We start from the raw sequence: 72089 nt of genomic DNA, 5'->3' as shown, positions 1-72089 counted from the left end.
CCATCTTTTATTCTGAGATTATGTTCTCCTTCCTTGTCTGATGTTTCGGTGTTTCTTTTTTTATGAAATGGTGGTGAGAGCAGATGATTCCCCTTACATACTTAAAAAATATATATCAATGGGTTGTGAAATCCTTTCATAGTCAATTTCAGGCACCAATTTGAGAGACATGCCTGGTCCATTGGAAAGGGTCTGGTGATGGAAACTGATTAAGACTCAGAAAAATGTCTTGGTAGGGGAGAGATTGATATATTTGATGGAAGAGTTCATAGGTTGTTTTAGAGATTAAATTAATAGTTGCAAACTACTATACATAAAATAGATAAGCAACAGGGATTTACTGTACAGCACAGAGAGCTGTATTCAGTATCTTGTAATAACCTATAATGGAAATAATCTGAAAAAAAAATACATATATCACTAAATCACTTTGCTGTATACCTGAAACTAACCCAATACTGTAAATCAACTATACTTCAATTTTAAAAAGTTAAAGAAAAAATTTTAAAGATTAAATTAGATTATACTAATTTATATATGTATATACATCCTACTGTAGCATCTGGCATATTATTGGTATTTAAGCAAATACTTAAGAAGTCTTCTTTTTCTCCCTTAACCTTCTCTACTTTGGGATAGATCTGTGCGTCATAGGACTTTAACCTCCTTGGCCCCGGCCTACTAAATGGCAGTTCAAATGCCCGGTTTTAGTTTCGATGGCAAAAAGACCCCCACACTTTGATAAACCTTCCCAGTGGGTGGTATCATCATCAGAATGAGAATTACTGAAGGCCCAGCTGGGATTCCCTAGAGCATCTTGTAATGACTTATCACTATTCCCCACTCCCACCACAGACGCACAAATACATGCAGAGGCAAATGAGATCACCCAGTCTGGGTCACTGAACGTTCACTACAGTACTATACCTTAACCAGGTAATACCCATGACACCTTTAAAACGAGACTGAACATGTGATTTGGGCAGTATCATTTTTCTCATAAAACATTTAGAAATGAATCCAAGCTTTGTCACCTTTTAATTTTATAATAGCTCAGGGTCTTTCTTTTAGGAATTGCTTCTGCTTTGAGTCCTACCTGGATAGAATCAACCATTTCCTCTCTTCTGCCCTACAGAGCCATGTATATACTGGAATGTGCTATAGTATGTGAAACATCTTACAGGGTCTGGCACATGTTATTGGAAAACTGGATGCATGGTCACTGCTCAATATCAAATGGATTCTACTGGGGAATGTCCAAAGGATGCCCACGTGGATGCAAGCAAAGAGTTCAGACTCATTTATGTACCACTCATCCATAAACTCCCACACCCATATTCAATACCAAGATGGTAGATTTTCCACTTTGCCACACAGTTCTCAGGTTGAATGTTGTATCTTTGTTTGCTTGATCTTATTTTACATTTATACACTAAAACTGACTCTATTTTGAGCCAGTGTTGCCTGTGTCTGTGTTTTTGTTGGAAGAAGAAAGAATGTATTAATTTCCTTTTCCTTGAACCCTATAAGGGCTGATCCTTTCCATGCCCGAGCCTAGATCCTTTACACCTGTTTTCTGGGGTGAGGGCAGGGGTGAACACGGAGGAGGAGTCATTTCTGAGGACCTGCAACTTTCTCCTCCCTATGCCCCAAAGTCCACACACACATTCACAAGATTGGTTCAAAGATCTTAGACCATGTAGGAGCACGCAGAATGGGCATGGAAGAACACAAAATTTGGGTACTGTCAAGAGTCCAGCTGCATGGTGGCTCAGCGATCTAGGTCAGTAGGAAGGGAATATTTATTGTGCTAAGCCTTGTGCTAGGTACTTTTAAGCACATTATCTCATTCTCTCTCCAAAGAATTCCGGGTTGTTATTATGAGAAACTAGAGGAGGGGCAAGCCGAAGACCAGCCTTTGCTGACCACAACACAACTAGCCCTTGTCGTCAGTTCTCTTATATAAATTCACTACTCTCTGAGACAATTTTATGATTGTCTTTTTACAGATGTGGAAATGGAAACTCATGTAAGATCCCCCAGTGAGAAACGGACAGGGATAGATTTTGAACCCCATTTGCTGGCCTGTGCACTTTTACTGGGTGTTTTGCATGTTTATGTCTTGCTTAATTTTTTTTGTATCTACCAGTATATTCTTCTTTTTTAATGTATATATTTGAAAGTTGCTAACAGGATAGATATTTTAAAAACTTTTATTTTATATTGGAGCATAGTCGATTAGCAATGTTGTGTTAGTTTCAGGTGTACAGCAAAGTGATTCAGTTATATATACATGTGTATATATTCTTTTCTAAATTCTTTTCCCATTTAGGTTATTATAGAATATTGAGCAGCATTCCCTGTGCTATACAGTAGGTTCTTGTTGGTTACCTATTTCAAATATAGCAGTGTGTACACGTCAATCCCAAACTCCCAGGCTATCCCTCCCCCCAAGCCCTCCCGCCTGGTAACGATAAGTTCATTCTCTGTGAGTCTGTTTCTGTTTTGTAAATAAGTTTATTTGTATCATTTTTTTTAGATTCTGCATATAAGTGATGTCATATGATATTTGTCTTTCTCTGTCTGACTTACTTCACTTAGTATGATAATCTCTAGGTCCATCCATGTTGTTGCAAATGGCATTATTTCATTCTTTTTAATGGCTGAGTAATATTCCATTGTATATATGTACCACATCTTCTTTATTCATTCCTCTGTCGATGGGCATTTAGGTTGCATCCGTGTCTTGGCTATTGTAAACAGTGCTGCAATGAACATTGGGGTGCATGTATCCTTTCAAACCCTGTTTTTCTCCAAATATATGCCCAGGAGTGGGATTGCTGGATCATATGGTAGCTCTATTTTTAGTTTCATAAGGAACCTCCACGCTGTCTTGCTCATTTTTAAGGAAATATGTTTTCACATGCTGCTGTTTGCTTTTCATTAAATGGGTGTCCTTATATTTGTCAGTGTGCATTTGCTATTCCTTTAGGCTATATTTACTGGCCCGCTTGGCCAGTAAGGGTTTTTGTGCTTTGCCATGTATTTGAAACCAATTTACTGAAGTCTCCACTTCTTGGTATAAACCTAAAAATGATTTATTTTTTTTTCTAGTTCTGCAACTGTGTTATGTTGAAAATCACACATTAAGGGTGGCAGCTCCCTTAATGACATCTTGGACAGATCCTATCAATTTCAGCCACTTTTGTCATTAGAGAAATCTCATTCCAACACTTATTCGCTTTTAAACTTTAGTCTCAGACTTGCTTTGAATCCTTTCCTCTCCTCTCCCCCCAGGATAGATGGGCCCATTTATGGTCGAGTAGATGCAGTTGTAGTGAGGATGGGAAGAGATGGAAGGACGCCAGCGTTGCTCTTTATACACCCACTGCCCCCCACCAAGGTGATCATACATCTCAGATGTCCAGGGCTAGCTCCGGTTTGTACCTGTTGTTCTATTGTAGTTATTAATAGCAACTCCCTTCCATCTCAGATTTGCCCTGGCTTGCATGACAAATGATAAGACCACCCAAGCTCTTCCTCTTCTCTGTTGTCAGACGGTGGAGGTGGGATGAGGAGGCAGACATCTCCTTGGCAAGGTCGGTTGGTCAAGGCTTCCATCAATGGCCTCTTTGTGCTGCAGATATCCAAGTGCTCCAGCACTGGTGGGTTGAGTATGTGGCTCTTCAGAGGACCTACAGAAGCTTCCCACTGCAGGTTTCCTGATTTGGGAGCTCGGACTCCAGCCTATCTTCCTCCACATCATATTGGATTTTGTCCCTGGCAATGCACTGCATGGCAGCTTCTGGCAAAGTGTCTCTCTCCCATGAGGAAGAAGCTCTGTACAACATTTTTGTAATGAAGCAGTGAGGAATTAACCTGTGTTCACCAATGCTGCCCTCCCACAGAAGTTCAACTCCTCTCAGCCCTCAGTCTTCCTTTCCTAGGGAATGGAGTGGAAGGAGAGAGAGGTGTCGCCCATGGGGCTGGCTCTGCTCTGGTGCCTCTCAGTACGTCCTTGGGAAGTGGCTGGTCCTGAATTCCTTGAAACTAGAATGTGGGGGATTTTTACTCTCAGGTGCTCAGACTGCATCTTAGTTGAAACCCTAGGGTGACAGGTAAAGTCCTACTTGATCTTGTGATACATGTTAATAACCAATACCAGCTTCCAGGCATACGGCAGCATCAGCCATATTGATGGCACCAGCCATACTGTCACGGTGAAGTTCAATGGGGGCTGGTACACTGCTAGTTCCAGTTTTGTTTTTGACTCACCTTTTAAAATTTCATTGTCCTCCATTTAAAGATTTTAGTTATAATTTACAAATGGTGTGGGATCCTTCCTTCCTAATTGTCTTTTCAACAAAAAGATATTTTTTTTAATTTGAAAGTTAAAATGTTATTTATTTACTTAATTAAAAAAAATTGAAGTATACTTGGTTTACAATGTTGTGTTAGTTTCTGGTGTATAGTTCTCTGTGCTATACAGTAGGACCTTTTTTTTTTTTTTTTTTGCTGTACACGGGCCTCTCACTGCTGCGGCCTCTCCCGTTGTGGAGCACAGGCTCCGGACGCACAGGCCTAGCGGCTATGGCTCACGGGCCCAGCTGCTCCGCGGCATGTGGGATCCTCCCAGACCGGGGCACGAACCCGCGTCCCCTGCATCGGCAGGCGGACTCTCAACCACTGCGCCACCAGGGAAGCCCAGGACCTTATTTTTTATCTATTTTATATGTAGTAGCGTGTGTCTGTTAATCCTAAACGCCTAATTTATCCACCCCCGCTCTTTGGTAACCATAAGTTTGTTTTCTATGTTTGTGAGTCTGTTTGTTCTGTAAATAAGTTCATTTGTATCCTGTTTTAGATTCCACATATGCATGATATATATTTGTCTTTCTCTGTCTGACTTACTTTACTTAGTATGATAATCTCTAGGTCCATCCATGTTGCTGCAAATGGCATTATTTCATTCTTTTTTATCTCTGAGTAATATTCCATTGTATATATGTACCACATCTTCTTTATTCATTCATCTGCCAGTGGACACTTTGGTTGCTTCCATGTCTTGGCTGTTGTAAATAGTGCTACTGTGAACATTGGGGTGCACATATCTTTTTAAATTAAAGTTTTTATCTTTTCTGGATATATGCCCAGAAGTGGGATTGCTGGGTCATATGGTAGTTCTATTTTTAGTTTTTTAAGGAAGCTCCATAGTGACTGCACCCATTTACATTCTTACCAACAGTGTAGAAGGGTCCCTTTTCTCCTCACCCTCTCCAGCATTTATTATTTGTAGGCTTTTTGATGATGGCTATTCTAACCAGTGTGAGATGATACCTCATTGTAGTTTTGATTTTCATTTCTCTAGTAATAAGAGATGTTGAGTATCTCTTCATGTGTCTGTTGGCAATCTGTATGTAAAAAGACATTTTCTTTTCTCGACAAGCCACTTCCACAACAACAACAAAAAGAAAAGAAAAGAAAAGAGTAGATCTAAGGACTTACCCTTAAATACTGTCAGTCAACATGGCCAGCTTTCTTTTCCATATGATTTCTCTAAAACTAGATTAAAAATTCCTCAAGGGGCGGGAGCCGTGTCTCATCTATCTTGGCATTTCTGGTTGCTAACCAAATGTCTGACACCTTATAGACGTTCAAAAATGCTTTCCCTGGTTACATTTTTATTTGGACCATCCACCAGGGCCTAGCATGATATTGTGTATATATTAAGTGCTGAGCATTTTTGTTATTGTTGCAATACTGTATAGTCCCTTTGCCTCATCTTTCAGAGTGCTTTAAAAAGGAAAGAGTTCATTTAGAGAATGAAACACATTTCTCACAAGTTCGCTTTCTTTGCACTGATGCCAGGATATTATCACGGGAAGAGTCTTGAATAGGGCTCAGAGAATGATCTCCACACCTCAGTCCCTTTTAGAGACCCCCTTTGATGCCAGTGTTCCCGTCTAAGCAGCCACTGGAACATTCCTTTTCATTAACTCTTCTGTGCGAGCTCCTACCTTTCCTTAGCGCTGTTCTACCCCGCCCACCCCACGCCTGCAGCGCTCCCAGGTTGGGGCGGGCTGGTCCGGAGTCAGGCTCAGGGCTTCAGCTCAACTCATAAATGTGGAAATAACAAAATGTGTTCCCTGAAGCTTTGCAGCGTTGTCAGGAAATGGGGCTGCTTGCATGCTGCACTTCCACGGATCTGGAAATTCTGCCGAGCTTGGGTTGACTCCAGAGAAAAAGTTTAAAAGTGTTCAGGGAAGCGAGGAATTAAAGTAGAGCAATGCTGGAGTGTGTGTGCTGTGGACTGTCGCAGCGACATTTGCTTTTCTAGGGATCGGGGCTTTGCTGAAACTTTCCTTCTCACAGTTTTCATGTCTCAGACATCGGAGTGGCACCTTCGGGAAGGAGTTGGGGGTAGTTATTGTTTCTGGTTGGAAGACAACAAGGCACAGAGAAGAATAAACTCAGAACGCCTTAAGGATGAGTGTTAGATCTTAACTGTCTTAGCATCAACCTGGCCTAGGCCTTCAATAAATCTGTGTGGAATAAGTGTCTGAGTAAAAGTGATTTTTCTGATGGTTTCTGTGTCAAAGGCAGGGCCTGAGGCAGTGTTAAGTCTCTTTGGTTACCCTGAGCTACGCAGATGATCTCAGGGGGCATGAATGATGGAAGGTAGCACTGGTTTTCCTTGGTTGTGTTGCTGACACAACACCTTCCTCAGTATTCTAAAGTCACGAAGGAGTTTTCTGGTGTTTGGTAAGGTCAAAATTGAGTTTTCAGGTCAGACAATGGAGCTGGAGATGGAGCTTTGGTTGGAGGAACATAAATTCAAAATCGTTTTTCCTTCTTGGTAGCTGTCTCTGTGCTCCTGGCCACCAGAGCTGTGAGATCCAGAAGGGAGGGTGTGAGGGCAATGGCCTGGAGGCAAGGTGGCCTTGAGGCCTGGTGGCCTCTAGTCTTTGCCCTAATTTAGGGCCTAAGATAATGAGGTAAAAAGGCTAACTAGTTACCTGGCAGTAGCACAGGTGATTCTGGGTAGTTGGTGTTGTTTGTGTCAGTTGCTTCTCAGGAACCTCCCTGGGAGGCTAGATGGGAATTTGACCACCAATCAAATGAAAAAAGGAAGCAAGTAGGGCTCTGGGCTTAGGTTACATGTATTTCATTATTTTTCCCATGATACAGATTGGGAAGGATTTTTTTGGGGTTGTTTCTCCACTGTCCCAAGGAACTTCCACTGTGAGAGTCTCTTGACCCACAATGCTTGTGTTCAAATCCTGGCTCTGCCCCTTACAAGCTTTGTGACCCTTGGGCAAGTTGCTTATCTTTGGGAGTCTCAGCTTCCTCAAATGGAAAGTGGGGAGGATGATAAAACTTAAGTCACAGGTCTGTTATGTGGCTTTAATGAATTAAGACACGTAAAGTTCTTAAAATAGCACACATGTGCTACCTAACTTTGTTGTCATTTTGCTGAAGCCCCATCAATCAGAGAATTTGACATGGAGGCCAAAATAGGTATTTTTCAGAACTGATACTTTTGGATAGAGTCCTGTCTGGAGGCTGGAAAATGAACTAGTTAAACTCGCCAGGTTTTCTTACCAATAATAGGCTCTTGTGAAAATTCTGATTTCAATCTCTGTTACCTTCACAACTAGTTATTGAATCATTCTTGGCTCTCATTCCCCAAGTTCTTTGTAGAGCAGACTGTACTAGTTCTCCATATAATTTTAGAACAATGTGAGTGCATTGGTTAATGTTTTTGAAATCTTCAAATGAAAAGCTGTAAGTGTCTTTTCAACTGCACACCTCTGTTCATCTCTTCTGCTTTGAGCGCCAGTTATGAAATTGGAGCTGGGATTAAACTGTAAAAAGTCAGCGAATGGTTTGGAGTCTTCTGGAGTAAATTCTTGCACTGTAAGCACTTTGTTACTTGTCTCTAAATTATTAAGAAAAAAAAAAAAGGTGGGAGGGATCTGGCTTGGATCACCTAGGCAAAGCAATTTTCCGTGAACACTGCTATCCCAATGCACAACAGGAAACTTATTGAAAAGCTAGCGTGTTGGAGAAAAACAGTTGCTAGTTCAACAAAGAGTGTCAAGAGAAGATAGGGAAAGAATGAAGAGGGCACAAAATTACCCAGAGAGGACTGAACATCGCTCTCTGTAAGGAGAACTTTCTGTGAAGTCGTGGCTGGGAGTGTCTATAGCTCTCTAGGGGGGAGTTCACATACATGCACACACACCCACAGGCAGGCACACACAAGTGCACACACACATCTGGCGCTTGAATTGCAGATAACCTAACCCGACACTCACCTTGGCATGGCTACAGAAGTAATATTTTTACCAGGATGAACTGTTGTAAAAATGTTCCTCCAATGCATTAGTCATGCTTTACTTTAACTTGAGACAGGCAGGTTTTCTTTCTTTTAAACTCATTTGAATGCACATGGCTTTCTGATTTGATCTAGGAATGGAGAATATTATCATTTCTGAATGCCAGAGTTATTCATGCACTCATATAATATAAAATCAACCAAATATCATTCTATATCAAGAACTATATTCAGTAAAATAGGTGGGCCTCTCTTTTATGAGTTCCGTTGAATCACCAGAATTGGGGAAATCACAGAATTACCTATAGAAACAGAATCAGAAAACAATGGTGAAGTCAACATATTGCTTTGGACAGATAATAAGTTATTATTCTGCCAAATCTGTGATTTACTGAAGAAAATAGGAATTAAAGTACATCTGATATCGCTATTTTATCCTTACTTTTATTAGAATTTCTTTTGAAGACCTGTGACTAATTTTGTATTTGTCCATTGGATTTCAGTAAACAGTGAAATAATGGTGACTTTTTGAGGGCCTACGGTTCCAAGCATTATATTTAGTGTGATTTAGCTACAGTGTTAAAGCAGTGGTTCTCAAAGTGGGTGCCCTGGATGCATTAGAATCATTTGGGAACAGGTTAGAAATTCAAACAAATTAAAAAATTATTAAAAAAATTTTTTTTTATTGAAGTATAGTTAATTTACAATGTTGTGTTAATTGTTAATTTCTGCTGTATGGCAAAGTGATTCAGTTATACATTATATATATATATATTCTTTTTCATATTCTTTTCCATTACGGTTTATTACCAGATATTGAATATAATTCCCTATGCTATACAGTAGGACTTCATTGTTTATACATTTTATATATAATAGTTTGCTAATCCCAAACTCCCAGTTCATCCCTCCCCATGCCCCCCGCCCCTTGGCAACCACAAGTATGTTCTCTATATCTGTGAGTCTGCTTCTGTTTCGTAGATAAGTTCATTTGTGTCATATTTTAGATTCCACTTATAAGTGATATCATATGGTATTTGTCTTTCTCCTTCTGATGTGTTTCACGTAGTGTGCTAATCTCTAGGTCCATCCATGTTGTCGCAAATGGCATTATTTCATTCTTTTTTATGGCTGAGTAGTATTCCATTGTATATATATACCACATCTTCTTTATCCGTTCATCTGTTGATGGGCATTTAGGTTGCATCCATGTCTTGGCTATTGTAAATAGTGCTGCTATGAACATTGGGGTGCATGTATCTTTTCGAATTAGAGTTTTGTCTGGATATATGCCCAGGAGTGGGATTGCAGGATCATATGGCAACTCAATTTTTAGTTTCTTAAGGAAGCTCCATACTGTTTTCCATAGTGACTGCACCAATTTACATTCCTACCAACAGTGTAGGAGGGTTCCCTTTTCTCCACACCCTCTCCAGCATTTGCTATTTATAGACTTTTTAATTTGGGCCATTCTGACCAGTGTGAGGTGATACCTCATTGTAGTTTTGATTTGTATTTCTCTCATAATTAACGATGATGAGCATCTTTTCATGTGCCTAATGGCCATCTGTATGTCTTCTTTGGAGAATTGTCTATTTAGGTCTTCTGTCCAGTTTTTGATGGGGTTGTTTGGTTTTTTGTTATTGAGTTGTATGAATTGTTTGTATATTTTGGAGTTTAAGCCCTTGTTGGGCACATTGTTTGCAAATATTTTCTCCCAGTCTGTAGGTTATCTTTTCATTTTGTCTATGGTTTCCTTTGCTGTGAAAAAGCTTATAAGTTTGATTACTTCCCATTTGTTTATTTTTGCTTTGATAGAAATTCAAATTCTCAGGCCTTATTTCAGATCTACTGAATCAGAAACTCTGGGGATGGGACCTAGTAATGTGCATTTTAATAAGCCTTCCAGGTGATTCTGATGCTTGCTTATATATGAGGATTAGTGAGGTAGTTAGATAACTAACTACTGAATAGTAGGTAGCTAACTACTCTAACTACTGATCTTGAGTAAAATTAGTCTGCTATAACAAAGAGATTTAACAGGTATATCATCTTATTTAAGTTTTGCCAAAACTAATGAGGAAGAATTGTCACACCCGTTTCACAGCTGAGAGTACTGAGACTAAGAGATAAAATTCACATGGCTAGATTCCATTCCAAGCCAATATGTCTTCAATTTTTTTCTTCACTAGTCTATGGGACCAACAACTGTAGCCCTCTACAAAGACAAATTTATTTTAAAATTGTTTACAGAGTTTTAGATCTATAGGTAATCAAGACAGAGAACTAGATATACTATTTGCCTTTATTCCACAGAATCTGTTGCTTTCTTTAATTTGCCATATGAACTGAGCAGATAACTTAGAATCTTACTCCCGTCATTTGATATAGAATAATAATGGTGCATTTCATCATACGTCCGGTGAGAACCAAGGGGATGGTTTCCCGGGGAATTGGAGCACCTTAGATAATACTGTGTCATTTCGCTGTATTTTACTAAGTATATAGCAACCTGAAAACTTATATTGATATAAAAATAAAATTTCCTCAGTAAGCCATACTTTGAAAATACCAGAGAAATCTCAGTATAAAATATTACAATCCCTAATTGGAGCAAAAATAACATTTTTGTGATGCAAACCATATCCTCCAATACAGTATGTTTTGCCAAAGGGCAATAGGAGAACTCTCTGGAAAGCATGCATCATAGAACAATTGCTTCAATGGGAAAAGAAATGTTTGGGGGTTATACATTTCAGAGGCACAGTAACAAAGTTACTATTATTATTTTGAATGCAGGAATTTCAATAGTAAAGGTGTTTTATGGCAGTAAGTGTATACCTATAACACTTTAGCATCCCCTGTCTGTATCCAATATTTGATTACACTGAGTTTTTCCTAAAAATAATGGCCTTCATTTCCCAAGCATAAACAGCACTTTTGTTAATGCAGGCTTTCTCTTACGTATTTCAATCAACTTTTTTACCTTTTATTATATACAGAAAAGCACAGTGCTTTTCAAACTACACACTAAGCTATAAGTACAATGCTTAATTTTTCTACTTCCATGTTAGTTCCCAAAAGAGAATCATTTTAAACAAATATGTTACTTTCTTAATAACTGGATTAAAATCATTTAGGTAGGGCTTCCCTGGTGGCGCAGTGGTTGAGAGTCCGCCTGCCGATGCAGGGGACACAGGTTCGTGCCCCAGTCCGGGAGGATCCCACATGCCGCGGAGCGGCTGGGCCCGTGAGCCATGGCCGCTGGGCCTGCGCGTCCGGAGCCTGTGCTCTGCAACAGAAGACACCACAACAGTGAGAGGCCCGCGTACCGCAAAAAAAAAAAAAAAAAAAAAATCATTTAGGTAGAAGAAAACTTCTATTGCTGGATAAAAAATGCCTAAATAAGTTTATGGCTAGAATTTGTGTCATTAAGAGCTATACACCTGTGTTTTAAGACTTAAAGTTACACATGGGGATATCTGTTTGAATTTTTAGAAGTGTAGAAAGTAAAAACAGGGACTCAGATTTCCTGAGGTTCACTGATTGAAGGAGCATAGCTTTTAGTGTGTTCAAAGAGAAGTTTCTTTCAAGGTACAGTACAGAGGAGGGAAACTTTTGGGGACAGAAGTGACAAACCCCAATGCTTATAGAGGCTAGGAATCCAGATGTGCCATGTGAGCTGAATGAGGTATAATGGGGTATTGTAGGGACGTTGGCAAAGCCAAGGGGGCTCACAGGGGAACTTTGTATCTAAGCTCCAGCTGATTGTTCCATGTGGAATATATATCTTAAGAGAGCTAGAAATGTGAATTTCTATGTGACATCTCATTTTCAAATATTAACTCCCAGGCTTTTATAATAATGTGATTACTATTGTACAAACCAAGCGAAGCTCATCTGTGGGCTGGGTTTGGCTCATGGGCTGCCCATTTGTACCCTCTGAGAAACAGAGGTGGTGTGCGTGTATGTTTGTGTGTGTGTGTATGTGTGTGTGTAGGCAAGATAGGGTAGTACTAATGATGGGGTATATGTAATGAATGTGTTAAATATGTTTGTGCATAGCTTTAGGTAACTGGAAGCAAATGTGACATGGCCTTGAGGTTCACCTTTATTTTAGGAAGAGTGGGCACATCTAAATTTCAACTCAACACTCTCATGATATATTCCCATGGAGTCATGAAAGAGGTGAACTGGGCCATTCTTCGTTATTTTGACTGATTAATTAGGGTCATGTCAGTTGCCAGCATATAACTACAAACCCCCCACAAAGCTTACCAGAAGTTTGATACATTTAAATTGGTTTCAAGTTAGGTTGGTAACAACTGTAGGTGCAACCACAACTTTCTATTTGTAATTGAGTTGTCCAGTAGACATCCTTAGGGCATGACTTCACTATAAGAAGTGAAAATAGGGACAAAATACCCTTTTAATTTTCATTCCACTGGGGAGACCTGCATAATTCAGTTGTGGCAGTGTTCTGTTACTTGTGGTTGGTGCGGTTCCTTTTGCTCATAAAAATAAAAACCGTTTCACATCATCCTGATTGTCTCGTAAATGTAAATCAAAGAGGGGGGAAAAGCTATAAAACAAAACAAATACAAATACCCACTAGATAGGCTAAGAAATAATGGACTGGGCTTATTCCTTAATGTACTTAAGTACAGTGCTTTGCATAACACATATACCTCTCCTTAGTCAATAGCTGGATTCCTGAAAAGTTACTTGTAATTCAATTGTGCATAAAGAAATCATATTTTAAGTGCATTAGATAAGTTTTTTATTTAAAGGAAAGCTAGCATGAATCTTTTTGGAAAGCAAAAAAAAAATCTGTTTTTAAAATGAAATCTTAATTCTAATACATCTTGGTTCCAAATTCAGGGAGCCATTGAGCGTATTATTTCAACTGCTGTCCTCATCTTGCTTTCTTCTCTAGCACATTATCCCTGAAGACCTCAAAAGGCTTTGCAAGTTTTGAGTGTTGCTTTTTTTTTTAGCATCTTTATTAGAGTATAATTGCTTTACAATGTTGTGTTAGTTTCTGCTGCATAACAAAGTGAATCAGCTATATGTATACATATATCCCCATAGCTCCTCCCTCTTGCGTCTCCTTCCCTCCCACCCTCCCTATCCCATCCCTCTAGGTGGTCACAAAGCATGGAGCTGATCTCCCTCTGCTATGCGGCTGCTTCCCACTAGCTATCTATTTTACATTTGGTAGTGTATAGATGTCGATGATTCAAGTTAGATTTACATATCCATAAAGATTTAAATCAAATATAGAAATGCTTAATAAGTTTGCAGTCAAATGAATTTACATGCAGAGGAGAGGCTATATCTGAGTCAAGGTCCTTGGGTTTGCATACATGAGGCAGGGTTCGGTGGGTTCTAATAAAATGGTCTTTAATCCCTATTTTACACTATGTAGAAATTAAAACATTAGACCAAGTGGTCATGCTTACCTCTACATTTGGGCTCCTGCTATCTCATAGTTAATTCCATAACATAATAAACAGATGTGAACTCAGCCCATTGCTCCCTCTCTACAAAAATTCACATGCAAACAAAGCGTAGGTGTGGAAGATAGGAGGGTGGGATGTGGATAAAGGGAGGCCTTGCACTGCAGCAGTAGAGAATTTCAATTTGAACATTAGACCTGACCGTGCTGAAAATGGGCTAACGCCTCCACCACCAGGGAATTTCAACACACTCTGTGAAATCTTTCAGCCTTGAGCCATCTTAATAGCTGTTTTTATTCTTTCCTCTGCTTGTTCCTTCTCTTTATCTCCTCTCCTTCAGAAGAAAAGGAAAATCCTGCTCGTGCAGAGGAGTTAAGCGTTCTCCTCTGTTGCCTTAAACACCTGCCATGTCCTCGGATCTCACCTTCTAATCCAAGCAGGTCATCAAGGTATTTTTTCAAAAGAAAGACAATTTCCTCTTTGGAAATTTTCAAATAATAAAACTTTCGCCTCCACATCAAAAGAAGCAAACAGAATCCCACCTCAAATTAGCTTAAGTAGAATGAAGAAAACCTTAGAAATGATGATTAGATCAGAGGGGAATCTCCTAGAACATAAATGTAGGACAAGTGGCCCTGGAAAGATTGGAGGAAGAACTGGAAGGTGGTCAGGTCAGCTGTCTTCTGGTCTTTCCTTGCTCTCTCTGAGGCCACATGCCTCTTTTTGCTTATTATGTATTCACATTTTCCCATTTCTCTTTCAACAGGCTATTTCTGCTTCTTTATGTGAATTACTACTCCACAGCTCCCAAATTCACATAAGCTAGTTCCAGATACTGTCTCAGATTTTCCACCGTCCTTTGTGTCCTTCCATATTCCCTGGTGAGAGAATCTGATCGACAGCCTTGGCTCCCATGCCCACCAGCCATGGGGGGGATAGAGGAGGAGAGAGGGAGGGGTCATGTAGTAAAAATAAGACTGTGTGAGATTATCACTGAGGGTGGAGAAGAGACAATTTTTTTTTTTTTTTTTTTTTTTTTTGCGGTACGCAGGCCTCTCACTGTTGTGGCCTCTCCCGTTGCGGAGCACAGGCTCCGGACACGCAGGCTCAGCGGCCATGGCTCATGGGCCTAGCCGCTCCGTGGCATGTGGGATCTTCCTGGACTGGGGCATGAACCCATGTCCCCTGCATCGGCAGGCGGACTCTCAACCACTGCGCCACCAGGGAAGCCCGAGAAGAGACAATTTTTAGAGAAGAGGGTGAGCTGGGTTCATTCTCAATATAGGAATTAATTGCAGGTTAAAATCCTAAAAGCTTACGGTGTATTGGATCTGTAGATATCATTAAATACAGTAAGTCCCCTACATACAAATGAGTTCTGTTCCAAGAGCATGTTCGTAAGTCCAATTTGTTCATAAGTCCAACAAAATTAGCCTAGATATCCAACTAACACAATCAGCTCTGTAGTACTGTATTGTAATAGGTTTATAATGCTTTCCACACAAATAATACATAAAAAACAAACAAGCACAAAAAATAAAACATTTTTAATCTTACAGTACAGTACCTTGAAAAGTACAGCCGTACAGTACAACAGCTGGCGTACAAGGGCTGGCATCGAGTGAACAGGCAAGAAGAGCTACTGACTGGAGGAGGGAGAGGAGGTGGGAGATGGTGGAGCTGAAGCATCGTCAGCAATAGGGGACGGAGGGCAGGCTGCAGTTTCACCCACGCCTGACATTCATGGCACAGGTTCTGGTCCCTTGCTGCATTCAATTCAATCCACCCTCTTAAAAAAATGATCCAGTGTGGCGCAGTGGTTGAGAGTCCGCCTGCCGATGCAGGGGACACGGGTTCGTGTCCCGGTCCGGGAAGATCCCACATGCCGCAGGGCGGCTGGGCCCGTGAGCCATGGCCGCTGAGCCTGCGCGTCCGGAGCCTGTGCTCCGCAACGGGAGAGGCCACAACAGTGAGAGGCCTGCGTACCGCAAAAAAAAAAAAAAAAAAAAAAAAAATGATCCAGTGATGTCTGGGTAGTAGCTCTTTTTTTCTTGTCATAGATGACACAGTAGCACTGGATTGCATTCTGAATGTCTGGTGCAACCTTCATGTACCATTCTATATTCAGGTCCTGTGCCTCAAAAACTAACAGTGCCTCCTCAAACAAAGAAACCCCCCTTGCCGTTTCCTGCATCGTGAATCTCTTTGGTTCTTCAGTTACTTCTTCTTCCTCTTGCCTCTCTTTGTCCTTTCTCTGGGCCTCCAGTTCCATCAGGTCTTCATTAGTAATCTCCTCGTGTTGCACAGCAAGGAGTTCAATGAAGTCGTCCTCTTGCAGATCTAGCTTGAAATAAAGATACTGTACTACTGAACTCTATACAGTACTATAAAGTACACAGAAGCACAACCACTTGTAGAGGATGCATGCATATGACAATGTACACCAGACACGTGAACTCACTTGCATGATTCGACACGTGAACACACGTTCGCATCTTTGAAAGTTTACAGCTTGAAAGTTCGTGTGTAGGGGACTTACCGTATGGCATTACTACAAGGTATCCAGTGAAGTCCAGAGCATGAACACATGATGAGGGATACTGAAAGTAAAAGAAGAAAAATGAGAGAAAAATAACCTTGATTCCAACCAGTAGGCCATGAAAAGGTAGAGTATCATGGAAGGAAACAAATTGAAGATAAGTTCAAAAAGCAATATGGTTTAAGGCAAGGGGGAGGTGAAGTACAGACATGAATTAAGCGAAATTTAGCTGTGAGAAACTGAGGGAATAATTTCTTCTTGGTGCACTTAGTGTCCTAGGAGATAATGGCTCAAGACGGACTAACACAGAGCATTGACAGAAGCCTGAAATGTCATGGAGGAGGGGCGGGATGGAGGCAGAAGGCCTAAGAAAGCCTCCTGGTGACTTTTACCTTTGATTGCTACCTCTGTGTACAGCTAGAAGAGGAAATAAGCACTGGTTAGAAATAAACATTTTTGATAGTATTTAACAGTTTAACAAAATAACCATAAGTTAACCATAAGAGATAACCATCTTATCTCTTTAAAAATGGGAGAGATTCTCCTTTATCTGGGTAAATGGAAGCCAGGAGAAACGAAGACAGCTTCATGAACTCTTCATGAACCAGCTCCCCCTTTCAGCCCTTCTTTATTAGGTGGCATTAAGTCCCTCTTTTCACAAATAGAATCACACATCTTGAATTCCAAATTTTGGAGACAAAAAAATCACAAATCTCTGCTTGAGCTCTCCTTTTGTTGAATAGGTTTTTTAGTAATGTTCAGAAGTTGCTAACAAACCCCATTCTGTCTTTATAGCAAATCAGCTGGTGACCACTAAGAAAATAAGGCAGTCCTCGTCTTACTCCACCAGGGATTCCGCCTGGTCTATTTGCACTTGAATGTTCTCCAGGCTCAGGTCACATGAAGACATTATCATCACCTCATTGTTCAGAACACCTGGCTAGAGAACCTGGAATATGAACAATTGTTGAATGACAAATGCCATAAGCACCAGCCTGCCTTGCCTAATTATACAGCTGTCATGGTGCACTGGGCAATTTTTCTTTCCAACATCTCCTCCCCTCTGCCCAGCTTCAAACCACATAGTAAAGAGAAGAATCCACAGTCTGCATTAGGGCTTTTAGAGCAACCACAATGCAATCAAAGTATCAGGCTGCAGGAATCGCAGAAACCATTTCTAGAGTGTGGTTGACTCTTAGGTTGCACTTGGGTTGTCCTGTGGGTCAGACAAAGGTGCTGCTCGTAGGGGCCATGTGTGAAAAGGATGATGACTCAGGCTCCCTTGCTCATTTGTCCTGGTGTCTCAGTTCCTAACTGTGTCCTCTACCTCTTTCAACTGGCAGAAAGGAGACTGTGACTCTATAAGGTTCATCACAGAGCTGAGGTCGTGGGGGTCAAAGATGAAGTTCAAGTCCTGAGCTCTCTGGGATGTTGTCGGGATTAGTGTAGAACTAGACACTGTGGCAAGAGTACAAGGAAGTATAAACCAAGGGCAGGAGAAGACTTTCTTTAGAAATAACTTTATGTTGTGAAGCTTTATCGTTTGCTTTCACTGGGAACAACTGTAAACATCTTGTGATGCTGAGAGCCTAATCATAATAAGAAAAGTTCCTACCACTGTGGGCAGCATGAAAAGGCCATTGCAGATAGGTTACACTATGAGGCTCAAGTTGATCAGAATCTATGGACTCTGACCAAAAGTGGTCAGAGATTAGTAAATAGACTTTACATTTTCTGTACCTTCTTTATTTCCATTGAACTGTATAATATGTTGGTTTATGCCTGCCTGTTGGCACTCATCTCAGAGATTTGGTGGTAGGAGATAGGACTGGTGACATTATTTGCCTCCTGACATTGCTTTTAAAGTACTCCACAGGTTTTAAGATTCAGAATAGCATTAACCGTGTATTCTATTTTCTTATATTTTGTTACTATCCATCAACTATACTCTGCATACAACAGAAGCTTCATAAACACTTGATAACTAGCACATGGCAAAAATGTTTTATTAAAGTCATTATGTCAACAGAGTTTTATATATATACTTTTGTGTGTATGTATACACATATATACATGTAAAATTTCCATTTACTCAATTCTTTAGTTATTATTTATTTACTAGTCTTTTACTGGTGCTAGGATTTTTGCTCCAACCTGGGAGGTGTTAAGTTGTAAGAAATTATTACAGTGTTGAGAATTGGGTTTGACGGAAATTAAGTAATATACTAATCTAAATATATATTGAGCGAACTATGATTGCTTATTCTGACATTATACTTATTTAGGAGTTGCCATTTTGTTCTTGTATGAATATACCCAAATTCAGTTATGGAGAGACCCAGAGAATGAAAGCTTAGTTTTCTTGTGGAAACAACACATTTTCCTCCCCTTCTTTCTGCTTCTCTTTATATTATCTGATTTTATTCTGTGGTTTAGTCTCCTAATAGGTCAAAGCCTGTGAATACCAGAAGGTCATGTAGTTTATTAAAAAAAATTTTTTTATGCAATACACTTAACTTCCTCAGAACCACTATTTTCAATTTCATCTGTAAGGAATTTTCATGACTCTAATATTTTCAACTTCTCTGGAAGCTCAGTGAAGCCACTTGGGTAAACCCAGGCCAATAAGATGTAAGCAGAATTGGATGCTGCTTAGAAGGTGTACTTTAAAGGGAGTTTTCACAAAGTTCCTTGCTTCTTTCTCCATTTTCCTGCCTGGAACACAGATTTGATGTGTGGAGTCCTAGCACCCATTTTGGATCATGAGTAGAAGCACAACTTCCTAGGGATGATGGCAGAGCCATGAGATGAAAAGAGCCATTGTATCATCTCAGATGCCTACCTCCTGACTTCATGTGAGGGAGGAATCTTGTTTTGTGTTGTTTAAGTAACCTTGTTTTGGGTTTTCTGTAACTCAATGGAATCTAATTCTAACAGATGCTTACTATCTCCTAATTTATGCTGACATTAATATTTTAAAATTTTAATATTTTAAATTTAAAAAATCATGAAAAAATGTTCCTCAGCACTGACAGCTAGAAATAGAGCTATTCAAATGCCAGAAACCATGAGAAATTCCTACTGGATTTAATGGAGGTCAAAAAAAATTTAAAAAAAAGGATCTCCCTGCAAGGTGGAATACTATGTGCAAGAGAGTTTTGTGGCTTTGTGAGAAGCAAGAAGAAGAAATCTTGAACCTTAGGGACAATGGTAGAACTTGGAGAAACCTGACTGGAGACAGAGAATGGTGTAAGATGATGAAGAAAGCAGCAATTGGAGCCTCTTTCCCACCCACTGTCAGCAGAATTGAGGTGAGAATTTTGGATGGCTGGATGAACTGAGCAGAAGCTTCTAGAAGCACTGCTGGAGCGGCTCTGGAAAAGTCATTTCCTGAGGCTGAAATGATCTTAACTGATGCAGCAGGGAGCTTCATGGAGAAATCTGACCTGCAGATTCATGTATCAAAATGCCAGCTTTGGCAGGGGTAGTAGTCTAGAGAAGCAGCTTCTGGAGGGAGCACATTCCTTCCTTCATGTGGTGTGAGCTGCTTGTGAGAACGGGGCCTGGGATCTTCAGGGCACTGGAAGCAGAGGGCTGACAAAAATGGTAAAGAAACTCCCCTTGAACAGTCAAGGAGATCATTCATGTTCCTGGAAGGATGCAGCCCCACAGGTGGTCTAACCTTGGAACAGCAGCTATACTAGGAATGTCGAAGACATCGTCTGTGTTGAAACCCTTCCCCCATCCTACGAGCCTTTCCGGACCTCATCTCTGTTCCTATGACCTTCAAGCCCATCACCTTGAAGTCTGAAAGGTCTCCTCGAACTGAAAGCCAAGAAGAATTTCCCACCCTATTTCTGAGTGAAATACCAGCCCTGAATAGGCTTCTTACTGTTTCAAATATGAGAAACTAGGAAAAAAATGGATCCCGTAAATAATTCTGAATCATAAAGAAATGAGCATAGAGTTTAATCTGAATCTTAAATCTGAATAATCTGAATCTTAAATATTTTGACTGTGTTCCTTTTAGCTTTTCTTTATTGTAAATTTAAATTTTTATCGAAGTAATGTATTTAGTAATAGTTTAAAGATTTATAAATCCCCTCTCCAGTTCCTCATTGCCAATTCTCATTCCTCTAAGGCAATCGCTTGTAACTCTTAGTAGCTGTCTCCAAATGTAACCACCACATTATGCTGTTTATTTTTAAGGTTTAGATATTATTCCCTATTATAGAAAATAAGTTATTTCCCCTACATCTCTCATTATAATCATATCAACCCTTTCTTAACCAGCATGCACACTGTTATGAGTATGTAAATAATGTTCACAGCTGAGCCACTTTTGTATCATTTCCTTTCTTGCACGACTTTTTGTTTTGACTGGAGGTAATAAATGCCTCCTTTCTGTTTGTTTGCTTAGTATCTATGTATGTATAACTAATTCATCACTAAATTCTCCAAATTAAAAGTAAATCTCCTTATTACAGTCAAATAGTTCTGGCACAGAGCTCCCGGCCACTCCACTCCGCCCCCATCTAGGTTTCCTGCACAGTTCTAATCCTGGGCTCTACCGTTTTTCTGGATTTCCCATAGTTTCTAACCGTATGGGACCTCCAGTTTCCTGATTTCCATGTTTTCCTTTTTCGTGGTTTACGTCTGTGTGTTGATGGTGCACATCCACGAATGGCTTCTCTCAAAAGCATGGGAGAGTGTATTTTGAGACCCAGACCGCCTGAACCTATCTTTATTTGGCTTTGACATTTGGTTTATAATTTGGCTGGAATTAGGGTTCTGACTTGGAAATAATTGCTGACAGAATTTGGAAGACCTTGCTCCTTTATCATTTAGCTCTGGGTGTTGCTAAGCCAAATGTCATTCTTACTTACCATCCTTCTGAAGTGACCTGCTATTTTTGGGTGGGACCTTTGGGCTGTTCTCTTTCTTCATGGTATCCTGAATTTCGCAAAGATATTCTATGTAGCGGGTCTATTCTTTATGGGACACTTGGACTTTCATAATCTAGAAACCTATTTTCTTCAGAGACGGCACGTTTTATTGTATTGTTTCTGTGCTAATTTCTTGTTCTTTATCATTTAAAAATTTTCCACCTTCTGAAATTACTATTATCTTGATGTTGGACCTCTGGGACCCCTTCTCTCATTTTACTAATTTTTTTTCCTCCTTATTTCCTATATTTCCTTGAGTGTTTGATTTACTTTCTGGACATTTTCTCGGTTATCTTCCCTTTTTTATTTTTTACATTTTTAGTTAATTATTCTCTGAAAGTTCCCTTCTAAAATACCTGCATGTTTTTGTTTCATGATGCAAAAATCTTCCCTGATTACTTTGAGGCTAATAATACTGTTTTCTTTTTTTAAAATAAATTTATTTATTTATTTTTGGCTGTGTTGGGTCTTCGTTTCTGTGTGAGGGCTTTCTCTAGTTGCAGCGAGCGGGGGCCACTCTTCATCGCTGTGCGCGGGCCTCTCACTGTCGCGGCCTCTCTTGTTGCGGAGCACGGGCTCCAGATGCCCAGGCTCAGTAGTTGTGGCACGCGCAGGCTCAGTAGTTGTGGCTCACGGGCCCAGTTGCTCTGAGGCACATGGGATCTTCCCAGACCAGGGCTCAAACCTGTGTCCCCTGCATTGGCAGGCAGACTCTCAACCACTGCACCACCAGGGAAGCCCTGTTCTCTTTTTTTAATTTTAAAACTTTTTCTGCTTGCTGCATTGTCTTTGTTTCCTCCCGGTATATTTTATTTGTTTATTTTGGCCAATCTTTCCTGTTCGAGGCTTTTCTCAAATGTGTGGTGTACTTTGGCTGTATGTTCATATTTAAAATGAAGATTGGAATTCTTGTGTACAGGGGCAGGGCCTGTGGGCTGGTCACCTCTAAGTGTCACTATCTGAATCTCTTTTTTAGGGAACCATTTCTAGGAGGAAGCCTCAGTTTCTTGCCTGGGTATTGGTGGTCTTATAGCTTAACATGTATTGTTTGTTCGGATCCTCAATCCCATTTTCAGAATGAGATCTCATCTTCACCCTCAGCTATGCCTGAGTTCCCTGACTCTGGATTCTCAGTGTTTTTTGTCTCTCCGGGGACATAATCTCCCCAGGGAGGGTCCTTTAGGGTAGGATAAGGTTCTCGGCTGAATACATGGCATGTCAGAAGACACCTGTGGCAGAGATTTTCAACCCTTTCTTCTGTTTTTAACTTTCCCTTATAATTCTGTTTTTTGAAGTACCTGGAATAATCAATTTATGAGACTTTCTAGGGTTGTAGGGTACAAAATTATCTTGCTGGTTCATTTTGTTCTTTTCCTCAGGTCTTAGGTTTCAGTTTTTTGAATACATATCATACACACACACACACACACACACACACACACACACACACACACAACACACACACACACACACACACAGCTAGTATCATACTATTCATACAGAAAAGCATATTTTAAAAATTATTAAAGGAAAGAGATATATGTTTTAATAACTATTTTTTATCTTGCAAATAATAAAAAAACATGGGTTCCATAAAATAAAATCTGTAAGATGAGATGTTAATACAATAAACAGATTTGAAATTGGAGCTGATCTGAGAGACAAGCAGAAATTTAAAATGAGTTACAAGGCAAAAATAACTATTTTAAAGTAGACATTTAAGAACAGCATTTAAAAAGGCAATAAGGGTACAAATAAAACCATCATAAATTTAATCAACGGTATTGAATATTTGCTTGATAAAAATCTCCCAGAATTCAGAGATACATGACAGAGAAATAAGGAGAATCAGAGATGAGGTAAATAATTTGGAGGGTATGTTACTGAGATCCCACTTATAGAGAGTAAGTGTTCCTAAAGGGGATGTCAGAATAAGTAGAAGGGAAGAAATATTTAAAAAACAAAATAACAGTTGGCTGGGCTAGTGAATACAGTTCTGGTTTTGCAAATGGAATGAGCTCAACAAATTCCAGGAAATATTAATGAAAATAGTTCAACAACAAATAGATGTGTTCTGATGAAAGTCTTAAACTTCAAGCTGAAAAGAAAAAAGTCTGACATGCATCTAGACAGAAAAGACTGGCAATCTGCGGAAGAAAAAAGAAGTCAAGACATCCAGCCTCAGATTTTTCCTCTGTGGTAAGAACCACCATAAGACTATGAAGTGATTTCCTAAGAGTTTTAAAAGGGAAAAACAAATGTAACAGAAGATTTCTATACCATAGCTAGGTTTTATTCACATACAAAAGTAACAGAAACACTTCATTGGATATACAGTGACTTACAAGGCATGAATTACGTGTACACAAAGTTTTCCTAACAACTAAGAGATGAATAACAGACGCATACTCAAGAATAGAGAAGTAATGAAATGCAGAAAGATGAGGGCTATTATCATAAAAATATTGATCTTAACAATGGTAAATTAAGGAAACAATAAAATGTTAACAATTCTTAAAATACAAACATTTTAAAGTAAGAATGACTATTTGAAAGCAAGAAACTAGATCTCAAATCCTGGATTATACCACAAAAAATGGTAGGAAGAAGTGAAAGTTGTCATCTTCTCATCTAAGGAATCTATTTCTATCTAAAGCTAATAATTAGAGGAAAATAAATTTATATATACAGTTGAAAAATGTACAAGTGGGAGGTTAATTTCTTATAAATATCTAGAGTGGAGAGAGGGAGAAACATAACCTGAATAAACAAGAAAGCAAATAAAACATCAAGGGAGGATGGGAAAAACAGAAAGCATCAAAAGTGGCAGAAGCAGAAAACCTGTAGGGAATCATGTGCTTTAATGGAAAACTGTGCCTTGTCTCCAGACAGCACACCCTTCCAGTTTGTCTAATTCTAGCCTAGAATTTCCTTTGAGTTATTTTACAACTGTAAGCTGTAGGTAACTGATAGCAATGCAAATTAATTCTTGTCTATAAGCATGCAAATTCTGTCCTGATCTGGTCAGTCTAACTGCCTTACTAGTTCCCCCCCAAAACCACTTTGCCTCCATTTATACATTTATGTCAATATTCCTGATCCATAAGTAGATCTGTTTTTCAGATCCTCTTTGAACTGGTTATGACATTGTCTGGGTCCCTCATGAGTTAAATAACATCTTTAACTCGCAGTCCTTTCTCTATTCCCATGGAAGTCAGGATTGAACTTGTCTGGAAATTCTTCTTTTAGCAAAACTGATCATTTCTGATTAGTATAAATGGAACAGTATCTTGGGCAAGTCAGACAGAAAAAACAGCGTTAGCAATATTGGTATATGACTGAGGAGAACTGATGGCAACTAATAATACATAGGAAAAGGAAAGTCAGTGTAAGTATTTGAATTTTCAATCTGCAATGAATTTATAATGGATTCTATTTCTATCTAATGGAAATAGATAATGCAGAAAATGTCAAAAAACAAGGAGAAATGATGAGGTCCAGTAGTAGTAAGAATCTCTATTAGGCCTCTCCTTTCTACTGAGACATGGAACAGGCAGAATAAATGAATGAATGAATGAATAAATATCCAAGTAATAAAATTGACAATACTGATTTATTGGTCATATATTGACCTTTGCACTCTATAAGTGGGTAGATGACATAGCCTTGAAATTTTCCCTCTGGTAGAGTAACTGCAGTTTCAGAAATTCTGATGGAACCAGAAGAACAGACCATTAATTCATATAAAAAAAAGAATAAAATACTCAACAGACAGCCTCCTCATATCCTGAATCTTACTATGTTCTTGACTTTTACCTTTAACTCATTCAGCTTGACCCTCATTGAAGCCAGCCTAATGACTGATAGACTGATAGATAAATCCAAGAGGTGTTTCTTTGAAAAAAGAAAGAAAATAGACTCGTAGATCAGCGGTCCCCAATCTTTTTGGCACCAGGGACCAGTTTTGTGGAAGAAAATTTTTCCATGGACGGGGGGTGGGGGAGGGATGGTTCAGGCAGTAATGTGAGCGACGGGGCACAATCGGGAGCGGCAGACAAAGCTTCGCTTACTGGCTCGCCGCTCACCTCCTGCTGTGTGACCCAGCTCCTAAGAGGCTGCGGACTGGGGACCCCTGCAATCCAATATAAAGAAAAACAGAACATTAAATGACCATTTAATTAAAAATAAAGAATACACATGGTAGCTAGACTTATCCTGGTCATCATATTGTAATGTATAGAATTATCAAACCATTATGTTGTATAACAGGAAATAATACAGTGTTGTAGGTCAATTACACTTACAAAAACAAAGAAAAGAGAATCAATCTCACAGAAAAAGAGACCAGATTTGTGGTTACTAGAGGTGTTGGGTTGGATGAGGGAGAACTGGATGAGATAAAAAAGAGAAAAGAAAAAATTAAAGAAAATGATATGTACAATGGTTTATGCTGAAGAAGCTATATTAGAGCAGGAGTTACAAGTTATAAAATGGAAATAATCAAAATGTTCAACAGGCTATTGTATTATACTATATTTTATATTTATTTAATCAAATCCTATCCTGCCACTAATAAAAATATTGTGGAGAAACACTTAGCAACATGGAAAATGTCCACAGCATGTTATTAAGTGGAAAACATGACTACAAAGTGCAGAGCATAATTTTTATGTTTGTAAAAAGTATTAATAGGGCTTCCCTGGTGGCACAGTGGTTGAGAGTCCACCTGCCGATGCAGGGGACACGGGTTCGTGCCCTGGTCTGGGAAGATCCCACATGCCGCGGTGAGGCTGGGCCCGTGAGCCATGGCCGCTGAGCCTGCGTGTCTGGAGCCTGTGCTCCGCAACTGGAGAGGCCACAGCGGTGAGAGGCCCGCGTACCGCAAAAAAAAAAAAAAAAAAAAAAACTATTAATATACGTATTAAAAAGTATGAGAAAATATATACCAAAATATTACAAATCTATTTTTTCCTGAGTAAGGATTAGAGATTAAAATTTTTTTTCTTTATGCTCAACTATATATTCTAAGTTTAGACTAAAAAGACATGATGGATATGTTTAAATTTTTGATAACTGCATTAGGAATGCCCTCTGTTTTCTCCCTGCTTCACTTTCCTTTCCCTAGGACCTCGTCCAGGTTGCTCATGAATGCGTGAGTGGGCACCTTTGTATCTGAAGTCAGGCAACAGCTGATGGGGCCAAAGGTACACACCTGCCCCAAGCTAGGCTATTTAGACCCTCTCTCCTGAGAATTTCAAATTGGGATTTGGAAGCACCAGTGAGTTAACTGTGAGAATAAGGATCAGACAGACAGACAAACCTGGGGAGCTGGGGGCTGTCATTGGAGTGTGGCCATTCAGCAGTCATTTGCACTGAGGAAGCAGGAGAGTTGGTTTGCAAAGGGAATAATTGATAATAACAACAATGTATGCCATTTATTGTGTGCTTATTATGTGACAGGCGTTCTTCTAAGCTCCCTATATGAATGAACTCATTCATAGACATGTTGAACCTTTAAGGTAGATGCTACCATTTTCCTCATTTTATATGTGAAGAAACCAAGCCACAGAGAGATAAGACGAAGACAGATGCAGAGGTCAGAGAGATGAATGACCCCATGTGGTCTCAGGAGGACAGGGAGGAGAAGAGTGCCTCCCTTGGGCCTCTGGGCTCTGCAGGTCCTCGTTCGAATCCCTTGTGGGGCCCAGTTATATTTCCTGCCATCTGTTTCCCAGAGATGACTCTGACTCCTTAAGCTAAACTCCTTGTCCTTCACAAGTCTGAGTGGATAACAACTTCTTGCTGTCTACCAAACCATGGCCAAGAGGGAATGAATGCTGTGGGTGACTACATATACAGTGTCTTTGGATTCTTTTCATGTTATCTTTCAATACAGTCCAACTGCGGGAATAAAATCTGTACAATCAGTGGCATCTATTCTCCCAACTCACAAATAATTTTAGAAAATACTGAAACTATGACCATTAAGGCGAAGGTGCTCATGGAAAAACAGTCCTTGAGGGGTTGAAGAAATCTCTAGGCCCTCTTCTTCCTCCACACAAGATGCATATTTATGTAAATGTTTATAAACAATTTCAGAGAGAGTTCACATAACCAGCTTTTGGGTTAGAGCCTGGTTTTTTTGTTTCTTTGATTTCATTTTCTTTAGTTTACATATTGGTGCAATGTTGAGTTAACTTCATCTAACCAGAGTGTTAAATACTTTATATGCCCACCTCCTAGACTAGCTTTGTCAGTCTCTGGATACAAGGCAATTGGTGGGGGCCCAATGAGCATTCTTGGGAAAGGAATACAGAGATGGGAGCCTCAAAAATTACTTTTAATGGCAACAAAAAACTTTTGTGAGGTGGGAAAACTGGATAAGAAACTTCCTTCTTTGAGACCAACACTTGAACTCTTTTCTTCCTAGATTTTAGGATATACTGGACTGTGAAGAATTTTATTTTTAATGCAAGATTTTCATTCTGGAGGTAATTTGTGTTTAGGAGTAGTGAAACTCTTGAAAAGTTATTAAAAATTATTGAAAAGCGATTAAGATTTGTCTTGGAGCGACAGGATAATGTTTTCCCCCTTATTTTGGTGTAGTAATGGCCTGTGAAGCGGCTAGATGGTTATCCCTACCTAGAGGAGTCAAAGAACATTTAGTGGCCAAACACTGAGAAGAAAAGAGAGACACTCAGTTAATCATCTGGGTGTTTTGTCTACATGAGGGAAAATCTGTGGAAGTTTCCAAAAATTAGGAAAAAAAATATTTGGGAACATCCAGATGTTTGGCCTAATGCAGCTCAAACATCCAGATGTTGGACCAAATTCCCCCCTTTTCCAACTGGATGTTTCGGCATCAAGTACTGTCATGGTTATAGGAATTCCAAATTGTTACCTAGTGTCACAGAAAATTATTTTGGGAAAAAACATGGCACACCAAAGTGTGAAGGTTATAGCTGGTCATAAAAATTAAGAGTGGGAAGAAAGGAGGAGGAGATTACACCATTGACAATCAAGTTGCATCATTACTAAGATAAATTTCCAGCAGTAATGTTCTCCTGTGGAGGGTCTAATAATTAAGAATAATGAACAAAAGCTGGTGGCCCTTACTGATTAAAAGGAAGCCAGTAGCACTTGCAGTGTTTACAAAACTTGAAAGACGTGGAAAGGGACATCCTCTGCTTTAAAAGGAGTTGAAAATTCTAAACTTCATGGAAAGGAGTTAGGAGTTTAGTTTCCACCTCTTATTTTATTGGGCTCAGTCTAATGTGACCCTGAACTGTCTCCGATTACAATGTTCTTAAACTTGTGGGAATCAGCCTAATAAAAATACTGTGAAGAAATACAGCTCATCCCGCAGCTGTGGGCCGGCTGTGTATATTACCATGGTGCAGGAGTTGGGGTCAGCCTCCAAAAAGCAGATTCCATTTTCTGCATGGCAGTAACATGAACTTGAATGAAGGCGTTAAATAAGAAGACAACGTTTGGATTCTGATTAAGATTTTAAAATCTGAGTTTTAGCCAGCTTGTTGGCTAAGAGCAGCAATGCCATAAATAAAATAGCCACAGATGGGTCTGGATATCTGTTATGAGCAACCATCAAGAAAATGCTTTTATTTTAATTGATTGATACTGAACAAAAGTAGTATTCAGCCAAAACCTTATTGCTAGTCCTGTTGTAATTATTTTTTTAACCAGTTCACCACTGCATTCCAGGGGAATGTCAAGACCTCCTACAGAGGTGCCTGGTACGATGTCCGCACCTGACGTGTGTTTGGGTTTGCATACCACGCCTGAAATTGTTCAAGAAATTAATCTCTTTTTTACTTGCAAAAGCATAGCTTGTTGGAAAATAACTTAGATGTGGTCTGGGTTTCTTTTTTCAAGCTAACAGTCTTCAGAGAACCTGGGGTTGGGTTTAAGTCAGGAATAATATGGGCTGTCATTGTTTGTAGGATAGGAATGACTGTTTGAAAGCCAATGCTGACTTTCCAAGGAATTTATCCAGAGAATGGAAGAAGAAAAAGCAGACTTTAAAATCGATAAAAGCATTTCATATTTTTAATTGCTGTCTGAAGAATTAAACTCTGGTTTAATTTGAGAAAGCATCTCAAACATCCTCATACTACAGCAAAAGTTACCCAAGTATGATCCAATTAAAAGATGCGTGCATATACATATGTATACACACATGGGCTATAAATTTGTAATGCTCTCTGTTGTATATATACCAGTGATACCACCCAGCATTGTTCGGTTTTGATAGAAACAGAAAACATAACTTTGGTTCTGATAACGCTTTCATGGGAGGTAGAGGAAGGAATACAGTGACTAAACAAATTGTATGGAACCAAATGAGAAGGTAGCCATGATTTTTTTCCTCTGATGAGGATGATACTTTATACCTTTCCATGCCAACTAACTGGAAAAGTATCCCTACAGTGCGGTGTTTAGATGTGTCATAGGAGAGTTGGAAATGATGAGGGTCAATTAGAGACCATGGGCATCAGTGGGAATGCATATTATAGTGGATAAGGGCAAACTAGAGACAGATGGCTTGGATGAGAATCCGGGTTTTGGTTCTCCTGGCTGTCGGACCTCATGCAAGATACATAAGCTCTCTATGCCTCAGTTTTCTCATCTGCAAAATGGGGATGATAATAGTAGTCCTAGTGTCTAGGTTTGTAGCAAGGATTAAATAGGGGAGTCCAAGTAAAGCTCTTAGATCAATGCTACCCATGCAAGTAACCTTTGAAGCCAAAGTACATGAACCCAAGAGCTTTGAATCAAAAGGTGTGTGAAGCCCTGAGATGGGAATAATGGGGACTGAAGAAGCCACACGACAAGATGCTGCGATCAGAAGTAAAATGAGACATGTTTTGACACTTAATGACATTCTAAAAAATTGGGTGACAGCGAGATGCACACATGTGTCTGCAGAAAATGTGGTGAGGAGGTGCAGGGGGGTTGGGCAAGGGAGATCAATCTCACAGCTTTCAGTTAGGAGCCCGTGGGTGGGAGAGAAGACTGGGGTTCGCAGGGAAGGAACAGGCTGATATTATTATTATTTTTTTGATGCAGCATTCCAGAAAACATGATCAATGGCACCCGTCCAGTTCCCATTTAGTAACCAAAGAAGTAGCTGCCGCTATTTTTTATGCCTGGTGGTGCCAGTTTGATAGTGTATAATCATATTTGCATAAAGATAAAAAGGAAGGTGTTATAGAACCCAGTTAAGCCTATGGTTTCACCATGAATTAAAGGTAATTTCAGACTAATTAGGTATAATTTGTTAAGGAATTCTTCCCAGCAATGATGACTCTGATTTTGTAATTACAGGACAATGCTTACTGTGGCTTTCAAGGCAGGGGAAAGCACACCCGAGGGGGTCGTGTCCCACACTAGGAGCATCTAATGATGCCACAAAAGACAGGTGTTTTGTCAGATTTCAGCCACACACTTTCACACCTGCAACGCATTAACTACAGCAGCAACGCTAATGAAGGCCAGGTGCCTGTCCTCTAGCTTAAATGAGGAACTGGCAGGAGGTTTGCTGTTTGCTACCTGACATCTCTACCTCCGCCTCTGAACGCCGGTCTTCTGGGTGACGGAGAAGCTGAGCACGGTGCGTAGGCTTTGGGGCGGCTTGGCCCTGGTCCTTTTTTGTTGTTGTTGTTTTTGAGTGGGAGGATGGAGGTATTGCGACTTCGACCTTTGCGTGATGGTAGTTCCCTCTTTACTCACCCACCGCGTCCCCCACCGGTTTTCGCCCTGAAATAGGGACCGGACTCTTATAGCAGGAGGTATCCTGTGGCTTTCTGTGCTGGTACCCCTTTTGTGCAGAGTTCAGCCTCTAAGAGTCCTGAAAAGATCTGAGCTGTACAGTCTCCAAAATGGATTTCTGGGAAGTGCTGTGCTATCAGCTGCTACCAGGGAAAGTTTGATTGTAGCTACTTGAATCTTTTCAGACTTGAAGTTTTGCCATTCTATCCAGAAATGAGTAACGGAGGCCTTGAGTGAGCGTTTTCATTTTAATGAAATGCGAGGTTTTCATTGTGTGTGGCTACCGCGTGGTAATGCTCTCTGTTATGAAATACAAAATCTTTGTCTCCCTCCCTTAAAAAAAAAACCCTCAGCAGCAGAGCATTTCCCTGCTTTCTTTTCTCCTTTCCTTTGTTTCACGACTTTTAGCTGCAGCTGTTTGCTGCTTGTAATGTCCAGCAGTTAGGTGAAAAGTTAATACTGTCTCAAAAAACACACACACAAAAAACGCACACCGGAATTGAAAGTGGGGAAAAGAATGGGCAGGTCTGGGTTCTCAGCAGCAGGAATATAATTATCAGACTCATTACCAGTGATTTCTGGCTGGTGAGAGTCCCCTAACAAAACAGCTTCTTTATCTTGGGAGATGGAAGGATGGACAAATATCAAAATGTTTAATGCTGTATTTAAACGCCCAGACCTAATTAAGCTAGAGAAGAATGGAATCATAGACTGTCAGAGCAGGAGTGGGAAGGACCTCTCAATTCTGGAGTTGTTTAACTCTTTAATCCCTGAAGTGAATGCATTGGCATCCAGGCCAAACCTTCAGAAGCTGTCTGTTGAAGTGACCTGCTAGGAACATAGATCCAAATCATTCTTTCCAACTGATTTTGGGATGTTTTTCAAGGTGCATTCATAGCGAACTGGAGAGTTTTTTAAGAGGCACGTCAGAGGTACCAGTATGGCTGGGTGGGGAGGTGTTTCCAGAAAGGGAGGACTCTGGCTTCCCCTCTCCACATTCTCCCAGCCTACAACAACAGCAGTTGTATTTTCCAATTTATTTATTTGTAAAAATTTAGTTTTTAGCACAGTTTTAGGTTCACAGCAAAATCGAAGGGAAGGTACAGAGATTTCCCATGTACCCTCTGCCCCCGCCCGCATGCATAGCCTCTCCCATTATCAACATCGCCCACCTGTGTGGTCCATTTGTTCCAATCCATGGACCTATGCTGACACATTGTAATCACCTGAAGTCCATAGTTTAGGTGATTGTTCACTCTTGTGTGCATTCTATGGGTTTGAACAGACATATAATGACATGTATCCACCATTATAGCATCATACAGAGAAGTCTTTCCATCCTAAAAATCCTCTGTGCGCTGCCTATTCATCCTGCACCCCTCAACCCCCGGAAACCATTGCTCTTTTTACTGCCTCTGTAGGTTTGCTTTTTCTAGAATGTTATATAGTTGGAATCATACCATGTGTCATCTTTTGAGATTGGTTGCTTTCACTTTTAATATGAATTGAAAGCTCCTTCATGTCTTTTTATGAGTTGATAGCTCATTTCTTTTTGGCACTGAATACTTTTCCATTGTGTTATGTGGATGTACCACAGCTTACCGAATCACCTACGAAGGACAACTTGGTTTCCTCCAAAGTTTGGCAATTATGAACAACCCTACAATAAACATCCACGTCCAAGGTTTTCTGTGGACGTAAGTTTCAACTCCTTTGGGAAAATACTAAGGAGCACGATTGCTGGATCATACCGTAGAGTATGCTTAGTTTTGTAATAAACTTCCCAGCTGTCTTGCAAAGTTTTTTCCTCTCCTTTTTTTCCTCCTTTCCTTTATTTCACCACTTTAAGCTGCTGGTGCCTGCTCCCTACAATTTCTAGCAGTACGTGAAAAGTTAATAATGTCTAAAAAAACCCCACCAAATTCATAAATAGAACAGATTGGTGGTTGCAATAAATGGGAGAGGAATGGGAGGTAATGAAATGGGTGAAGGTGATTTAAGAAATAAAGGTGTACCATGTTGCATCCTCACCAGCATTGAGAGTTCCATATTTCACCAGCATTTGGTATCTTCAGTTTATTTCCTTATTGCATTAGCTAAGACTTTGAGTACAGTGTTTCATAGGAGTGGTGAGACAGGACGTCCTTGCCTTATTCATTTCAATTTATTTTATTGATTTGGGGTCCATCAAAGATTTCGTATGAAGAATGGTGGTGATAGTTGCCACAAATAGTTTGAAAACCGTATCTTATGACAGAAAACCCTTGTTTTCTGTACTCAAGTATTCTGGCAAATCCAAAGGCTTCTTGAGGACAATGTTGGCCGTGTATGCAGATTGTCCTGAAGGCCACTTCTGTGCAGAAGTAAGAAATCTTCATAAAGCAAGAAATCAAGTCATGTTTTTGGGGCTTCTAGCAAGCCTAGTCTAAAGCAAATGAATCTCTTTTCAATTAATGCTCCTGGCAGCTTAGACTATAGCTACTCAGCATAGAGCTCAATTTCACACTAACTACCCTCCAATCTTAACAAAAGTCTCAAATAGATGTTTAAGAGATTGTCTCGGGCCTTGCTAATCAACGTGTGGTCTGTGGAGCAGTAGCAGTGATCTAACTTGGAAGCTTGTTAGAAATGCAGAATCTCAGATACCAACTCTGACTTCCTGAATCAAAATCTTCATTTTTAACAAGTTCATCTGTTGAGTCAACTCATTAATTCATTTGCTTATTAAATTTTGACCAGCGCTGGTCTAGGAGACACTGTAACCGTGTATGCCTCTAGATCCGAAATTTTTAATTTGGGACTCTCTCGATCCACAAATGTCCCTCAAGTTTATAAACTCCCTCCAATTGAAGGCAAAACAGAATCTGCGTGAGGGCACATGTGTTTGTGTTTACAACTATAATCCACTTTTTGGTGAAGAGGTTTCATAATTTTTCAGCTTTTAAAAATATTGCAAACTATTTGCAGAGAAAAAATTACTACTTCAGATTGGCAAGTACTCATCCTATGCTGGGTCAGGACTCCAGCCTTAGAAATGCTGTCATAAAATTATAGTTGAACTGAATTTTCTCAGCTTCTGCTGAATGGAGGTAAAATGACATTGTTTTTTTTTTTATCTTCAGCAAGTGCTTGTTCAAATTTGCCCAAGTGTGGTCCAATGTCACTTCGAGTTTTAGGGCACTAGAAAGAGTTCCTGAGTAAATATACTTTTTCTCGGAAAATGAATACAAATCACCATTCCACTCCTGTTCCTCCTTTTTATTTATTATTAATGTTGCAAGTTGGGATGAAGCTCAGAAATAAATATGGTACTCATTTAACAAAACTCTCCAAAGGCATAAATCCTGGGACAGATCTGTGACATAGTTAATGAATACCACACAGAGGTGGTAACTGTTGAACTGTGCTTGAAGGATAAGAAGGACCATCAGGGATGAAAAAGTAGAAGGAAGGTGTGAATCCAGAGACCTAAGAACGAAATTGCAAACCTAATGTGGGTTCTTTGTGTCTTTCTTGCTACTCTCTGCTCCATATCACATACAGTGCCTGGCTATAGGAGCTTGGCTTGCCAAATGGACAGACCAATTTAACAAACTTTAACAAATACTGAATGCCAACTATGTGGTAATGTGGAATTATAATTAAGAAAATAGAAGTCTTAAGTCAGTCTGTCTGGATTCCAGTTTCACCTCCACCACACAAAGCTGCACGACCTTTGGCAAATTTCTTAGTCTCCCTATGCCTTGCTGTTTCTCAGGTATAACATAGTGATAATAATGACACCTAACTCATAAGGCTGTGGCTAGGGTTACTTGAGTTAGTGCATGTAAGCTCTTAAAACAGTGCCTAGCACATAGTAAGTGCTCAATAAATAGTGACTTTATCTGCCAGACACTCTTCCAGGCTCTGGGAAAATGGTGATAAGACAAACACCATCCCAGCACTAATTGGTATTTTATCAGGAGAAGATAAGCATTCAATAATTAATTTTGTAATTAGTTACTTTGACTTGGGGTACATGCTATGAAGGGAGAAGTACAAGGTGGCTTTAGGAGGACCTGACCAGGAGTGGGGGTTCTAGAAGGCTTACCTACTGCAGTGAGGTCAGGCGCAGGGGCACAGTGAACTGGAGAGAGATGCAGGTCCTGTGGGACGGGCCTGCCTGCTCCCAGTGTCCTAATCTGGCCCAGTGAGTGTTGGGCGAAGGGGGTGAGATGCAACTGATGAGATGGACAGGGCCTGGATCATGAAGCGCCTGGTGAAGGGTTTTGGCCTTGAAGAGCTATGAAGTGTACGGAAGTGTTCATCAAGGCTGTGAGGTGATTGTGTTTTCATTTTGGATGAATCACTCCAACAGGCATATAGGAAATGGGTCAAAAGTGAAATGAGTGAATATTAGATACTATTCATATTGTATATACTTTCCCCTTGTAAGACTGTTCCTATTTATTTCAGAAGGAAATTCATTTATGCTTATAAAACAAAGGTTCTATTCTCTGTTGATAGTTTTAAAAAACCTTTGAAGTCCTTTGAGGTGTCTGGGGTGGGGCTGGATAAATTCTTACCTTTGCTTTCCTTGGAAGGAATACAACATACAGTATAACCTGATGGCTGTGATATAGAAACTTCGTCACCTCCCCCACCCACCTTAAACTCTAAGTAGGTGGTGATGGAGAATAACTAACACCATGTGTGAAATCTTTGCTCTTGTTTTCCCTCGGGAGTGCAAGCAGTACAGAGCCCAGGTATCCAGAATCCCTAGTTTCTTGCTTTCTACAGAGACTTTTGGCATATTTAATCTTAAGTCAGGCCTTCATCTTCTTTATCTCATTCTGGAGGGGATGGTGTGATGACAGTTGTTATTTCACCCCCAAAGAAAGACTATAGTTAGAGTTAAAAGAGGGACTCAAACTTGTCGAGTAGGTTGTAATATTTAGAGTACTGAAATGGTAATCATAAGTGATTGTCAGAGGGGCCACCATTTATTGACCACCTACTAGGTGCTGCAACCGCTTTCTGAGTATTATTCCCTAAGTTCCCTAAGAAATCAAGGTGATATATGGTTTATGTTGGCTCTGATCCTAAAGCAGCACCCATCCCTTGCCTTCTCCTGGCTTGGTTCCACCCTATCCCCCAGAATCCCATGCCTCTTGTGTTTCTACCTAGAACTGTCTGTCCTTACATACTGTCTCTCTCCATTCTTTCTCCTCCAGACCATTTTCTTCTGTCCTTTACCCTGTACCCTTGGGCCCTTTTCCTTAAGATGATAGCCAAGAAATCAGAGAAAGTAACGCAGGAATGGATATGACTGGTTCTCTTTTCTTTTGCCTAGGGATTGTCTGGGGATACAGTGAAGGAACCCCAGGGTGTGCCTCTCACAGGCAGGCAGCCCAGCACCTTTGGAAATATGGGAGGGCAACGAGGTTTTTCAGACCCTATTAGATGAGGCCCAGTGAGTGGCATCAATGGATCAATACGCACGGTTGTCCATAGCTCAACCATCTTTTTCTTTCCATAAGTAAATAAGACATGGGCCTTAGGTTCCTGGCCCTCTCCCAGACTGAGTTTGTATACCCCTGAAGTCTGAGCTGAACTCTGCCACCTCTCCAGCGACACTTAATTGTTTTCAATTATCACTCCACTGAAGCTGAACCATCCTTCACCCAGGTCACAGCTCAGAACATGGCTCATAAGTTTTATGAGCCACCTTGTGTATCCCATCCATGTGTGTAGCCACCTTTCCTGACCGTGAGCCATCCATCAGGCAGATCCCCCTGTGCTGATAGGGTCTGAATGCTCAGAGCTGGGATGGGCTGTTCTCGGTATCTGTGTTGACCACCATTGTACTGAGAAGCTGGGTGCTGGGCTGGGGACTTGAATTTCATATCTAAAGATGGCCATGTGAATTGTGAATTGAACTTTGAAATGGTCTTTTTTTCACCTATGAAGGTCATCAGATTTGACAGACCAAAGGGGTTTGGGATTTCCTAAGTCCAGTTCTTTCTCTGCTAATCTATGAGTTCTCATTCTGAGTTTCTAGTGAGATCCTGGACAGCAGGCTCAAATCCTCACTTGAACACCATAAATACATATGGAATAAATGAAAATCCCTATATTTATGGGCAGGTTGTATAGAGAGGGTCCTTACTAACAAGTGGATTTGCACTTAGATGTGGAATCTAAAATATGACACAAATGAACATCTCTATGAAACAGAAACAGACTCACAGACGTAGAGAACAGACTTGTGGTTGCCAAGGGGCAGGGGATGGATTGGGAGTTTAGGGTCAGCAGATGTAAACTATTATATACAGAATGGATAAACAACATGATCCTACTCTATAGCACAGAGAACTATATTCAATATCCTATAATAAACCATAATGGAAAAGAAAAAAAACAAGTGGGTTTGGCAGAAAATATAAGATCCAAAAGGTACTTCCCATTGACCTGGCTCAGCATTTGAGATCCATCCCTCCCTCCTTCTTTCCATCCCTCCCTACTTCCCTTCCTCCTTTCTTTTCTAAGTCTTTAAAGCTTGGTGAAGAGAGGAGGAGGGTTACCAGTCATAGGAGCTAAATGGCTTAATTCTGAGAATTCTGACTTTTCTACTTTTCTCCTCTGGACTGACCATGAAGGCATCCAGGAATATGAAGCTGTTATTTGAGAAGGATGCTAGGTAAAGACCCAGGTGATAGATATACCTCATCTCAAATTGATTAGATTAGCCGGTTGGCTCAAGTAGGCCCAGATAAAAATAGTGCTTCCCAAAGAGGGGTGTAAAGCAAGATGGCTTTTGGAGGTCCTCGAATGAATGCTTTTTTTATTGTTCTAATCTAGTATTTATTTTAATATTCTCTTCTATTGTTTGCAAGTGATACTGGTTTCCAGTTCATAGTGATGAGAATTTCTGTTAAAAATGCATGAATTTAAGTTAAAAAGCATGTCAGTAAAAGAAAAATAACAAGTAAATAATGATATCCATGATAACTGAGCAGAAGTCATGAAGAATGGTGCATAAATGATTGAATCTCAGGACACATCAGGATGGATGATGGGACTAATCAGGGCTTTAAGAAGGTGCCCTGGGGAGCTGTAGGTGGCAGGGCACCCCGTGGGGGAGTGGGGTGGGAATGAAGGGCAGCACAGGAGACTGAGGCCTGCAAGCCCGTTCTATCATGGAGTAGGATTGATTTTAGAGGGGAGGGGAGCCTGCTGAGGCAAGCCTCATGTGATGAGAGAAACCCCTGCTATCCTAGAGACCCAGCTCCCCCGGAACATGTGTGCCCCAGCCCTGGCAGCGTAAGGCTCTGGGATTTCTCCAGCTGCCTGTTTCCTCACAATCTCTTCTACCTTCACTGCCCCTGTTCACTTCCACCAGAGGTAGAGATTTGTCAAGGCTTTGAGAACTTCAGAGAAAATGATTTCGACACCCAAATTGCTCTTTTCTCCACAGCGAATGTCCTATTCCCTGGAAATAAGGCCTATTCTCACTTGCTCTCTTTGTCCTTTCAAATGTCACTGGAAGAGGAAGGGGACTTGGCAGAAGGTTGGATTTGGTTTTGGCAGCAGCCTCCAAAAACCATGGTTTCCCTGACTGTACAAACCGTGGGAGTGTCCTCTGTCTCTGAACCCACATGCATCTGTGGGAGAGAGTGGGTGAGGGTGTGGGTATGGGTGTGGGTGTGCGTTTGTGTAAAGGGTGAAAAAGAATCTTTGGTGGAATAAAGAAAGGAATGCAAAAGGGATCAGCTCGACAGGCAACCCGAGGGAGTGGGGGGAAGGGAAGACTGCGGTGACTCCCTTCCAAATCAGTAAATGCAAATTGCTGCAGGAGGCTGACCTTTTACTGTAACCGATGTCAGCTGCAAGTTGTAACCTCACGCCATTAATTATAACCCAGCATACCTCGGACGGGCTCTCCTATTGGCCTGGGGTTCCCTCTCCCTCTTTCCCCATCTCCCACCCCCACTGAAAGGCTCAGGTTGCAGGCTGTACTCAGATGAAATGCTTTGAAAAATAATGGGTCTTATAAAGCCAGAGTCCATTCTGTACATTTGAATTTTTTACAAAAGGGATTTTCTTGTGTTGGAGCCTGAGATGATGTGAGAAAGCCCATTCCCTGCCACCCCCGAATTTAGCAAAAACTTAGATGGACAGGTTTCACAACAAAAAAGGAAAACATTCATCAACTGAGGCTGGAATGTAATAAAGCATCCCTCATCTTCCCTTTGGAAAAAGTTTGCAAGTGTTTTGTGGCGTGATTGAGAGCCTGGAAAAGAGTAACTGAAAAGTAGATCTAAATACATAATCCGGATGTTCTGTGCACAGGTCAGGAAAGAAATTTGGATAATAGGTCTAGAAGAATTTTAAAATTCTGGACGCTTCTTTCTGTTCCATTTTTTTGTGAGTTTATTAGGAAATCAGTGTTCACTTTGTGTGAGAATCTTCTTTTTTAGCTGAATAGAAAGCAAGAAAAACTGCAGACATTTTATACAGACGGTGCTGGCTACATGGGCTGTGACATGTGCAGACCAACAGGTCCCTTCGCTTAGAGAAGCTTTCCGCTTGGTTTAATGCTCTGCTCTCACCATCCTGAAGCTCTTAATAGTTCTAAACAAAGGACACCAAGATTTTATTTTGCACGTTATATAGCCATTCCTGAAAAGGAGAATTGCAAAGTAAAAAATATAAATGGTAGTAGAGCTAATACAAAACTTTGAATAGGTTGATATCTCCTGGGCCAAGATTATTTCTAGAAATATTTGTAATTTTGAAGAAAATATATACTGAGGCTTATCTTCCTCTGAAAATCTAAAGTTGCACAATTAACTCAGCCATTTTTCGTACTCAGTAATTAGCCATAGGGCACCAGATTTTCTATAGTTTGCTCTGTTTACTTGGTCCAAAGCCTTTTAATATTTTCCTATTTTAGTTCATCAGCTCATTCATTACATAAACATTTAATATGATGAGGATGCTATTTTAAAATTTCCATGGAAACGGCAAAGACGGAACATGAGAAGTTTTCTCTCTAGGGAGACTGAAGCATTAAGAAAACAACAACAACAAAAAAAACACACAAAACAAAAACCCGAGAACCAAACCAAACAAAAAAAAAACCCAAACAACAGCAACACCAAAACACTTATAACAATAGCTTGAAAGAATAAACGCGTTAATTGAGATACAGCAGTGCTCTGGGAGAGCAGAGGAGGGAAAATAATTCTGATTGGGAGGGTGAGGAGAGGCAATGAAAGTAGAGTGATTTATCTAATTCCAACTTACAGAGAAGAGACCAAGGACATTCTGGGGGCACAGAATGACTTGAAGAGGGGGATATGGGAGAACAGTGGGTATGTTCAAGCAGCAATGGCTAGAGAAAAGGGCCCGGTGTTTGAGATACGGAAAGAAGGGGCTGCTGGAAAGAAAGCTAAGGTCAATGATGGTGTGGGCTGTTTGTTTAGTGGTGAGTGCTAATGGAACCAGGGCAAGTGGAATGGGAGGGATGCTTGTATAGGTCAGCTAGCTTTATCCAGAGGAAAAAAAATGTATCATAGAAACTATAACTTTAGCCTTCCTGGGTTATTGAGATTATGGGCCAAGAGATGCCACACAGGGAGGGTAGAAGCCCCAATACAGAGTTACAGTGCATTCCGTAACTGTGCAGGTCAGTTCTCAGTGTGGCCTTGCTGGGAGGAGAAAAAGGAAGAAGAACCTCATGGTTCTTTTGTAGTCTTAACATTGACTTTCAATTTAGGACTTTCCGGTGGTGAACAAAACTTGAGAAAGGTCCTTAAACATCACCATTGATCAGCTGCTTTTCTGTGTCCTGGAAATAATGCTCCACCTTCCATTTGTGTGGGCATGACAGGGATATAAAAATTTAAAAAATGCTTATATTTGGAAAAATAGCAGTGTACAAACTGTGTCTACAATACATTTATCTTGCACATAAAAACAGAAAGATGGGGAGATGGATGGATTGGTGCTGGCATGAAACATACCAAAATTTTAGCAGTGACATTATCTTTGCAAGCTGAGCTTATGGGTGATTATAATTTTTGCTTTATTTAAAAAAATTTTTGGACATTATTTGACCTCTAGTTTCATGAAAATAATTCAATAATTCACTGAGTACATTTTGATGGTGGGACTGAAAATTGTAAAAAGCTCATTTTAAATTTTGGATACAGAATTTACTATTGCTCCAGGACTACTTGGAAAAGAATTTAAAGAGTTCTGTTTTTCTTATGAAACATATTCAGGGAGATGAATTACTTTTCCATGCCATGAGCTCAATTAAGAAGTGAGATGCAATATCAGCGGTGACGTGACTGCTCATTTGGGGATGTCCCACTCGACCGACACAAATAATTTCCTGTGTTGTGTCTTGGGCCAAAAAGCTATTGAAAGAATATGATCTCAAGAATGTAATATCTTCTGTGAAATGTCAACTATTGACAATATATTCAGCATGATTATGTATTGATTTGAATTTAATCCAGGTTCACATACTGACCTCTTGATACTTTTAATTGTATTACCTTAATAAATTTCTAGTTCCTAACTTACAGTTTCTAGTTGACTGGTTATGTTGATAAACATCTCTATATAGGACTGAGCCGTATGATATTATGGGTAGTTCAACTTTTGAAAACTTCTTTGTAACTTCTTTTTTTTTTTTAACATCTTCATTGGAGTATAATTACTTTACAATGTTGTGTTAGTTTCTGTTGTATAACAAAGTGAATCAGCTATATGTATACATATATCCCCTCCCTCTTGCGTCTCCCTCCCAAACTCCCTATCCCACCCCTCTAGGTGGTCACAAAGCACCGAGCTGATCTCCATGTGCTATGCAGCTGCTTCCCACTAGCTATCTATTTTACATTTGGTAGTGTATATATGTCCATGCCACTCTCTCACTTCGTCCTGATGTAACTTCTTTTGACATATAATCATGAATTGTTTACATTCAGCCCTATTTCCTTTACCATTTTCTCTATATATTCACATATATTCATGTTTCTGAATTATTTAAGAGTCAGTTGGGGACATTTTGCCCTTCTGTCTCTAAATACTATAGTTTTTATTTTTTAGGAACAAGGACATTCTCTTATGAAACCACAGTACCATTATAAAATCAGAAAATTTAACATTGATACAATGTTTTTATTTAATTCACAGTCTGAATTCATATGTTATCAATTGTCTCAATATCTTTTATAACAAATTTTTCCTGGCATAGGATCCAATCCAGAGTCATGCTCTATTTATATCTCTGTAGTCTACTTTAATTTGGAATGGTTATTTAGCCTTTCTTTGTCCTCCCTGACCTTGTCATATTTTAAGAGTTCAGGCCAGTTGTTTTGTAGAATGATTCTCAATTTTGGTGTGTCTGAAGTTTCCTTATGATTAGATTCAGGTTATGCTTTTTGTAAGAAATACCACAGAAGTGATGTTTTGCCCTTCTCAGTGCATCCTATCAGCTGGCAGGTGATGTCGGTTTGTCCTAGTGTCAGTGATGTCAGTGATGTTACTTTTCCTCATTGATTAGGGTGGAACTAAGTTTCTCTACAGTTATCATTTTGCCTTTAATAATTAGGAATTTGTGGAGAGATACTTCAAAACCATGTAAGTATCTTGGTCCTCATCAAACTTCACCCATCCAGTGATGATTTTCTAACCCTATCATTCTGCCTTCCTTTATTGGTTGATGTTGTACAGTAAGAGAAAGTTTTCCTTCTCCATGTATTTATTCATTAATTTATTAATATAAGCATGGTATTCAATAAGTTTTGGTCTTTGCAATGACTGTTTTATGTGGTTCAACCTGATCTTATTGCTATGCTTTTAGGATTGGAGGCATGCCGTGCATGTATCTTCACATCCAATTATATTTGCGATATCCAAAAATATTTGCATATTTAATGAGTATACATATATATTCATTGATAGTTGCACTTTTTCCCTCACCTGGTGACTGTCAGTCTCCGTCAACAATTTTGTTTATCAATATAGATATCGCTACCCATCCTCTTTACCTGCAATAACACATTTCCCTCAGCCTATTTGAAACAGCTGCAAGATGGACCCTCAGTTTAGTCTATATTTTAGGCAGTGTGAGTTGTGGATGTATAAATATGAACAATATCTTTACTGCCTATTTGAATATTTTGTTTTCATAAGGTCTCTGTTCTATTTTTAAAACTTAGTCAATAACCAAGATTTTAGGGAAGACAGAAATAATTTGAACTCATCTAGAAATAAATGCAGAAAACAACTTCTTCAGTCAATGTATCTGCACACTTATAGCAGATCCCATTTTTTTATAGTAGTGGAAAAAATAGTGTTATACATAATTGTTCAGAAGAATTATCAAATTGAATGAATTTGCTTTAAATTCCATTTATCTTTTGCTCCCATGTCTACAAGCTAAGTTATTTAAAATTTTAGAAGTACGTAAAACACTTTTTGAAGACCCTGCATGTGGTCTTTTAAAAAGTTTTTTTTCAGAGTTACATCTCCTTCATAGTGGGGTTTATATATAAGAAAACAAAGTCAAGGGAGTTCAATATGCATTAGCTAACAGGTAGGGCGGTTTCATGACACATCTGTGAAAGGTGGGATGTGAATCATTATTCGCCATTGTATCACTTGCCTATGAAAGAATGTCCAGGATGGTGTAGCCAGAAAATATTGACAGACAAGGGAGCCTGTGATGAACATCTTTAGTGGAAGAATGAAGCCAAAGGGAGGTCAGAATCAGGAGAGGCAAGAGGTGAGATGAAGAGGAGCAGGGCATCTTGATGAATGGCAGAAGGTGGTTCTAATTTTGCTTGTGGGAACCTTAACCTAAAATGAAATGCTATGCAAGTCTTTTGCCATTTTCAGGGGGTGCGCTAGCTCTGTTTAAAGAGACGGACCCAAACTGGACACTCGAGAACCTCTGAGCCTCAGTTTCCAAACTGTAAAATAAAGAAAATATCTATTGACAGAGTTGTTGTCAAGACTATGGACCTGGTACGTGTTAGGCACTCAAAAACATTCCTATCAGCCCTGCCCCCTGCCTCCGTAAGTAATAACCTACATGGGTTTTCTAACTCGCTGCGTCTCCTGACATGGCTGATGTCTTAGCTCTACTAACAGACAAGTGTTTGGGTCTGTCTGTTGGCCCCATTGTTGCTTGTCCTGGCTGAAAGTGGTTTGCTTGGGAAGCAGTGGCTTGTGTCCAGGGGAGAAATTGTGAAGGGACAGCAGTGGCATTAGGCGGGAACCTGGATGAGCAGTATGAGTGGTAGTGGTTTGAACGCAACCTCACAAATGAGGAAGATCCTACTGTTGGAAGGTCCTTGGAAGATTAAAAACATTCTTTGTAAGCTTGTTTTCAACGGTAGAATGGGAAGAGAAGAAGGTACAAAGGTAGAGCATTGTATGATGGGGGAAAAGTCTTGGAGGCAGTACTGGAGCTAATGAACTACAGAACAGAATCAAGGGAGAGAAACAGATGGAAACCTCTCTGAGAAGAAAGCATTAATGTCAGAAATTAATATATCCCAGTTCAACTGCTCAAGCTAGTCCTCAATGAATTCTAGTTAACAGCAGATCTTTTAGGGTTAAGAGACATTTGATTCAAACATCCACATTTTCTAAATATCCATCTTCTATGTAAGGTGAAAGGCTTCAGTCCCAACATGGCAGATGGAGTCAGATCTCATCTATCAGACTTTTTGATATTATACTTTTCCACGCCATAGAAAAGGTTTTAATACACACACAAAAATCTGTATCTGATTTTTGCCCAATTTTCTATGAAGTAAAAATTTTAAAGAATTTGCCTATGGTGAAAAAATATCATCCAACTTGCAAGACTGTTGGAGCCATTTTTTTAAAATAAGAAAGCGAGATATATAGGGAAAATACGGAATCTCTCTTGGGAGTCAGAAGGACTAGATTTTGGTTCTTGAGCTGTTACTAATTAGCTGTGAAGCTGTGAATTTTCTCTCCTTTTGTAAAATAAAGGTGATGATGACAGTGTTGAAGCACCTTTCAGATTTGACAGTGGAAGATGCCATGCCTTTGCCCCACCTCAGTGAGGAGCCACAGATAAATGTGACGATTATACTAACATTGGGAGTAAAGCCCGCTAGAGTGCTTTGCTCTCTTTGATATCACCTGATCAACTTGGACCTTCTACTGTTTTAAGTGTTTGGAGTAAAATGATTATTCTCTCAAGTAGTCTCATTTTCCTTGTCAGGTGAATTTATAGCTGTAATAGGCGTTATCAAACGTCTGAAAAATACATCATGCAGAGTTGAGAGGTCATACACACAATCACACACTCATTGGTTCACTCAAATCCTTTCTCCATACTCTGCTTATGTGTTTTAGGGAAATGGGGAAATGTTATTAGAATGACTTAGAAATGGGTGCCTTGGCTTGTCTGCTAATTTATAGCTTTAAAATCTTATCTTACAGATAAGATTTTAAAACATATGATTTGTTTTGATGGTATGTTTCCAATAAATGTTCCTAAGTGTAAAAATCAGAATCACAGACAGTAAAGGCTTCATTATGCCTTCCTTTCCAATTGATTTTTAAACAAAGGGTATAAAATATCAGCATTGGAAAACTATGAATCTTCAAAAAGTCTGCGTTTAGAGATTAGCATTTATGGATACATATCTAACATCATTTCGTTTCTTCTTTGCTGCATTATACTACTTTTTAGAACTATCTACTTTGTGGTTAAACCTATTTAACATTATGGTTTCAAAATGATAACTGACTAAATGAAGCAACTGCATTCCTCTTTTGTGAACATGATTTTTATTCTCGTGATATTCATCTTCTTTCTGTGCAATTACTTAACTAATGTTGTGTAATGTGGAATGAAGTAGCTAGGAGATTCAAAGACTTTGGGTTTTATTTGGACTCTGCTCTCTATTTTTAAGCAGATCATTTAAACTCTGTCAGCTCTCTTATCTCCCACATGTTGTGATGGAATAAGATGAGACGTATGGTTCCTTCTCCTCTGACATCCTACCATCTTATTAGTCTTTGGCTTTGGACAAATTGAGCAGAGTTTCATACTCAATAAGTCAATTTAATCAATATGAAAGGCAATCTGGATAATTTATCTCCACAATGCCTTTATTCTTAATAGCATGGTGGAAATTCTTTTTCTCTTCAGTTTAGCTGAATAATTGCTTGAATTCTATTGAATTCTATCCAGGACCACTTTGCAGCAGAATTTCAAATTTCAATTTCTTCATTATCTCATTGTCATTCTACTTCATTCACTTCTAATCCTGGTCTCAGATTCTCTCTCTTTTATTTTTTTTTGGGGGTCTAACCGTCTTCTGAGTCCACAAATTCCTATGGAATTGGCAACAACCTTAACAATGAACATGTCCATTCCATCGTGAGCATTGGTTTGGTCTGGTGCCTGTTTTTATTGCATGTTAAATGTGTGCACTGAGTCTATTCATGGGACTCATGTGGAAGATTCTATGACTGCTTTTAAACCAGTTGGTTTTTTTCCTTCATCTCTTTAAACCATGGGGGAATTGCTTGGAACATCAAGTTTATTTTTCGGCAGTTCCTGGCATGGGGCAACACTGAAGTAGAGCGTGTATTCAACTTTCCCAGATGAGGGGAATAAAAATGAATAAAAAGAAAACTTTGACACTGCAGTGAGTAATTTTCTATTGTGGTAAAATACACATAACATAAAATTTACCGTTTTAACCATTTTTAGGTATACAGTTCTGCAGCATTAGGTATATTCATATTGTTGTGCAACCATCACATTCCTCTCCTGAACTTTTCCATCTTCCCAAACTAAGCTTTGTACCCATTAAACAGTAACTTCCCATTCCTCCTTCCTCTCAACCCCTGGAAACCACCCTTCTGTTTTCAGTCTCCATGAATTTGACTGCTCTAGGTACCTCATATAAGTGGAATCATATAAAATGTGTCCTGTTGTGAGTGGCTTATTTCACTAAGTCTGTCTTCAAGGTTCATCCATGTTTTAGCATGTGTCAGAATTTCCCTTTTTAAAGTCTGAGTGATACCCTGTTGTGGGGATGTACCATATCTCTGCAGTGGATGTCTACCCATTTATTTGTTCATGGACGTTTGGGTTGTTTCTATCTTTCAGCTACTGTGAATAATGCTGTGATGAACACTGGTGCACTAATACTGTTCAGGTCCCTGCTTTCAAGTCTTTTGGGTATATACCCAGAAATAGAGTTGTTGGATCATATGGCAATTTTATGATGTAAAATTTTAAGGAACTGGCGTACTGTTTTCCACAAAGGCCATACCATTTTACATTCCCACCAGCAATGCACAAGATTGGAATTATTTTTATTCTTCTTTCTTCCTTTCCCTTTCTCTTCTTCCTCTTCCTCTCCCCTTCCTCCCCACCTTCTTCTCTCCCAGCCAAAGCTGACTAATTCCTCACCACTGACTTTAGGAAATTGAGTTACTTATTAGCAGAACTCAGTGATAAGTTATTTCTGAAGTTGGTTAGGAAGGTGTGAACCCCAGATTTTGAGAAAACAGTGGAGTCAATCCACACACACTATGATTTTTATGTGCCCAGGCACTTAGCTAGGTCTCAGATGGCATCAATAGTGTCTACAGAGAAAGAGGGAGAGCAGTTTATAAGAAGCTTCATTTAGGCTATTAGATAGTTCGTTTTACAACCTGAGTCTTTTAAGTGATAGTTGTGTCCCAGATGCCTGACATAAATACACTACCGTGTATAAAATAGACAGCTAGTGGGAATGTGCTGTATAGCACAGGGAGCTCATCTCGGTGCTCTGTGATGACCTAGATGGGTGGGATGGGGTGGGGGGTGGGAGCGAGGTCCAAGAGGGAGGGGATGTATGTATACATATAGCTGATTCACTTCATTGTACAGCAGAGACTAACACAACATTGTAAAACAATTATACTCCAATTAACTTAAGTGCATGCACTTATGTACTTATTTTTTATGTGACCATAACCAAACATATTGGCAAGAAAAAAAATCAGGTAGCCATGCATTTTGGAATATCAAGTGTCCTGTATATACTATTTCTTTTCTCAACAAATGAAAGAACTTAACTATATAAGGAAAACAAACTCTCCGAAAGCGGGGGCTCAAGGGAAGAGTTCATGATCACCAGTTTAAAAACGAAATCATTCCATCTAATCAAAATCTTAAATGATCTCAGGATGTTGGACTTAGAGGAGACTTCAGAGACATTTAAGTCAATCCACTCATTTAAAATACATAGAAATTGAGACCCAGAATGGGTCTAGTGATAAGAGCTCAAATTTAAGACTCTATACACTAAGTCCAGTGTTTTTTTTCCTACCGAAATATATAAGTTGAATTCTTAAGAATTCTGATATAAACTGTCCTCCTAATATCAACATGATGCCTAAAACAGTTTAATTGAAACTCGTGTCCTCCCTTCATAAAGGTGTACATGGAGAAATCAAAGTGAAAAATTACAGCTAGTACAAACACATACCAAAATATGTGAAATTTCCTTAAATTATATTGGTGTTAATCTATATCAGATATATTATGACAAAGCTGTATCCTGGGAACTTTCTCCTGGAACAGTCTAAGTACAAAGACATTTCTTTGCATGGGAATTTCAGTGGGTGTCAGCCTACAGAAAAAAGCTGGGTCATAGGGTCAGATTTCTAAAAAAATTTGGGGCAAGTTGCAGTGGTATGAGGATAGGAATAGTTTTAGAATAAGTGATGGAGGTAGTTAAGCTGATGAGGGTTATCAGGTTAAATTGCTGCTTTAAATGTGATCGATTCCAAGGACTAAGCAAGCCATCAATAATGAGCTCTTGCCTGTGGATTGTGTCTTTAATTCTTGCTTATTTGGGGGAAGCATGATACCCTATTCAATGACTATGTTGAATTAGCAATAGCTGAGCAAATGGAGAAAGGAAGTGCTTATCTAACTAGAATTTTAAAATAAGAGTGAAATACATTATTGAAAATATTGACAGCTTAATTTAAAAGTCTCTAAGTGATTATAATAAAGCTAGTAATTTTCTATTCAAATTCAGCCTCCTCAAGACAGAGACATTACTGGTGTTTGTTTGGTAATACTAAAAGGAATTGAAGAAGCTCAGGAAGAGTGTCTAATACCTCTAATAATACTAGCTTCAAATGCTATCTAGATTTGTTCTTAGATGCAGAATATTTTAAATAAAAGATGTGTAGGGCATTTGCCTGACATTATCAATTAAAAAGGTAAATAAAACATGTTTATACAATCATTGACTCAAAAATTGTCTCAAGACTGAGACCACTTTTTTTATGACATAGGTAATCCTCATAATAATCTCCATATGTAAGTTTTTTCAATTATAAAAGAGGGATGACAATACTCAAATAGTTTTCTCATGCGACTAATGTATGAGTGCATAAACTTCAGTCCTTTCTTTTGGATGTTCTGATAAAAGATGCTAAAAACACAACACAACATTTAGTCAAGATTATAACCTATTTGCTATCCAGAAAGTGTCAGACTTCTAAATCACATTCTCTTCAGGGATTTTTTTGGTTTGTTCTTAATTCTACTCTATTTCTCTCTTCTTGTTTTCTGGTATTGTTTTTACCACCTTTTACCACCACTAATCCAGGAGATTTAGTCTGGGTTAATTTTTGCTGAAAACAAAGAGGATTACGGAAAAACTGAGCCTAGTCCCATTTGCCCACACGTTATTGGCATTTATTCTATAATAGCCATGCAAATTTCTTTTGGATACCTCAAGTTTTAAACCACATTAAATATCTCTGATTATTTTTCTGATTACTCTGTTGATAGTATTGGTAATAGAATGTGAACTTCAGTCATTTAATATAAAAGCATTTTCAGTTTTATACTGTTCCCCTCCCCGGCTGTACTGAGTTACAATTGACAAATAAAAATTGTACATATTTATACAACATGATTTTTAAAAGGTGTATGACATGATGATTTAGTATACACATACGTTGGAAAGTGATTACCACAATCAAGTTAATTAACACATGCATCACCTCACAGTTACCTTTTTTGTATGTGTGGTGTGAACACTTACAATTGACTCTCTTAACGAATTTCAGGTATACATACAGTATTATTAACTATAATCACTGTGTTATCGATTGGAACCCTGAAACTTATTCATATTGTAACTTATTCTCCATTTTGTATTTTGCGTAATTCATGCAGTCAGCCTTGATTAGAGCGGCTGTGTTAAAATTTGAAACAGGTTTGGTTAACATTGTTGATATGAACAGTAAAGCAATCAATCTCCACTAATTCAAGTCCACAGAGAAGTACGTAATTACATGCTTGGGAAAGTAGGAACCATGGACCATTTGCTTGACTCTATTAAATATTAAGGAAGAAATTAAAACAATCTCGAATAATCCTTACAATATTTTTTTTCCAAAATCCTCAAAGGGTCAATACCACAGAAATGTGAACATGTTCCTTAACATATTTGGTTCCTATTATCTCAAATATACACTGATATCATTGTAGTTCGATAAATACTTCAGCTTTAGGGCTGAAGTGTTTTTTCTTTCTGTAGCCATTGCCAAACTCACTGGTCATTTAAAAATTTTCTTTTGAAATTTCTACTATGGACTTTTCTAACGTAATGCCTCCAGATACTGCTTTCAGTGAGTGTAAGCTATCTAAAATTACATAATGAAGGAAACAGTATGATTTTCCTTCAATATGCTTTTTAAAGTTCTACAAAAACTTCAGTATGGGGAGGCAAAGTAAAATGGCTGGTTTTTCTTTTTGCTTTCACTGGGTATTACTTTTCCCTGGCACTCTCTTATCTCCACTTGGCTAGCATTCCTGAAATTTCTTAACTATAAAATCTGAATCTCCAAACTGCTTATTCGTTCTCCTGGATTCTTTGTTTTTAGGGTTGTTTTTTCTTCTTTTTGCCATGAACCTATTTTACCTGATCTGAACTGAAAGCAACACATTCTTCTCACTGTATGATTTTTGTGTTCCTACCCTTAGCATCCTTCATGCCTTATTCTATAGTGTTCTTGTCACATTTTTGTGTTTCCTCTTATCACCTATCAGTCAGTGTTCACTGTGTTCAGAAAGTACTGACTCTCGGAAAGTCAGTTGTTTGGAAAGTCGGAGAGAATGTGTTTCTCTTTTAAAAGCTCTTGAAGACCTATTGAGGCTTGTATTACTCAGAGCTCTTTCAGATCCTTTGAGGACATTGCTTAACCACATACCACTTATTATACTCTCCCCCAAACAGGAAGCCATATAGGAGCCCTCACAGGAGGAGCTGAAATGTTTATTGTAGCAAGATGGGATGATATTCTTCATTCATGGCTGGTGTGTCCTGGCAAGGAGTATTTTATTTATTTTCTTTCTGCATTTTTCTTCACTGTCAATATACTTAGTACCAAATGTGGATCTTAGGCTGGAATGTAATAAGTACATATCATGTCTTTTATTTGGGGTCAGAACTCTCCATATCTTTAAAGAAAAAGGAAAGCAATGCATAGTATTTACTGTCAAGATAGGACATCTTTTCAGCACTGCTGTAAAATTGAACATTCATTCATCCATCCATTTGATAAACATATATTGGGTTCCTAGAATGTGTCAGGCTCTATCGCAGGCATGTTGATATAGAGATATTTAAGACATGGCTCTTGTTCTAAAGAATCTTCTTGACAAATTGGAAAGACAGGCATGTGAAAATACAATGCAACGTGTCCCCAAAATCATGTACCCAAGATGTCATGGGAGCATATTTCTGGCCACATACTTTTGTGAAATGTTCCAGAGGGTTCTCAACACATAAGCTCATCTAGGAATTGCCCTGTGTAACCTCCAGTCTGGGGAAGATGATTTATGATCTTTTAAATCCTTTATTTCCAAGCTCAGCTCAAGCCAGACAGATGTGGAGGTTTGGGCGTTAGGTCTGTGACGTTGGATGCTGGGTAGACAGTGGATGTCCTTATTCCTGCTCATGCCTGTGGCCTCCATAGTTACCAGCCTATGTTGACCTTGGCTGGACTTCTGGGTCTGTGGCCCTTAGGCAAACCCCAAGTTGGTCAGCTTTATTTTCAGGGTTTCAGATGATCACGTAGGTGATGATGTGTCACTGCGGAGGCCAGTACGGTAGCCGGAGATGCCTGCTTTCCTCCACTACCAAGGCTATACTGCTCATTTCTCTCGCCACCATTTAGTTAAGGGGTTCACTCCCCCTGCACTTGGCATCTCTTTGCTCCTCGTCCCGGCTTGCACTAAGTGAGAACTTCTGACCGAGGGTCTCCTAGGAAGTGGGTTGAATATTTATAGAGGCACAGAACTGTGGGTTGGGTTAAACCTCTGTGTTTCAGAGAAAAGCAGCACCAAAGAAACACTGAACATTTCTCTGAGGCAAATTTCTCTGGGGCTTTTCAAAAACGGAGCCACGTAACTGGGTAGGCAGAGCCATCATGGCTGGCCCCCTCATCTAAGAGGCTGAATTCTAACTGAATGCATTCACTTGATTTTGCCAAAGGGTAAGACTTGGCAAGTTTGATCTCATCTTTACATTGTGTGAAGAAGACCCTTTAAGAAAACTCTCCCCCCACCTCCAGCCCTGCTTTTCATCTCTCCTCCCTTTTTAATGAAGTCCAGTGCCCGCCAGAGGTTAGTGAGGGACAGTGTTGTCAATGAATGGGCCGATCCCAGAGAAGCCCTGAAGTTCCAGAGAAAACTGAAGAGAGAAAATATTTGACCATTTATTTTGGTCAGTAGAAATGTGCTTTGACTCGCCTGACTTTATTTCTTCTTGCCAGTAGGGATTAGAAGCCTAGAATGTTTGGGAGAGTCCAGTGTCTCGCATTCAAACTGAGCTGTACTTTCACTCTCATCTTTCCACATCTCCTGAAGAGATAGACATCTTGAGGTTTATAATGATTTTCTGGGAGAAAATAAAGGAAATTTGATTATACAAAGAGACATTCAAAGTTACACTGAACATGAGTTTTCCTCTGGTCCAAGGGTAGCCTCTTGTTATCAAATCCTTTAATGGAAGGTCTGGCAGGGGTGCGCTCCAGTGGCTAAAGTAAATCTTATGTGCACAGGCCCACATTTCTCTACAACGGAAGCACTTTTTTTCTAATCACTACTGTCTACCACTTGGGAAACGCTGCTTCCTGTTTAATGGGATTAATCTCACCCCAGGATTCATCTCCATTATCCTAGCAATATATGTAACTGAACCACATGCCGTGGCTGATAGTCAAGTTTTGACCAGTGAAAATGTTCCTTTCGTGTGTGTAAAGTTAATACCTCCTGAACTCTGACCTAATCTGTCCAGTTTGTCCAGAGTAATGCTCCAGATGTTACATGGAACAGTTTAGTGTGGCCATTGGCGCTCCATGTTTTCCCGAAGGGTGAGATGACCGTGGCCTCTGCAAGCACGCACCTTCTCCAGGTATCCCCACCAGTATAGTTACAGACATGGTTGCATGCTTATTTACGTCCAGCCAATGGCTGTTGGAACACACACACACACACGTTTTGAGAACAATTGTTAAGTAATAGGGAGGAAGAGAAACTGCCCATAATTTGTAAGGCAGCTTCTTTCACAAAGCAGCTAACATTCTTATGTAGAGCTGTGCTGGTTCCTTTTATCCATCTCCTTGCTTTCATAGCCATTCCCTTGGCTACACAGTGACCCCTCCAGAAACTTGAAAGTGATGCCTCTGAAGGGGCACCATTTATTATCTTAGCCAGGGCCCATCCACCACTCGAGTTCCTAAGCAGTGGGGAAGAGGGAGACAGATCGTGGCGATGTCTTCATCATCGTGGTGCGGCACTGCCGTTAGAAGTCGCAACTCAGAAAACAATGTGCCCAGTGTATCTTAGTACCTCTGCCCTCCCCATTTTTTTAATCCATTTTTTTCTGTATTATGAGCAAGCAGGCTGATGTTTTGACTCTTGGTCACTAATGAGAGCATTTGGCCACATGTGAATGGCCATTTAGCTGTTGGGTAAAGACAAGCCCTGGACTCCCAGCCTTGACTGTATGACAACATAATGAAATTTCAGATTATTTGGAAAGAGACTGAGAGGTTTCCTACACGTTACATCTTTTCCTGTAACAGAAGCAGCTTAGTAAGATAGAAGACGACTATACTTAAGTTCTCTCTTTGGGTTCTCATCCCTCTAATTGCCCGCTGGGGAAAGCTTGAGCATGCCCCTGGACCACCATCAGTCTCAGTTTCCTGACTCAGTGTGAGGATTAAATGAGAGAATAGTAACAGCTAAAATCTGTTGAACATCTTATATACTTGAACTTGCTGAAAACTCACTCAGTCCTATGGAACAGTTACGCTTATTAGCCCCATTTAATGGATGAGGAAACTGGGACACAGAGGATAGAGTAACTTGCCCAGAATCACACAGCTATGAATGAAGCAACCAGGATTTGAGTTCTGCAGGTCCAGATTGGGAGTCAAAAATTTCATCACTATATTTTGAATGAATAGACATTGTATAGTAAGTACAACGCCTGAAACAAATATCAACTCAAGGTAGGGATTCTAGTTTGACAACTAACACTAAGAAAGCGAACAAGGTAACCTCACCTTCAGGCTGCCCTTTTGTCTTCATTTTCCTGGGCTAAGGACCTAAGACTTTTCTCCTGTATCAATTTGAAAATTGGAGATGCGCTCAGAGGCAGGTCAGGGTCAGAGTGTGGACTCTGGGAAACTCCCAAGTTCCTGTCTGAACCTTTGTGACTTAAGAGAAGTCTGTCTGCCCGACCCTGCCTTTGGTGCTCAGTTATCAAACGTTCCCAGTGTCCCTGCCCAGTGGTCCTGCACCATTCAGCTCCCTCATGCCCTTTTGCTCCCCCCTCTCTTGAAGCCACATTTTCTTGGAAACTTGTCTTCTGACTCACTCTCTCCAATCCTGGAGGCTTATCTGTTTACTTGCTTACTAATATCATATCAAGGCTACATACTTGGGTTCCTAAGTCGGACAGTCTAAACTTGGGCTAGCAGAACATCTTGTTAGGTGAGTTCTCGCAGGAAACTCAGATGAACTTACGAGAGGTCTTTTGGAAACACTAGTGGAAAGAACACAAGCCGTGGAGGCAGAGTTCGGTTCAGATTCTGTCTCTCCTACTTCCTGGCTCTGTGGCCTGAGACAAATGATTTAATGTCTCCGACTCTCAGTTTCCTTATCTCTAAAGTAGGGATGATACTAACAGTGGCTCAGATATACTGAGTATTTGTCAGGAGGTGGGAACTGGGCTGTGCATATAGATTATCTCATTTTTTTTATCATAACATCCTATGTGGTAGGTTTAGTAGTCAGTGTAGGTCAGGACTGAGCCTTTGAGGGGGGAAACAAATTAGCTACAATCTGACAGCCAGTAAATTGGAGCTACACTTCAAACCAATGTCTGACTGGAGAGCTTATGTTCTTATCTTTCCCTGGCTACTTATTGCCCTCTTTATGTTATATGCGCTAATAACATCTTAAAATACTTGTACAGTTTAAATGAAATAATGTATATAAGGTCTCCAGCATAGAGCCAAGGACATTTTCTTAAGAGACAGCAGCTGCCTTTCCTCTGCCCCTTTCCCAGAGGCCCCTGGGTGATGGGAAAATCAGCTTTGGCAGGCGAGACTGGGGAGCTATTTTTGGCTGGGTGAGTGGGGCTGGAGGGGAGGAGAGCCGGGAGCTTTTCTGCATCTCAAATCAAACCAGGCTGGCAGCTTTCAACTCTGTCTATACATAGGCCTGGCTGGCTGGCCTCCTTGCTTATGTCTTTCTTTAGAATCTCATGTCCCTTTTTGAACCTTGTAATCTGAGAAAGAGCGAACAACTGGAGGACAAATGAAAAAGATTAATGGATTAAAATATATTTGCAAAAAATTCCTATAGGAATTGGGGATACTTAGCCCGGTGAAGAGAAGATGGGGGATAGAATTCTTTGACTATGTAAAGGATTATATTATTGATCATGGCAACATGTATGTCCCTCAAGGTGAGAGGTTGGGCCTGATGACATCCACATCCTTTCAAAATCTAAAATTTCACGTCTACGAAAATGAAGAGTGGAGAGTACCCTAAGGATCTGTGGACAGTGGAAACCTGATAATAAGTTTTTTGTCCTTTGGCTACTGTAGGCATATTACAGGTCTTTACTTCTTCCAGTGATTGCATCCTGTCTCTTTAGGTGGGAAACAGTCATCTATATTGTGAGTCACAAAATACAGCTCTTTGAATCCTTCATTGATATAAAAAAAATTCAGTGATTGTTTTTCATAATAAGGCATAATTTTCCCTTTTTAAAAATTTGAATACATATTTTGTATTCTGTGAATATTAATCACACAGTAAACCATTTTAGTCATTTATACCTTAGCATGAAAGAGCTTAACAGCTCTGTTTAGCTGAATAAGCATACGTTTTTAGAAAAAAATGAAATAAAAATGTTGTTCCGAGAACATTACTTTGGTAAGACTGGAGGGGTTAGTACGATGCAGAAAACTTGGGCGGCTAAGTGGCATCATGAGGGCAATGGTACCATTCAGGAGAGGAGATAAAGGGAGCTCAGTGGGGGATAGGAGAATACAACATGGCAATGCTTTCTCAGTCACTTAGTCAACAACAATTACGTACCAAGCCCTGAGACAGATGCTGAAAGCGCAAAGGTTAATAAGACGTGGGCCCACACTTGACACTAAATTACGGTAGTGCTAGCTGCTGTAACGGACTAAATTTGCATACATAATTGATGAAATGCAAAAGTTTATTGCCAGCTCTTATATTGGTTTCAGGTAGTTTCTCCTGCTCAGTGAGTAGCTCTTCTCTGTGTCTTCCCTGAGGGACCAAGACTCCTTCAAACTTACATCTCCATCATCAACTGAAGCCCCATTTTCATCTACCAAGTGACATTCAGCTGGTAGATGAGGGAAGCGAGAACCTCCTTTAAAGTGTGACTCAATTTACCTTGGCTCACGTTCCTTTGTGACAACCAGTTATGCGGCCACAGCTAACTGCAAGTGTGGCTGGGAGATGCGTTCTACCTGCTTGACCGTAAAGAAAAGGAAACAGAGTTTTGGTGAATAGCTAGTATTCTCACTAACCTAGAACCTCTTTTATGAAAAGAGTTGTCTGCCTTCACATGAAATTCGCTCGTTGTACCATGCCAGTTCTGTATATGTAAAAATCCCCTGAGCTCAGTACAAGGATGTTCTAAGATTTAACTTCCCAGCAGGCTTACAAATGACAGAGTTCTATCCATAACTCTTCCTTTCTTCTTTGCTTTACTTGCTTGCATCCCTATAGCTCAGGACTGCTCTGTCCCCTACATATACTCTGGGCTAGGAGGCAGCCTGTTGCCTGTTTTAGTATCACCCATGAGTTAAGAATGGTTTTCACATTTTTAAATTGTTAAAAAAATTCAAAGAGGAATAATACGTTAAAACCTGTTAAAAATTACATGAAATTGAAGTTTAGTGTCCATAAACAAAGTCTTACTGGAACACAGCTGTGCTCCTTTGTTTATGTATTGTCCATGACTACTTCTGCCTATAACTACAGAGTTAAGTAGTAGCTGTCCCATAGAGCCTAAAATATTTACCGTCTGGTCATTTACAGGAAAAGTTTGCAGACCACTGGTCTAGGTCACAAGACAGGAGAGAGTCTCTGTTGCGGGACAAACGTATGATAGATAAGCTCTAGCATGCTATAAACGTGGCAGAAGAGGGGGCAAGACCAGGTAGGTTGAGACCAGCTCTTGATCCCTAATGTTAATAATTAAGAGACAGAAAAGAGAAAGAGATGATCAAAGTTAGGAGAAGAGACATATTATGTCCAAGGCCCACTCCTAAGAATTCATTTTTACTTCTTCGGTCCTCTTTTACTTTATATTTGTGTACGTGCTCAGTCTCCCTAGACGGCATTGTTTCATCTTTACATCTTTTCCAGTATCTAGAACAGTGCCTTATACTCAACGTGTCCTCAGAAAATACTGAGTGAATGAATGAAGGGAATCTGTGCTGCTGCTCATTTGGATGGCACTTTTGTGCAAACTGGGAAAAAATTGAATTTGGGCCTACACAGCCCCACGGGCGGATGACTTGTCAAGAAGGTGATCTGGTTTGCCCCACCTCTTGCCCTCCAGTTTAGCGCCTTGTACAGGAAAGTACTTGCACAGAGAGGCACAGTGACCCTGAATGGAGTAACGTGGACATTTCTGTTGGGCAAGACCTTGAGTACACACGGAATCAGGAGAGATCCTTGCTTATACTCACCTCTAAGCATGGCAGCTATCCGGCCTCCTTAATGGGTGCAAAGAAGAGCAATGCAAAGTAATTGTCTGCCTGTTTGCCTCCAGCCACGCAAGAAGCTGGATAGAAGGGTAACTCCTCAAATATCCAGATACTGATCAACTTTCAGTTTAAAGGGTGACCAAACACCCCTTCAGAGGGCAAGGTTATATGGCATACAAATACTTCATGTCAGATATTGGAGTTGTGTAGAAATCGGAGCCTATATAAATACCTTGGTGCTATTCCATTTGGATACATCCCACAAAAAATAACCTAAAGTAGTTCTGAAAAAGTGTCAATAAATCATCTATTTAGCTTGACACTGCAATTTATTTCTTTAGCTTGACACTGCAATTTATTTCTTTTGTAAGCTTAAGTGCTCTTCAAAGCCAGGCAACTTTAAAGCCCTAATTTGAAATTTATCCTCACATAGGCCTAAAGGATGACCAAAAACTAGTTTAAAACAAAGAATAGGGGAAGGAGTTCAACTTCTGCTGGACTAAAATAATTGACATTTCAGTGATTCCAATGCAGTATCCCTGAACCTACTAGGATTTTGGAAAGACTTACATGATTTCTTCTAATATATTATTTCTTCCCACATATGCCCTAGCTGTCTGTCATTCCATTGACTCCCCCCACCGTTTTCCTTCTTTCTCTCCTCTATTAACTTATCCTTTGTTTGTACCCATGTTACTCTAACGAGCTAGTTAGTAGCCTCTGGGTACATTATTAAGCCGTGTGACAGTGACCCCAGAATGAAGAGGTTGGTGATTAGTTGACTACAGCATTATGTGGGAGAGAAGAAAGGATTCCCTGGTGTGGAAGAAACTTGGAACATATCAGCTTAAACAAAAGCCTTTAATATCCTAATGACCACTATGATGCTTTAAGGTGTGGGAACACATTTAGTGTACAGTGTCAAACAAGCTCCAGAACCTCTTTGGGTAGAGACCACACTTCACCGTACGGTGCTCAGTTTGATCAGCCCCTGTTTTCAGAGCCAGGGGAAGGCAATGTGTCAGAGACAAAACTATGTCTGGGACAAAATTCACGATGGCTATTTACTCATAAACTTGCATCAAGGGAACCCATTTGTAGTCACTTTTGTTCCAGCAGGTGTAGAAAGGTGTTAAAAGGGAAAGAACATTATATAGAATCAAAAGAAGTACTGAGGTAGTCTTTGATTGGCAAGCATTCTATTAGGGTAGGATTTTGGAAGTGGGGAAAACTTTCTAATTGGGCTTCAGGTTTATTTGGCCTTTCTTGGTTGACTACAATGGGCATTTAAGCGGTGGGGGACATTTCAAAAGAGGGAAAGCAAGTGGGGAGGGTCAATGGGGTGTTTTGCCATCAAACTTCCGTATTATTCATTATGGCAGGCAGCTTCTGAGATGTGACAATGGGTTAGATTACTGGACACTGAGTCAAAGTTAAAGAAAACATTTCTCTGTACCAGGCACTGTGCTAAGTCCCTTATGTTACCTTTCCCTATGTTTCTTTACTTCATTTAAAGACACCAAACTTTGTGGGAGGCATTATCATTTCTATTCACACACAAGAAGACATTAAATAACTGCCTAAGTTTATGGCAAGGAGGTCATGGAATTCAGTCTCTAGTCTGCAACAGTTTGTCTCTCGTACGCAATCCTGGTGAATTCAGAATCTATAGGAGCTGACATTATTATATCTTCCACAAGTCACCAAAACAGTAAACTCCAAAGGAGGGCCAAATTTTGGTTATGCTGAAATATTGTTGAATCAAGAATTGCTTGTAACAGATGAGGTATTAATTTGTTTTTTGCCACAAAACTAGTCTCTTTTTGGGAAGAGGTTTGTGTGTTTGTTTTTGTTCTAGTGATATTTGTTGTGGTGATATTTGAGCTAAATTGTTCCTTAGGCCTTTGAAGGTTCTCCCTAAAGACTTCAATGGCAGATTAAGGTGAACAAGAAGTTGGATTGTTCTTTGTTTGACTTTCAAGGTTATTAATGATTGACTTCAACCCAACTTTTCCAAACATACTCTACATCTTCCCCTCTTTTCCACAACTCATATCCTCTTCTTCAAAAAAAGCATCTACCTTTACCTTATGGAAAATCTGTTCTCATTTCTCTTCTGTTCCTAGCCCTATCCTTCCTTTCTTTCTTCTTGGCCTTCTCCATCATTCAAACCCCAGCTCAAGCCTTTATGAAGGCAATGTAGAGTAGTGAACAGAACAGAGAAAGCTAGTCCTTTTACAGAGAGGCATGTTTTCGACTATGGAAAATTCCATATGTAAAAGTAGAGTGAATAACATAATTGTCATAAACAGTTGTCACCCAGCTTTAGTGTTTATAAACATTTTGCATATCTTGATTCATCTATTTGTTCCTACCATTGTTCTCTTCCTTACCTGCTGGTACGATGTTGAATAGAAGTAGTCAGAAGAGACAATTTTGCCTTTTTCTTAATCTTGACGGAAAATTGTTCAATATTTATCATTAGTTATACTAGCCATAGGTTTTTGCTGATATTATTATATCAAATTGAGAAAGATTTCCTATTTTAGTTTTGAGAGTTTTTAATGTTGATTGGCATTGAATTTTGCCAAATGCTTTATGTACATCTATTGAGTGATCATATGGTTTTTTTCTTTACTATTTTAAAATGTACATTTTATTGATAGAGTGTATACTAATCTTGCTTTCTTGGGACAAACCTTACCTGGGCATAATATACTACCTTTTTTATATATTGCTGGGTTTGATGTCCTAATATGTTACTAAGGGTTTTTGTGTATATTTCATTCGATTAGGCTTTAGTTTTGTTGTCATAACTTTTTAAATCAGGTGTTGGTATCAGGGTAATACTATGGGTAATACAAGTTAGGCAGTATTCCCCAAAACTATTTTCTGAAAAAATTTGTGTAAGATTGGTATTATTTCTTCCTCAAATCTTTGATGTAATTCACTAGCAAAACCATCCTGGCTTGAAATTTTCCTTGAGAATGTTTAAAAAAATATTACAAGTTCAATTTCCTTGCCAGATATAAGTGTATTCATTCATAGATAGAGAGATAGATAGACAGATATAAGGCAATTAATATACACACATTTTTCCTGTTTCTTAATTGTCAGTTTGGGAATGTTGTGATTTTAAAGAAAATTATCTATTTCATCTAAGTTGTCAAATCTATTGGCGTAAAGTCATTTTCTTGTGCTCACAAAACTAGTAAGTTGCAGAAGAACAAAGCAACTCAGATCTTTGGAACTCATGTCCACTGCTTTATCTACTATTCTACTGTATGATGCAAAGGATCACTTAATTAACTTGGTAAATATTTGTTGATCTCCTACCATGTACCAGGATTTTGCTGTGCCATGGAAATGCAGATGATTAAGATGATATCTTTTGGCTTCAGGGATCCCATAGTCTGGTGGAAGAGAGAAAAACTTATTTAACAAAATAGGTTGGTTTTTTCTGATACAAAGTGAAAATGGCTACCATAAATTGAATATCTCAGAAGAGGAAGTGATTGATTAACTCTGGAAATGGAAGGATCAGGAAAGGGTTTATAAAAAACAATATTTATACTGGGACTTAAAGGAATTATCAGATAGGAATATCTCAGGTAGAGGAAAGTGAATATATAAAGGAACAAGGTATGAAAAGGGCAGGCGGTGGTAGAAACTGACTGTATAAAGGAACGAAGGTATGAAAGGGCAAGCTGTGCTCAAGGAAGAATGAGAAATCTGGGCCAGTGGAGCTATGCTCAGAGAGAGTTCTGGAGGTAGGTGGAGATCAGATTTTGAAGGGTCTAGCCTCATATGTTGCTTGCTAGTTAATATTTGGGAAGCCAGTGGGATTCTTTAAGTAACATGATCAATATAAGAAGATGGACAGAACTGGTAGTACTCCTCAAAAATGGATATGGAACCAGAGGCATCAGAATCACCTGGGGATGTTTGTTAAAATTCATATTCCTGAGTGTAACCCCAGCCCTATTGAACAGACCCCTTGGGAATGTGTATGTTGTGCCTCTCAGATGATTCTTGATGGACACTAAGATTAGAAAACGAATTGGAGTAGAGCTTTGACTTTCAAACTACCCTGTGGTACAGGTTCTCCCAAACTTCCTTCAAACAAAGCATCTCCTTTTCTGTTTCCCATATTGAACATTCACCTAAAATTTTAGGTTAACCAAGGGTTTCTACAGCTAAAAATGGTTTGGCAAACCATGGGACCAAGGGTTGGTGAAACTAGCGTGTGGTGAGCCATTTGGAAGGTGCAACAGTGATTTCTAAGTGCCGGTGAGGAGTGCCGGGAAGAATGGATAAGACAGGGATGGATTCAAACATCACTTCTAAGGTAAAATCAACAGAAGTTGTAGAAGAGCTTTAGAGAGTGAAGAGGCAAAGGGATTCTAGGATTACTCCCAGTGGCATTGCTGGTTTAAGTCCCCAGAGCCAATATTTGTGTATATTTTCCACTTTTTGATTCCTGTCAACTCAACACTGATGGCAGAAAAGCACTACATATAAATGATAAGATTCTCATATATTTCCAGGTTGCCAGTTTACTCACCATAAGCCACTTGCTTAGTGGGTTAATCCTCAAACTGATTCTTTATCAGGCAGTATTACCACCTCTCATTACAAAGATTTGCTTTAAAAATAAATGTCTCTCTAATCTAGAGAATGGGTAGGCCTGAACTAGAAAACTATGTTGTTGTCATGATTCAGTGCCAAAAATTCCTCTCTTTTCTGGGACCGGGAGCCAAATATACTCTCTTCTTGAGCAGAAAAAATTCATAACCAAAATAAAATAACAAAAAACCCCTTAGAGTTCAAAATAAATAATTTAAAAAGCTTGGAAAGGAGGCTATTTTCATGATCTTCAAGTCTTTTCATTTTGTTTTGTTTGTTTACCTTTTGTTTTTAAAGCAAGTTGAACAGCTGACTTAAGTTTGGCCCGCTGACCAGAATAGAGCAAGTTGGACCGTTATCGTTTTGGCTCACTTACTGCTTAGAGGTTCCTAGCAGCACCAACTGGATAAAAGAGGATCACAATGACTTGCAGTGTTGGATTGTGACAAAGAAGTGACCCCTTCAGAAAACCAATAGGGCACCTATCTGCTAACTTGTTTGAACAGGAGAAGAAACACAAAACACATTGAGCTTTCCTAATGCAAAATTAAGTAGATGGGCTTATTTCTTTGGCATTAGTGAAATCGACTCCTGTGGCCCCAACATCCCATACCATTAAAATCTTCATGGCATATGAGAAGAAATAAAAATCTGTTCTATCAAGTACCCTAAATAGCACCGTTGATTACATTTATTATCAAAATATGACCTAGTGGGGCTTCCCTGGTGGCGCAGTGGTTGAGAGTCCGCCTGCCGATGCAGGGGACACGGGTTCGTGCCCCGGTCCGGGAGGATCCCACATGCTGCGGAACGGCTGGACCCGTGAGCCATGGCCGCTGAGCCTGCGCGTCCGGAGCCTGTGCTCCGCAACGGGAGAGGCCACAACAGTGAGAGGCCCGCGTACTGTAAAAAAACAAAACAAAAACCAAAAAAACAAACAAAAAGATATGACCTAGTGCAAATACCTAGAAGGTAGTAATGGGATCACCTCGACTTGATTCTTTCAGATTAATTTAAATTTACCAATACCTTAGGTCTCTGAATACAAGAGCAATCAAGAAATCAAATGTTACCACATCACAGAGATAGGGTTTAGTCAGATAAGCTCCCTCCAGATATGCATTATGAAGGGGATCAGGATACAACTCTGCTTCTTCTTAGAAATGTCATCTTGATAAAAGCTCTTGATTTAGCCGTAGTTCCCTAATCTGTAAAACGGAATTAAAGCACTCTCTTAAGAATAAAGATGTTATCAATTATAAAAGACAAAATACATAGCCTGGACAACATTCAACAAATTTGTATGTGTTTATTAATGTTAGTTTCTGAGTGCCAAGATGGGTGAGAAGTTGAACGTAGAAGTGTTTTTCTCTTGTTCCCGTCTCAAGACGGATTTACCTATCTTATGAAGTCATATTTCCCCAGATCTGCAGGTTTTGTGGTTTCTTGGTTCTTTCTTCCGTATAATTTACGGAAAACTAGATTAGAACAATAACGATTGCCAACAATTGTGAGAGCTTTACAATCTATAAAGCACTTTCATAGACCTTGTCTTTTTGGATCTTCACACAGTATTTTAAAGGGATACTTTTATCTCCCAGTTTATAACACTGACACCAAGGCTCAGAGCGGTAATAACTTGTGTAAGATCGTACAAGAAGTACTGAGTCCAAGGCACCCATATTTTCTACTGCAATATGAAATGTGTTTCTCCTATGCATATGTTCAGATTTAAGTTCTAGGTAGCCATGAAATTTGTTATCCAAACTGGAACAAGTTTGGGAGTGAGAGGAGGTGCCATTAATTAGTACACCAGGATCACAGAGGTAAACTGGGATTGTCTTAAGCAAACAGGAACAGGGATCCTCCTTGGTGAAATCCAAGTTTCATGAGACTATATGGCTTACCAATCAGTCTCAGTTTTAGACTCCTGTCAGCAGATTAGTATTTTTAAACTGAACCTTAGAGAAAAGGTTTCTGCGAAAGGAGAGTAAATAGAAGAATATTGACGTTTTTGTCATAGGACAAGAGAGCACAAAATAATTGTCGAATTTCAAATTGCATTCCATGTCCTTGTATAGGAGAGATGTTTTTTCATTTATGCCTCCTAAGTCAGATTCCCTGGGATATAATCTGGGTCAATAGTGAAAACACCCACAGAAGGAAAGAATCACACTATGTGTTAAGAAGATCACTGAAAAAACATAGAAAGACTTTATAAAACTTTAGTAAACAGGGTTTTCGAAGCAGCCTGGGGTCATTTAGCCAGTACACAAGGGTCCAGGAACCTAACTACAGTGATCTTTAAAGATGAAAGGCTAACTGTACCTGTTTTCTACTTCTCTTCATTAGTAATAAGCCAAAGAAATATGGAAATCTATAATATCAAGACAGAATATTTAAGGATAATGAAGGATTTCTTAAGAATTCTTCTCAAAGAGTCATGAGCGGAAAAGAGGATGCTGCTGGGGGTCCCCTCCCTCTTTTCCTCCCTTCTGTCTCCCATTCCTTGCTTCCTTCTTGCCTTCCTCTCCTCCCCTTTCTGCTTCCTTCCTTGATATGTTCCCTTCTTGTCTCCTAAAGACCAAAACTGTACTTGGTACTTACTAGGATTCTGATAATACTTGCGGGTTGATTTATTCCTGAGTTGTTTTTTTTAAACAAGTGGCTGACTGGTTGGTTAACCTTTCAAAAAGTGCCCTCCTGGCCCTCAAAATCGGATCATCCTTCCCAGCAAGACTGGCAGCACAGCATTGTTCAGCACTTCTGGTCTCTCACTGATGTCATGAGGAGCCATTGAGTCTTGTCTGACAGTCACTTGGTACCTCATCAGGGGAGATCCGAGGCACAGATGACCTCCTATTATTTCTTGGCTATCAGACAATTTCTAGTCCTCATAAAAACAAAATGTACATCCTTTCAATAGAAGGGATTCTAGGCCATCGGGGGGCAGGGAATAGGGAGGAGACTGTTTCTAAACTTAAAAAAGAGAGAAGGAAAACTGGGAAGTAAGTAACGAGGAAGCTGCATATTCCACTTCGTCTGTTTCCTTCCTTCTTTCAGCGAGCCGACCAAACCATGAATGGAAGGGATCAGAGAGGTAATACTTCTAACACAACATCAACTCTCCTTGGGTTTTTGAATTCTTGCTCCACACTTCCTACTTGTGTGACCTTGGCAGATGACTTAAGCGATCTATGAAATGAGAACAACAAGAGTCTTCTTCTCAAGGTGTTCTTCCAGGGATTAAATGAGGTAACACAAATAAGGCCCCTGGGATAGTGACCGGCACATAGTAAACATCAAAAAAATTATGACATCATTCATTTTATGAGGAGATCGTCTTTCCTTTGGTGTTCACGCAGTTCCTGAGAGTCATGTTTTATATCCAGGCAGATTGTGTTGCTGCTTTGGGTAATGTTCTTGTAGACCTTGTCCCAAGGAACCCCAGACCCCAAATGCTTACCCCATGTGTTCACCAGTATCCCAACGACCTTTAGCAGGGAACAAAACCTCTTACTCCTCAAATGCCTAAAGAGAGAACACTTCAGACTCTGGTCTGAGTCCAGAAAGGACTTTAAAAAAATGAACAGTTGTGATCCAAAAGCCGGAGAGTCTAGGTGTTTCCTGGGAGTGAGAGTAAAGTCAGCAGGCAAGAGGGAGAGTGAAAAAAGGACCACACCCCATGGTACCAAAACAAATCTGAACCTCAAAATTTCACCAAATCCCTGTACCTCAGGTATTTCGTTCACCTGAAGCACCAGAAAGTGCCAGAAGGAAAAAGTAATGGCAGCTCACAGGGCATTTTCAGGACAAAGAAGATTCCCAGGGCTGCACATTGCCTAAGTAACACCTGGAGATAAGTTGGTACACATGAATGAATATTCCATTGTTGTTTTGAGGATTTCTTTGTAAGTATCTCGCTTCAAGAATGAAGGGTGACGTCAGTCAGGAAAAAACCCCAGTGAATCCTAGGACTTACTGCTCCAATTAAGCAGAAAGACATGTTAGAGCATGAAAGATTGGGTAATAATTCATACCTGTTGTGCTTCAATAGTAACCCTGATCCTAAATGCAGATCACCCTCACTTAAGCATGAATTCTTTTACATACTAGCTCAAGGCCTTGACTGTTTAATTGCATTTTTTTTCTTCAAGAAAATGACTTACAAGGAAATGGTGAAAAATAATCTCCCTGGAAGAAAAAGTTCCTACCTCATGAAAAATAAATCTGGGTAAATTGAGTTACGAAAGATCTATTCCAGCAGGAACAGAGGCTTTGAAGTCCTTTTCCTGTACAAAAACAAAAACTCAACTTCCCAGACGATAACTTTACAGCACAATAGGCTTTTGGGTATCACAGGAGCCTGCAGTCAATCTGGGCTTCCAGGTCACCCTGGGTTTAAACCTGACTTACTGTCACTCTCCCTTCAAAAGTCCTGGCACTTCTGCTGCAGAGGAGGAGCTATCAGAGGCTTTAAAGAACTTGTTGCTTTGGGGGAGGAACAAGTTTGCTGCTTTTTCAGATCATAGCAGCTGGCTAGTTTGTGTGTAAGCTGTGCCCAGGTTCTTTCTAAGAAAGGACTCTTGGAAGAAGGGCCTGGAAGGCCTCACTCTACTGAAGAGGAGGTGGGGTTCCGCAACGACCATGAGCATGGAATTTAGAGCCACGTGGTATGGGTTCAAACCCAGTTTTGCTAATTCCCTAGCAGGGTGAACTTGTGAGAATTACTTTATCCTTTAAGACTGAGCATCCTCAATTATAAAGAGCATTGCATTACCTGACAGCGTTCCAGTGGAGGGTAAAATGGGGAAATGCAAACGAAGTGCGTCGCATACCGTGGAGTGCAAAATGAGCGCTCGAGGAAAGATAACTGTTAGGGTTAATTCTAATACATCTTGAACTGTAAAGTATTTGTGAAGCTCTTTGACCAACGGTTGAACTGAACTACAATTAGATTTCCTCATTTGTGTATAAACAAACCAAAAAATGTGAGGGCCTTCTAATGGCAAAGAGCAAGGGAATAAGGCACTAAGAAGAATTTGTGGGCGACATTGCCCTCAATTAGCTTGGCTCTAGTTGAGGTGATGAGACTTGCACCTAAATAACAGTAATACCAAGTGGAAAGTGGTAAGGCTATCAGAGAATGTGGATCAAGTGCTTCTGGAATTCAGAAGAGGGGGGATTATAGCAGAGCTGAAGGAAGTCGGAGAGGACTTTGCAGATATGGGCCCTGTGGTACATGTCTCTATAATCTTAATATTTTGACACTAGGGCTCATATAATTATATTGACTTGAAAATTTCAGGTTGAAAAGATCCACATGATACAGTGCAAAAATTTTGGACATGTCTGAGAGTGTTCAAGTTCAACGTGTATTCTCTGATTACTGTCACCTAGGGCCATAAAATCAGTATCCATTTAAAAGAAGAATCAAGTTTGCCTTTCCCTAGAGGACAGTTGGCCGTTTGCCCAGTGGTCTGTGCAGTAACATACTTTTACAAACTTCCCTAGTTAGGAAAGAAGGGAAGGGAAGTAGGAGAAGAAGCGAGAGGGAAGCAGTGCTTATCTTTTGTCGGTAGAAACTCTGCATTACGGCCCGGTTGTCAAGAAAACTGGCTCATGTTCTCAGGGAGTGTGGCCCTGATCTTGTAGGAACAATGAGCTCTACTGTCTTGCTCCATCTCCTCTTGTTCTACTTGTGTCTTCGTCTTTTTTCTTGTTATTTGCTATATTCTATTCATTCTTTTGTTCATTCATTCATCAAACATTAAGCTTCTAGTCCTAGAACTAAGGTGGTACTGGAGGTAAGACAAATGAAGCGACATTCCTTGCTCTAATCATCCTGGTGAGAAAGGCCAGGAATAGCTTTCACACAGGATGGAGGGAATGGAATCCCTATGTGAAATGCCTGAAAAGGCTGACCTTTCCTCTATCCTATTTCTACACACCCACCCCAGCACGATTTTATATGCTGCCGCTTCATACTTGTAGCTCTTCGTTCTAAGTACGCAGCTTTGCTTATAGCTGAAAGCGTTTCAAAATTTCAGTACCAAAAGGGATACTTTCTGATGGTGTTGAGTTATAGGCATGAAAGGGAAATGAGGGGGGAGTTGGGAAAAACTGGTTGCAAGCGTATTCTGAAACAATAGCACAGAAATAAAATTTGGTTGAGCTGTAGAAGGGAAGAATAAATGCAGTTTTCCCTTCGTTCTCTACTCCTAGAGGCTTCTAAGCATGGCTGATTTTATAGGTGGACCACTACTGACATAGTACATTTTGAGAGAATTTGGAGAGTAAGAAAAAGGCCCCAGTCCAAAACTGTTTCTTCTTTTGATTCCTGAAACCTCAAAAGTTAGCAGTTCTCTATCTTAATTACTGCCCCTGTTTGGTCTTTTTTTTTTTTTTAAATGATACTCCTCTAGGCAGGATTTGAGAGAAATCCCCAGCTCTTGAGAAAACTCTTAAAATTGCCTCCCTACAGAATTGAGAAAGATGGGCAAATCGGAGTTGTGTTCTTTGTACGTATGATCTAATTCCATCCATTTGAGTACGTGTAACTTGGATAGTACAGACTATTGGATTCATTTTGCACAGATACGACTCTGGGTCATATCCGTGATGAAAAGTAAATAGGAACAGGAACTTAACTGAAGAATACTAGAGCCTAAACATGTTCACATAAAACATGTAGACCATAGTGGTACCAGTTCATTTTTTTGGCCTCTGATTATCAAGATAACTGCCTCATTTGTCTCCTTCACTTTATATGCGGGAAGATGGCATTGGATTATAACAAGGGTTGTTTTGGTCTTCAAACCACTAACAGAGAGCTTGTCCAGTTTTGCAAGTTGGATTAGTTGACACGAGGCAGAAAGTTAGAATACATTTGCATTCATTGGTTAAATGGAGTTTCTTGCTGAAGTATGTTGTACCATATTATCTTGTCACTATTTTGTAACTGACATATGCCCAATTGCCTTATATAGTTGAGAAGCAACTGTCGTTTTATCTTGAAGAACAATTAAGTCCTCTGAAGGCTAAATGTTTCCAAGGAAGAAAAATAAAATCCCGACTATAGTTTAATTTATTGAAAGTTATTAATAATTTAGTACTTACTGTCCTGAAAATGCCTGTCCCCTTGGAAATATGATTCAGATGACCTGAACTAAGGAAACATTTTCCTTTTTCCTGTGTAAAATATGAAACAAAAGACAACTGAGAAACACTTCATTAAAACAGTTCCTTTGTCCTTTTGACAATGAAAATTGAAGAGAGACATGCCAGTTTGGCTGTGTGGGTGGTCCTCTTTCTATGCTAACCTTAACATGACCTCACGAAAATCACTGAACGTTATTTGATGGTTCTAGACATTTAAAAAATATGTGTTGAAAAGCAATATTAACATGCACTGAGGGATTTCAGAAATGCCATCAAATATTAAAAACGGGCTTCCAAGAGTAAAATGATCTGCCCAAGAACCTCTGCTCCTCCCAGATCTTAGTGTGCTTGTGTGTTTTCCCACCTGGGCAAACCTTTCTGTGGTCAGGTCATGTTCCCTGGTCACATGGTCCCCTCTTTCAAAGTCCCCCACAGGCCAGTTTTGCCATCAGTTGCATGTAATTGGTTTAAGTCGATGTATGTATGATACATATCAAATGAACTTAAAGTATGTTCCCCACAGGAATATCTCGGACTTTTTTTTTTGGTTCAGTAATTCTAGAACATTCCTCATCTCGTAATGTCCTGAACTTCTTCAGAGTGCAGCACAAAGGGGGCTTTGATTATCTGATGAAAAATAAAAATTAGATACTGTTCTTTGTTTCTTTTCTTTTTCTTTCTTTTAATGTCTTCTGCTGCTTCTAGTTTTTAATTTCCTAGGACAGCCTGAGAAAAGTCAGACTAGTTACCAGAAAAACTGCTTTCTGATGAATCTGTTTTGCCAGTCAATTTAGTCTAACAGTTTTGAAAAATGAACCATATACTTTTACCTTTGGTTAACAAATTTTGTTAAATGAAATTTGATATTTTACCTCTAACTCTATGTAAAACGATGCTGTCCAAAAATCTCATGTGTCAAAACTACCAAAAAAAAAAAAAGCCATTCTCTTTCTGTGCTATTATAAAGTAGCTTTGTCTAGTTTGGTTGTAGAAGAACCAAAAATAATAAGCCAAAGCATTCTTGTTTTAGTGATGCATTCTTGCTAAGTAGCATATAGGGAACCTATAGGGATATCCTCCTGAAGTCTTAAGAAATGTATTTTCCTCCTCTGAAATGTCACCAGATTTAAAAATAAGAAAACTTACTCCACAACCTTCCCGTGAAATGGAGTTACTGTAATACGTACTTTTTAGCACATCGCACACCTTTTGTCATTCAACTTGACATGAATCATGCTTACAGAATGTTTGGCAGGACTTCGAGTTTAAGTTCCCAAATGAGTATTCAACTTAGATTAATTGACTGTTGTTTCATGGAGTATAAATACAACTGCATATTAAAACATATTTATTGAGGACAAACATTTATGTAATAGAAACCAGCTACAGAATATAATAATAGGACTGATGAAAAAGGCAATCGATTACAAATGACATAATTACTGAGGGTTAAATGTGATGCAATTGATATGACTTGTTATCCCTTAAGTAGGCTTTATAAGCATTAAGCATTTAAATGCTTATTAAGGCTTTAATGAGCATTTTGATGCTTATTATTTAATAAGCACATTATTTAATGTGCAATAACTCACTTATTACATCCAAACAAAGAGTTACTACTTTCCAACTTGGTACACATGGCATTAACAGTGCTTAGGGAAGTTGAGAAGCTTATAACTTTACCCTTAGGATTGAGGAAAGACATTGACAAAAAATGTTAATTAAGTGTTACTGATTATATTTTAGTTTAGGAAATGGAAAGAAAAAACCAAGGCCTTTGATTGGAACCCTTTGCCACCTCTCTGACAAATGAGGAGTCCCACACATGGCAGGGGCCCCTTGGTTTGCACAGGGAGGATCTAAGACTCTGCCATTTGATTTTT

The sequence above is a fragment of the Pseudorca crassidens genome, chromosome 7 (genome assembly GCF_039906515.1).
Source record: "Pseudorca crassidens isolate mPseCra1 chromosome 7, mPseCra1.hap1, whole genome shotgun sequence".
NCBI lineage: Eukaryota > Metazoa > Chordata > Mammalia > Artiodactyla > Delphinidae > Pseudorca > Pseudorca crassidens.
Note: the sequence above shows the minus strand (reverse complement) of the source record.